This window comes from Haliotis rubra, unplaced genomic scaffold (assembly GCF_003918875.1).
Source record: "Haliotis rubra isolate DU_JTF1 unplaced genomic scaffold, ASM391887v1 Scf743, whole genome shotgun sequence".
NCBI lineage: Eukaryota > Metazoa > Mollusca > Gastropoda > Lepetellida > Haliotidae > Haliotis > Haliotis rubra.
Window position 1 is genome coordinate 172,749 of NW_025767461.1, and position 70,934 is coordinate 243,682.

The 70,934-nt window shown below is 40.6% G+C and overlaps 1 protein-coding gene across 1 annotated transcript; it reads left to right on the plus strand.

Annotated features, from left to right (window-relative positions):
* The first annotated feature begins 7,002 nt into the window (after positions 1 to 7,002).
* Positions 7,003 to 55,684, plus strand: LOC124259946. The gene is made up of 6 exons (XM_046694168.1): positions 7,003 to 7,163; positions 27,850 to 27,897; positions 28,916 to 28,972; positions 29,650 to 29,849; positions 37,531 to 37,757; positions 54,971 to 55,684. Exons 1-6 carry the CDS (start codon positions 7,088 to 7,090, stop codon positions 55,113 to 55,115), a joined length of 753 nt encoding a protein of 250 aa, XP_046550124.1. The 5' UTR covers positions 7,003 to 7,087; the 3' UTR covers positions 55,116 to 55,684.
* The last annotated feature ends 15,250 nt before the right edge of the window (positions 55,685 to 70,934 follow it).

Consider the following 70,934-nt stretch of genomic DNA (forward strand, 5'->3'; position numbering starts at 1 on the left):
TTTCTGTGTTGAATTTGTTCCTTTGTCCTGACTTTGTTTTATGTGTTGACATTGTTCCCTTGTCCTGACTTTGTTTTATGTGTTGAATTTGTTCCCTTGTCCTGACTTTGTTTTATGTGTTGAATTTGTTCCCTTGTCCTGACTTTGTTTTATGTGTTGAATTTGTTCCCTTGTCCTGACTTTGTTTTATGTGTTGAATTTGTTCCCTTGTCCTGACTTTATTTTATGTGTTGACATTGTTCCCTTGTCCTGACTTTGTTTTATGTGTTGAATGTGTTCCCTTGTCCTGACTTTGTTTTATGTGTTGACATTGTTCCCTTGTCCTGACTTTGTTTTATGTGTTGAATGTGTTCCCTTGTCCTGACTTTGTTTTATGTGTTGAATTTGTTCCCTTGTCCTGACTTTAGTTTTATGTGTTGAATGTGTTCCCTTGTCCTGACTTTGTTTTATGTGTTGACATTGTTCCCTTGTCCTGACTTTGTTTTATGTGTTGAATGTGTTCCCTTGTCCTGACTTTGTTTTATGTGTTGAATTTGTTCCCTTGTCCTGACTTTGTTTTATGTGTTGAATTTGTTCCCTTGTCCTGACTTTGTTTTATGTGTTGAATGTGTTCCCTTGTCCTGACTTTGTTTTATGTGTTGAATTTGTTCCCTTGTCCTGACTTTATTTTATGTGTTGAATTTGTTCCCTTGTCCTGACTTTGTTTTATGTGTTGACATTGTTCCCTTGTCCTGACTTTATTTTATGTGTTGAATGTGTTCCCTTGTCCTGACTTTCTTTTATGTGTTGACATTGTTCCCTTGTCCTGACTTTGTTTTATGTTTTGACATTGTTCCCTTGTCCTGACTTTATTTTATGTGTTGAATTTGTTCCCTTGTCCTGACTTGTTTTATGTGTTGAATTTGTTCCCTTGTCCTGACTTTGTTTTATGTTTTGACATTGTTCCCTTGTCCTGACTTTATTTTATGTGTTGAATGTGTTCCCTTGTCCTGACTTTCTTTTATGTGTTGACATTGTTCCCTTGTCCTGACTTTGTTTTATGTGCTGAATTTGTTCCCTTGTCCTGACTTTATTTTATGTGTTGAATTTGTTCCCTTGTCCTGACTTTGTTTTATGTGTTGAATTTGTTCCCTTGTCCTGACTTTGTTTTATGTGTTGAATGTGTTCCCTTGTCCTGACTTTATTTTATGTGTTGACATTGTTCCCTTGTCCTGACTTTGTTTTCTGTGTTGAATTTGTTCCCTTGTCCTGACTTTATTTTATGTGTTGAATTTGTTCCCTTGTCCTGACTTTGTTTTATGTGTTGAATTTGTTCCCTTGTCCTGACTTTGTTTTATGTGTTGAATTTGTTCCCTTGTCCTGACTTTGTTTTATGTGTTGAATTTGTTCCCTTGTCCTGACTTTATTTTATGTGTTGAATGTGTTCCCTTGTCCTGACTTTATTTTATGTGTTGAATGTGTTCCCTTGTCCTGACTTTATTTTATGTGTTGAATGTGTTCCCTTGTCCTGATTTTGTTTTATGTGTTGACATTGTTCCCTTGTCCTGACTTTGTTTTATGTTTTGAATTTGTCCCCTATCTGAGTCTATTCTATAAATGTTGACATTTGTTCTTTGTCATAACTTTATTGTTTATGTGTTGGCATTACCAGGAAACAAACAGGTTCGCGGTAAGCTATGTTTATTAGAAAGCATCAGCATCACATAAGGGCCAGGCTCGTTAAAATAACACATGCTGTTGTGATTGTTGGAGCTTTTGAGATTTAAGACCATTTGCAAAATAGCTACACAATACTACTATGTGTTGAAACTTGCCTCATTTGCACATCACGTGACACAATGCCCTGTAATGGTCGTTGAAGGTCATTTTGAGCTATCGTACTAGAACAACGACGTGTAGTTTAGATATGCTTCTCACACCAAAGGCCGTTAAAAGCATTTTAACTCAGATTCGCTCTCAGCGCATGGAACCTTGAACCTTGCATCTTGAAAACAAATGTAAACGAAAGGAATGTCTAATGGAATATTTCTATGTAGTCTGTGTTTCAAAGACGTATCTCATTGCAAGTACCGTAAGAATGGCTTGACACGTATAATACATATTCCACTGCACACGTAAGAGAAGACTGTTAGCCACCACGCACGCACACGTATGAGAAGACAGTTAGCCACCACGCACGCACACGTATGAGAAGACAGTTAGCCACCACGAACGCACGCGTATGAGAAGACTGTAAGCCACCACGCACGCACACGTATGAGAAGACAGTTAGCCACCACGCACGCACACGTATGAGAAGACAGTTAGCCACCACGCACGCACGCGTATGAGAAGACAGTTAGCCACCACGCACGCACAAGTATGAGAAGACAGTTAGCCACCAGTTAGCCACCACCACGCACGCACGCACACACGTATCAGAGTAGAACAGCCCCGCTTGTATACCCCGTCGCCTCACCACTGTATGTCTGTACACAGAACATATTTTGCTGTTGTTATTGCAATAGCTGTAAATAATTTTCGTTAATCCAAATCAGATGTATTGTGCTGTATCACACGTGCCTGACAATGTTCTAAGCATCTATACCGAAAGGTCACATCACAACAGAAGGAAGGAGTTGTCATCCATAAACATATTTTTTCATTTCCAGCTGATAGCGTTGAAGCCAACACGCCTACACTGTATCCGTACTCCTGTGTTTATAACTGCGTAATGACGCAGCTATTTCGGTAAATTCGAAATGAAAACATCTTATTTTAGAAAACAAATTGTTCATATAGTTACACATCTAGACAGTGTCACGATAGAGTTTTTCAGTGGAAGAAAAGGGACATAACCCATGCTTCGGAAACCTGTTAATCAAGACAATTTTGCTCAAGTGGTGTATGTGGTGTACATACATAAGTGGTGTATATCCTTACATGATCCAAAGGATCAATAGACGCAGTACCCCCAACAGTGAACGGATGTCAGGTTCCTCACTCTCCTACCCAGAGTTCCATGCGGCAAGCCAGCATAGTACCTCTGCCACAGGCCAGAAAGATGTGACAATTCGTCACATCTTGCACCGTCCATTCAATATTATCTACATATTCCTTAACTATTTTATTTTTGACGAGTGTACACATCTAATTTATCATCTTTGTTAGTTAGAATGGTTTAGTTTCACTGAGAAAATATCCTAAAACATGTAACACTATTTCGATTTGCGTAGCGATGCTTTGTTTACATAGGTTGTACGGCTCCACGTGCTGTCATCGAAGCCAACAGAGAGCAAACGATGCATCCAGTTTGATATCTACGTATGTATTGTCATAACCCTGACTGTCACAGTTGTGGAAGAATATACATGTAACAATGTAAAACAGCGCACCGAAAAGCGTGCGTAAGGCTAGTCACTTCTTATTATGAATATGCGCGTTTGTTTACAAACAAGAGAAAAGTCCGGTCACGTGATATACAAATTAGCCTGTGGCAGTGTTGTTACGCTAAGTCATCACTGCGCCGGAGTGTGCAGGTTCCTATTAGGGACCGGAAGTGACGTAGAAGCTTGCCTTCCAGTTGACGAACAATATTGTTCAAATCAATACGAGAATATATGGGTGATAGCGTATCTGTGAGGGATTCCCTGGTGAAGGTGGAACTATTTTACTGAGTTTGAATAATTACCTTCTATTTTATTTAGTTTCATTTTGATTTTAATGATTCTGTTCATCCATCCTAAGAATTCGTTTTACAATTACATTTACATTGGTATAAACTGATTACGAGTCACTGAATAACTATGTTGGTGTGATGACCTTCACCGCAATAGGTTTGGCTGGAGACGTAAAACATTTAAAGAAAGAAATATTTCAGATTACATTCCAAATGAAGATAAAAAAATTCTTCATCTGGGGGCAATTGTTAAGTTTGCTTGTGTTTGTCTTCTTTGATACATTTACATTTATATATATACATATATACATACACATATATGTAGTATGACCAGAAATTATTGAGAATTTTAGGAATATGTTTAATTGGATTTCTAGTATAAACAACCTTGACCAGCTATCAAGTGCTTGGTTTCATTCGAGAGAGACAACTCCTTTAATCCTTTTTCATTAGTTTGTGAAGAGTTATCCCCCTTTGTTTACTTGCTAGCAGACGACATTTTCAGTGATCCTCAGTATGGATGATTTAGAGAAGAGGAAGTTGATTTTAGAGTATGATAATAAGGACATCAGATCAGCTAAAGTGATTTCAAGTAGAACAGGCATCCCTTTGTCCACTGTTTATCGTGTTTTGAAAAATATTGCAAATGGATATGGCATTGAGCACCAGGGAGGCGCAGGTAGGCCCAAACAATTAACCGTCGGTGACAGGAGGCGGCTTGGTATTCTTGTTTCTAAAAACAAACGAAGGAGTTTAGAAAACTTAAGGCTGGATATGATTGATAGAGGAACTGTGACTGTCTGTAAGGAGAAATTTGAACTGAGCTGCATGCAATGGGTTGGCAGAAAAGTCAAGGAATTCCATCACCGATCATGAAACCTGAACAAAAGGTTGAACTGGTGCTTACAGCATAGAAATTTTAACTGAGACAATGTGATTTTCTCAGATGAAAGCTCTGTGTGGCTGTTTCCTAATACATGTACACTGAAATTCTGGACCAAACAAACTGAAAAATCTTTGTGTCAGCGCCCAAAGTACAGTCCGAAATTTAACGTGTGGGGTGGCATATCTGTGTTAGGGGCAACGCCCCTCTGTTTTTTTTGCAGGGAATATGAACAGTGAGCGGTATCCTGATATTCTCGAGGGACATTTACTTCCATCTGCTCACGTGTTCTATAGAAATGTTTGGATTTTCCAGCAGGACAACGCCCCAAACATCGTTCAAAGCATTCACAGGCCTGGTTTCGGACCCAAAATATGACATTATTAGATTTGCCAAGCTATAGCCCTGACCTAAATCCAATAGAAAATGTTTGGGGACGTATGAAGGAAAGTGTCAATAAGAAGAATCTGACAAATATTGCTGAAATGAAAGAAGAGGTGGTCCGATATTTGGACAGCATGGACCACGACTTTCTAACTTCTTTGATCAGTAGTATGCCCCGCCGCATTGAAGCCTGCATTGCTGCCCATGGTGACTTGACAAAATACTAACTGTTCACCTGTCTTTGAATCTGGAGTTATGTTCTGCTAATATTCACATTTAATACGTGAGTAATGAGTAAAAATATAAAAAATTACAATCTTAAATTCTCAATAATTTCTGGTTGTATATACAAATACGCTTTTGGGGGGCCTTTCTATTTCAGGCGGGTAGGTGAATGGAACGGAATTGGTTTTTGACCAGTACTGGAATGTCTCCTTACGTTTTACCAGGATTGTTATCTAATGGTATGGTCACACGAACGAGTGAAACTAGTGAATCTATGTCTAGTATATCTAACCCAGCGTAGATTCCCCAGGTGACCGACATAATCTATAGGAATTAAGTGTGCATGTAGCTCTTGTGTACGGGAAATGTGCCGTATTGGGGCGTCTCGAGACAAACTGACCTGCAGAAGAAAGTGTTTGATGGTGGCTAATAATGAAAACCAATACGAACTGGTTATTCGATCCTGAAGTATTTGATTCGGGTAACATTGTTGTGTTTTGGAGCTTGAGCGTGCATTATTTCGGCCACTGTTTTCATCCAAAAGTGTGTAAAGTGATGACAAAGTGAGTAATGTTTTAGTCCAAGTTGTATAGTTGCTTTTCCCGGCAGTATCATTTATTTAGCCTTACGATGACAGCATGGTGTTTGACATCTCTTGTATGAATGTATGGGCTGGTGAAACACTGTGGGTTTCGATTTCTTCCCCAAGTAGGTTCAATGTGTGCCTCGTGTCCCCGCCGTCATATTGTGCTGCTATGGTACTCAACGGAGAACAATACTCACTAACCGTTCGAGTTCGCCCCCTGCGTCATAGAAGGGAGTGAGTTTAGTTTTACGCCGCGTTTAGCAATACTCCAGAAATATCATGGCGGGGACACCAGAAATGGGATTCACATATTGTACCCATGTGGGGAATCGAACACACACACACACACACACACACACACACACACACACACACACACACACACACACACACACTCTCTCTCTCTCTCTCTCTCTCTCTCTCTCTCTCTCTCTCTCTCTCTAACACACACACACACTCTCTCTAACACACACACACACACTCTAACACACACACTCTAACACACACACGCATGCACGCACGCACGCACGCACGCACACGTCCACATACACACACACGTGCACATACATGATAGCACGAGGGCAAGAAATGTATTATTGAAAAAATTAGTATGAATTCAAATTTATAGAAACTCATACCATCCACATCCATGTCACTATATGTAACCTGCCATTGGATTATGTATACAATAACCTACTTAAACACGTAATGCTGCATATATCCCTGGTAAATACATGACGTATTACACACCACAGGCTTGTAGACTCGGTGCAGCTTCACCACCAGCGGTTCTATTCGCTACATTTCATAGGACTTCATTACACGTTACAGAATGAACCCCACTCCTACATCCAAACAAGGAAATCAATACAAGGGCACTTCCATGAGCGGCTTCTCCTAGCACCTGTTGCACGGCACAAGTGTCCACTAGCAATCCCTTTACGATGCCAGATTAACAGGCAGCAAGAAAGTCGTAGATCTACTTCGAGAATACAATCTGTACTTGTTAAGCATGATATATGTCACCTGTGTCAAAATTTACAACATCAAGCGTTCAATCATGCTGATAAACCAAAGCTGATGAGACTGGAAGGCTAGGTCTCACTTGGTAGAACAGCCCCTCCCACCCGCTCCCTCCCCAAGCACATCCCCCGCCCCTCAAACTCCCTCATCCGAGTAGGACTCGCTCACTCGACCGGAAGTGGGAGAGTCGTATATAAGTTGGCGTAGAGGGAGGGATGTTTGGGGATCACACGGAATGAGCAGCAGAGCTGGACTGGAAGGAGCAGGCTGCACGTGCATGTTGCGCCACCTATGACTTGGGCAGACGACGAGACCTAGTTGAGGGCCGATGTGGACGCTAACCTTTCACCTCAGACTTGTCCACGAGTTTGTGTTACTATACCTGACGGCCATCAGACTTACAGGTGAATAGTCACTGAGAAATCATATTGATTTACTTCACTGGAGGTGTTTTTATCAGTGGATGGTACAGGTATGTTTCAATATTTCCTATTTCACTCATCGAGGATAAATTGTAACAGTGAGATGGAAAACGCCCCACCTGCTGGTAAGAGGATTAGTACATTCCTTCTCATGACTTTGTCAGGCACCATAGAAACTTTTTATCGTCAAGTAACTTATTCAGTTATTAATATCAAACTTTCTCTGGACAATTTTCATTTCTTGATAAATAAACAATTGTTGACTTCAAAATTGCTACCTAACGGAATACAGTTGCTCACATATATGTATATCATACTTTGTATATGATCTGGGTGTTAGGAATAAATGTCGAACAGTTCCTGCCATAGTGCCTATATAGCAATCTGTATACTTATATTCTGGAAGTTCTCTCAAGGGCCCCTGATACAATATTAATCACCGTCAATTATCAATCACCGTCATATTTTACTTTCAAACTGTAGCTTGTAAATACAAACATATTTCTACGATATGAAATTAGTTATTAAATGTTTCTAAAATTAAAATGGTCAAAAGTTTTACTAGAACAATAAAATGCATTGTGAAAATCCATAGGGTACTAAGGAACATAACCATGCCAAGTATCCGAATACTTTACAAGTATTATCTATGTCTGTTAGTACGTCAGTAATGGTCAGATATTAAGTTCCTTACTTCATCCATTCTTTACAGTATTTGTAGTGGGACTTGATTGACCGGCAGCTGTTGTTACTTGCATGTGGTTTAAGGTATACTTGTAAAACCTCCCTGTCCGTGACGACATGACTTTGAGGGAAATCCCTCTTCATGTAATATAGATAATATAACTTTTTTGAAATTGTTTTGAGGGGCAGAATGGTCTACATATGACATGTCACTTGATGAGCAATACAGAGTAGCTTTCCATATTTGTCCAAGGATGTCGACCGGAAATGCTTATAACTTACACTCTGCCATGACGAACGATCCCCGTTGTCATGGGTTTCTGCAAAATGTCAGTTCTCTAACAGTGGTCCGGTTTGCCCGCCCTGCAATACGGCGTTACACCTAACTAACACTTTCAAATATACGTATCTAACAAGATAGAGACCTGTTCATATTGGACGCCGGGGACAGTAACGTGTTACCAATCAATACAGGGAGAATAAGTCAGGGCCTCTGAAGTGTGGTGATAATGAACACCTTATTGATCTTTATATCACGTCAGACATGTGTCTTTGACGTAATAATGGGATCTACGATGATAGTTAAGACAAGGTGTGTCACGTTCCTTCTTATTCTACGGTCATGTCTGATTTTGTGAGTTCCATGTGTCAGTGACGGGCGTTATAGTTTTTACCTGCTAGATCCCTTGGGCAGCTCTTAAAGCATGTACGCCCCACTACTGGCATAAATCATGGAAGCACTCTTGCGTGGCATTTAGCTCTATCTTGCTCGCGTGGTAACTTTAGAGCTGTTAAAACATTTACTAGCTGTGTGCTGATATGTGAAAAATAGTTAAAGATTGCAGATATAACATGATAAGCTTTTTAAAATGTCACTAATTCATTTTTAGTCAACGTAGGAGCCTACGTGTTAGGTTACGTTTGCGTGTGTAACTTACTGAACCATCGAAACATTACCATGGCCCGTCAGAAAATTGGGTACTTGTGATGCAAGCGTCACATTCTGTAACCTAGGTCCAGATATATGCTACGATATTCTTGAAACACATAGGGACAGAAACTTTGATAACAATTGGTACGGTCAGGTTAGTTGCCCTGGATACCTCTGAGGCTGTATACGGGCCTGCTCCAATGAGCTGCGTGGTTTCCTTTTTCTATGACACACTCATTGCACAGAATTAAATACTACAATATCTTATTTTTGATATTGTTATTTTTGATTGAACCCTCATTGACTGCAGCGTCGCTTAATGTATCTGTCTCAAAAATGCGATATCACTTAAATTAACGTTCATGCAAGCAACTGCCCCGGGCTTTAACGCTGTTCTTAAGTATTTCTTGCCGTGTCCTTTCTCCCTTAACGTGGTGTCAGATGTTCTACCTCCAGCTATTTATTCCTATGGAGTGAACACAATCAACGTAGAATGGATTTTGACGTTTACAAGCATATGTTACCGATCCAATGCTTCTAAAATAGGATTGGTTGTCCTTAAAATAGTTCTTTTTTCAACGCCCCCGAAAATGGTACAATTGTTCCGGAAATAAACATGAATGCAGCACACGAAGCATTGTTGTAGAGGAAGGTATTAAAATCTATAACACGCCATGCCACCACGGTGGTTATTCTCGACCATTCCATCTACTCGATCATGGCGGATCTAGTTCCAACAAGGAACTCAGACTTATATCGGTGTCCTTGTGGCTGTTTAGAAACTCTTCACGGTGCTTTGCGTAGCTGAGAGTGGCTTTTGGAGGAACGGTTGACAAGGTTCACACTCCTTGCACTGTAATTTCGCACATGTTGTGTATGGAACTTAGTCGTGTCTGTCACATCCGAAACGACTTACCGTGTGTGTATAAACAGTAAAGTGCGCTGTGTATTACGTCAAACGGAAATGAGTGAATATATTTTAGACTACTGGGATCGTTAATATTGACCTTCATGGACAGTTTTTTTTACATTTTATCCTTCGTCGCTATATGGCTGAAATAATGTTAACTCACTCACTCATATGACGCCATCGAAATCCGTCAGTCCTGTGTCCGTATGGCTAGTGTGTGTAATATACCCAGGTCCGGAATCGAACCTGGGCCTTCGTTGTGACTAGCTTACCTGATCTACCACTTGGCTACCCCATCACCCAGCTACGATAAAAGGATAAAGGTGAAAGTGTAACGAAATTTCCCTCTTTCAACTGAAATCTAACTTAATCCTGCAAAAACGTGATACTAGTAACATTTTGTTTAAGTGGGGTCACTCTATATCAAAACGTGACTATTATGTTTCGGTGCCCATGTTTGATTTTATTTTGGATTAAATAAAGGAGTAAAACATTTTAGATATTTTGCAATACCACTAAAATACGATTTTGTAAAGTTAAAAGTGCACAGTTACATGATTTACAAAATGTCATAAGAGTACTGTTTCGAGTGTCGATCCTATTTTATTCCACAATGTTATTTCCACATGACGTCTCGAGGTTGAGAACGAGACAGATCCGGGGGTTACATCCGTAATCCCCCTGTATAATCCCCTCAGATCCTATGTCTGTATCACGTCTCCGCACATTGGGGGCACCAGATGAGATGACATGCCAGGAGTCTATATTTCAAACAGCACCTGAAAAGAAATCACGTATAAATGTTCAGCCATTAAAAATTTAATGATGCTTGCTTTTAAAGTACATATGTTCTCAGCATGAAGAGAAACCTTCTGAAGATTTAAATGTCAAGTGTGATTGTACTAGGTATTCATTGTTCGAATTATGATATATTTGTAGATGTGTGTGACAGAGACCGATTTGGTTCAACCTTGCTCTGAAGGAACGTTTAATTCCTAAGGTTAATTGCACTACAGCCATGACGTGCCATGGATCTGTCAACTGCCATTACTTGTATATTTAAGTGGGTATTCCCCACTTTATGCTACACTGACATTCAGCCATCCAACATGTCACATCTCGTCGTTACTGTATATGCATGACTTAATCCATGTCCAGTGACCTACATATACCTTGACAGAAGGGCAGGGCTCTGGCTCTCACTGACCATCTCGGAATGTATAGGCCACTGGCCAACTCTCTTCTGAACAGTGAATTGTGTCTGTATATCTAAAAAGGAAATTATATCAATCTGCCGTGTCTTCAGTTTGTTACTGAAACCAGGGAGATAATAACACCCAAGCTCCCAGATTCAGCCTAGCTCAGTGAGTGAGTGAGTTTATATTTACGCCGCTTTTAGTAGTATTCCAGCAATTATCACTGCGGGGGACAGCAGAAATGGGCTTCACGTGCGGGGAATCGAACCCGGGTGTTCGGCGTGACGAGCGAACGCCTTAACCACAATGCTACGCCACCGTCCCTCTAGCTCAATGAGCATAATGAAATTGAATGGCCAAATGAATAAGCTCAATCGGCCACATGCGTCCCAAGGAAGGGCCCCCCACATCATGCGTCCCAAGGAAGGACCCCCGATATCATGCGCCTGAAGGAGGGACACCCTTTTTCATGAGTCCTAAGGAAAGACGACCTTCTCTCATACATCCCCAAGCGGGATAGATCTGCCGAAATGCCAAACGGCGATGGCGACCTTCATAAACACCAAACACCATGGCAGGGCTCACCCTTGATCGAGCTCGGCTTGGACCAGATGCATCGCGGCACGAACACCAATAGTGTTGAACATAAAGAATTTTCTGGATTTCATCTTCTTTTATTCTAAGATACAACGTTCCGGGGCCTGTCCCGGTCCCATCACCAGGCGAAACTAATAAACAGTTAACTGTGCAAACTGTCGTTGTATCAAAAAATAAAACAAGATGAAATGCAGAAAATTCTTTATGTTCATCAAATAGCGTCTTCTGAAATACCAAACCAGCACCACTAGTGTTATCACAATGTAATATGATGACGACCTGTAGATGGTCTACAACATCCAGTCACTGACATCATCAACATCGAACTGGGATGACAAGTCAGCGAGCTTAACCACTCGACTTTACGTCTGTTAAAGTATTGTACTGTTCAACGAAATTCAAGTACTTTTAGATTGTTGCGAATCGTGTGCTAGAGATTGGCTTGCTGATGTATAAGTACGCCATACATCTGAGTTAAACCACATGCAGAAGGTGTGGGTGTAATATATGCAGCATTTCCCAGTATTCATTAATGATGTAGAAGTATAGCCGTAATATATGCACATTTCCCAGTATTGATTAATGATGTAGAAGTATAGCTGTAATATATGTACATTTCCCAGTATTGATTAATGGTGTAGAAGTATAGCAGTAATATATGCACATTTCCCAGTATTGATTAATGGTGTAGAAGTATAGCTGTAGTATATGTACATTTCCAAGTATTGATGATGGTGTAGAAGTACAGCTGTAATATATGAAAATTTCCCGGTATTGATTAATGATGTAGAAGTATAGCAGTAATATATGCAGCATTTCCCAGTATTGATTAATGATGTAGAAGTATAGCTGTAATATATGTACATTTCCCATTATTGATTAATGATGTAGAAGTATAGCTGTATATGTACATTTCCCAGTATTGTATAGCTGTAATATAAATTTCCCAGTATTGATTAATGATGTAGAAGTATAGCAGTATATATGTATTGATTAATGATGTATGTAATATAAATTTCCCAGTATTGATTAATGATGTAGAAGTATAGCTGTAATATATGTACATTTCCCAGTATTGATTAATGATGTATGAAGTATAGCAGTAATATATGCAGCATTTCCCAGTATTGATTAATGATGTAATATATGTACAATTGTATAGCTGTATATATGTACATTTAGCCAAGTATTGATTAATGATGTAGAAGTATATAGCTGTAGTATATAGCTGTAGTATAACATTTCCCAGTATTGATTAATGATGTAGAAGTATAGCAGTAATATATGCAGCATTTCCCAGTATTGATTAATGATGTAGAAGTATAGCTGTAATATATGTACATTTTCCAGTATTGATTAATGGTGTAGAAGTATAGCTGTAGTATATGTACATTTCCAAGTATTGATGATGGTGTAGAAGTACAGCTGTAATATATGCACATTTCCCAGTATTGATTAATGATGTAGAAGTATAGCTGTAATATATGCACATTTCCCAGTATTGATTAATGATGTAGAAGTATAGCTGTAGTATATGCAGCATTTCCCAGTATTGATTAATGATGTAGAAGTATAGCTGTAATATATGTACATTTCCCAGTATTGATTAATGATGTAGAAGTATAGCAGTAATATATGCACATTTCCCAGTATTGATTAATGATGTAGAAGTATAGCTGTAGTATATGCGGCATTTCCCAGTATTGATTTATGATGTAGAAGTATAGCCGTAATATATGCACATTTCCCAGTATTGATTAATGATGTAGAAGTATAGCTGTAATATATGTACATTTCCCAGTATTGATTAAAATCTCTCTCTCACTACTTCATGTATTAAAATGTTCGATGAAACACAGCCAATCAGTTTTTGTTTGAATTTAATTTGCAAGAAGCATGTCATATTCGAGAAACATGGCTAGCAATGTTTACTTTAAAAGGCCAGATCTCCAGACGCTTATCATTTCAAGGCAGTCTTTAAAAGTGCATCAGCAATAAAACACCTTTATTCATCGTTCTGGAATGACTTTGGATATACTTGGAGAAAATGCCTCGAAGAAGGTGACAGACGGAGAGCTATGTGTAATATTTTGTGTATGCTTGCTTGTGTATGCTAGTTTCAAACTGCATTTTTATACACTTTAATATCTACGTTTGATTCTAGAGCACTTCTGTCTATCTCAAACACACAAAATGTTTCTTGCATAGTTTTAGAAAAGGTGGTAAACTTAGGTTAACAGAACATTGGTGCTACAATAATCGTGTAATTGAAGTTGTTGATACTTTTACATATTTGGGAGTTGTGTTTAACTATAATAATAAGTTTACAATTGCTCAGATCCAGCCTGCAGATCAAGGTAGAAAGGCCCTCTTTTCACTCTATAATAATGTAAGGTCACCCTGTCTTGAAAAATTTATCTAAATTCCGACTAAGCTGTCATAAGTTAGCTATAGAAACTGGTAGATACAGTAATGTTGAAATAACAGAAGGAAAATGTGTTTTTTGTGAAGACGACATTGAAGACGAGTTTCATTTTATATTAGTATGTCCATATTATATTAATTATAGAAAATTATATATAAAACCATATTACTACAGATGTCCATCAATGCATAAACTTATTCAACTTTTAAGTGTTAGAAATGTAAAACAGTTATGTAATTTAGGTAAATATTGGTATAAAGTCCGTTGTCTCAGAAATGAAATGATGCTAAATAATAGGTAATTTTCTGTACATTCTCCGTTTTAAGCAATGTCTGGTCATGCACCTGTACCAACTCTCGTGTGTGTAAGTACTACTGATTGTCTGTAAAGACAAAGGTAAATAAAGAATCGGAATTTTGTTTCCTGAAGTTTGTGATGCATTTATTTCAGATTTTGGGTTTTGGGGGTACCAAGATAAAGAGTCAAACAAAATGGGGTTCTTGAGGCTGGAACATGGCAAAAGCAAATTGCTTGAGGTTGGCAGAAAATATGTAGAAAAATAAAACATAAAAACAGCTGCATTTGTATAATTTTCTAGGTGAGGCCGACTACTTTTGGGACGTCCCTCGTAAATACTAGATATACCCACAGTTTAGTGCCAGGTGACCACATGTCAATACCAGATATACCCACAGTTTAGTGTCAGGTGATGACATGTCAAAACCAGATATACCCACAGTTTAGTGCCAGGTGATGACATGTTAAAACCAGATATACCCATAGTTTAGTGCCAGGTGATCTCATGTCAATACCTGATATACCACAACTAAGTGCCAGGTGATGACATGTCAATACCCGATATACCAACAGTTTAGTGCCAGCTGATGTCATGTCAATACCTGATATACCCACAGTTTAGTGCCACGTGATGTCATGTCAATACCAGATATACCAACAGTTTAGTGCCAGGTGATGACATGTCAATACCTGATATACCAACAGTTTAGTGCCTGGTGATCTCATGTCAATACCTTATATACCCATAGTTTAGTGCCAGGTGATGACATGTCAATACCTGACATACCCACAGTTTAGTGCCAGGTGATCTCATGTCAATACCTGATATACCCACCGTTTAGTGTCAGGTGATGACATGTCAATACCTGATATACCCACAGTTTAGTGCCTGGTGATCTCATGTCAATACCTGATATACCCACAGTTTAGTGCCTGGTGATGACATGTCAATACCTGATATACCCACTGTTTAGTGCCACGTGATGTCACGTCAATACCAGATATACCAACAGTTTAGTGCCAGGTGATGACATGTCAATACCTGATATACCCACAGTTTAGTGCCTGGTGATCTCATGTCAATACCTTATATACCCATAGTTTAGTGCCTGGTGATCTCATGTCAATACCTGATATACCCACAGTTAAGTGCCTGGTGATCTCATATCAATACCTGATATACCCACCGTTTAGTGTCAGGTGATGACATGTCAATACCTGATATACCCACAGTTTAGTGCCTGGTGATCTCATGTCAATACCAGATATACCCACAGTTTAGTGCCTGGTGATCTCATGTCAATACCAGATATACCCATAGTTTAGTGCCAGGTGATCTCATGTCAATACTTGATATACCCACAGTTTAGTGCCTGGTGATCTCATGTCAATACCCGATATACCCATAGTTAGGTGCCTAGTGATGTCATGTCAATACCAGATATACCCACAGTTTAGTGCCAGATTATGACATGTCAATACCCGATATACCCATAGTTTAGTGCCTGTTGATGTCATGTCAATACCAGATATACCACTAATTAGTGCCTGGTGATCTCATGTCAATACCTGATATACCCACAGTTTAGTGCCAGGTGATCTCATGTCAATACCAGATATACCAACAGTTTAGTGCCTGGTGATGTCATGTCAATACCAGATATACCAACAGTTTAGTGCCTGGTGATGTCATGTCAATACCAGATATACCAACAGTTTAGGGCCTGGTGATGTCATGTCAATACCTGATATACCAACAGTTTAGTGCCTGGTGATGTCATGTCAATACCAAATATACCAACAGTTTAGTGCCAGGTGATGAAATGTCAATACCAGATATACCAACATTTCAGTTCCAGGTAAACCCACGTGTTAGTGCCTGGTTAACCCACATGTTAGTGCCAGGGGCACTCATATTACAGTGTGAGGTACACCCACAGCTTACTACATTGGGCTACCCATTTTAGAGATTGTTTTTCCAATGTCACCCTCGGAGGTGATAATGGAAAGAAACATTATACCAAATTAAGAATTTGGTAGGGACCTGGTCAGTTGTCTATGGGATGTAATATATATGCCGACATGGTTTAATATATCGGCATATCATACATTATTAACAGTTTTCAAACGTTTATGTGTTATAAACACATGGCATGTTGTTGTGTATGTACGGGCACTGTTTGCGGTGTGGATGTGTGGAGCTTACAAGACGGGTAACACATAGGAATTATACAAGGTGCAAGAACTGCTCAAGCTGGAGGCAAACCTACTTCCCCTCTTCGAAAAACCTTTCCTTAAAATACAGAACGTTCATTTTTATGAAACGGAAAGTTCGTATATCTTTTCATTGCAAAGCTGTGTGTATATTGATGTGGGCGGAGGGTTGTGTGTATTTTTGTAGCGAAACGGTAATTTAGACCGGAGATGAGACACAAAACAATAATTACATGTAGTTCCGCCTGAAATAGCAAGATGTATTTTTCACGAAACAAATTATGTCACTGAAAACCCGGAAATTATGTAGATATTCTTGAACTAAGGAATTGTTTCTTATGTCACTTCACTTATTATTAACTCGATATTACAGGCCGTGAAAATTATCCAAAATAAAAATGATAAGGACACTTCTGTGGCGCTGAACTCAACGCCTCACGGCCATGATCAAAGTGCATAGAACTAAAAAGATGAGCGATTAACAGTGGTTATGAAACAGATGGATCTGTAGATCAGATCTAAAGGTAGTCAAGGAAGGGGCAAATCTGAGGTGAAGGGGGAAGAGAGTTCCACAGCACAGCAGCAGAGTGTTTAAAGGATCTGGCACCATATGTCTTGAACTTGAAAGGGGTGTGTTTGTTTGCTGTTTAACTCCGCACTCAGCAATATTCCAGCTATATGGCGGTGGTCTGTAAATAAACGAGTCTGGACCAGACAATCCCGTGATCAACAGCATGAGCATTAATCTATGCAATTGGGATACGATGACCCCAATTTATCCATGATGGTTCAAAGGTATCCTTCGAAAGTGTTAATGATACCTAAATATGTTTGCACAACTTTCGGGCCTCAAAACTGTCCCCAGTTTTCTTTATAGGTACAAAGAGGTAAGATACATGCCTGGGTGCCGTTGTACTAAACAACCTTAGCGTTAAGACTGTCGTGAGCCTGTGTTAAGGTATTCGAGTCACTTTAGCGCCAAGATCGCATTGTACAACGGCACCCAGATCTTGATTGGCTATTCACGTCCTCCTGTCCCACCTATACATTATACCTTCATTCTCCTCATCTTCCTTCAGGATAGAATCATCTTTCGTATGAAAACTTGGCATATAATGAAGCAATGTAACTTGGATTAAGCAACTGCCTAGTGCTGTCTGACAAAGAATCCATGGAATCAGCCGCCTACAAGAACCCTTCCAAATTGTATAATCTAAATTTTCTTTAGAAGACTACGCCATCGGGTTAGCTAGGTGATCCCTAATTACATTTGGACGTGCCCTAGTAAATTGAAACAAAATAATTGAGCAGAGCTTGTAGGGGAGAACTGTGTTATATTTTATTATATATTATGGAAATTACACAAACAAAATTGCTGTTTCCTGACTGAGGGAGGGGTTTTCATGACACACAAGCCAGGCTGTAGTTATGTTTATGGTTTCATATTAAACAAATGTAAAATTGCTTAGTCACTCGCATTCACTCCCTCACTCACATTCACCTAAGAAGTCACATTCATTCACTCACATTCACCAACGCACTTACAATCACTCGGCCATTCACATTCACACACACAGTCATATTCACACACAGTCACATTCACACTCAGTCACATTCACTCATTCATATTCACTCACACAGTCACATTCACTAAGTCATATTCTAACACACAGTCACATTCACTCAGTCATTCACTCACACAGTCACATTCACTAATTCATATTCTCACACACAATCACATTCACTAAGTCATATTCACACACAGTCACACTCACTGTCATATTCACAGTCATATTCTCACACACAGTCACATTCACACACTCAGTCACATTCACTCAGTCATATTCACGCAGTCACATTCACTAAGTCATATTCTCACACACAGTCACATTCACTCAGTCATTCAATCACACAGTCATATTTACTCACACAGTCACATTCACCGACACAGTTACATTCACTCACACAGTTACATTCACTCACGCAGTCAAATTCACTCAGAAAGTTACATTCACACACGCAGTTACAGTCGCTCACTCATATTCACACAGTTACATTCACTCAATCAGTCACATTCACTCAAGCAGTCACTCATATTCACTCACTCACTCACTCATACACTCACATTACATCAGGCTGACTAAAGTAATGTATATTTTCACATACTGACGTTTAGAAGGACAATTTGTTATGTGGAAGATGACGCTGACCTTCAAGAGACACACTGGTATATAAAGGGGGATAACCGCCGGGGGCTGGGATTGTGGGGGAGGGGTGAAAGTCCTACAATTTCCCAAGCACGTGAGTCAGCATTGTCATTCCAGCAGGTCGGACATGCGCGGCTCTTTGAAGTCTATTTCTTCTATTTGACTGTGTAAACATGGCATTAGATATTTCATTTACATTCATTGGCTCTTTCCCTTGATCTTCGTCGCTACATATCCACGGTGGCCGTTATCACGGTGTAATATGACCTTGTCGTCAATCGGAACTGGGACATTCAATGATCTGGGTACATTGTTTTTCGGGATTCCGATTATTATCAAGTATTTTTAAAACTGAAATTCATTTTGGTGATATGTTAGAACTGCATGATCTGAGATGCAATATCATAGAACGTGACACTCGCCTTTAAACATTCTGATCCTGTCGCGACAAGGAAACGCAAATCTGCACAATCTGCAACAGTCTTACTAATTTTGCTTCGCAAGTAATATTTGGAGTCGCCATTGTACGTCCAGTCAGGGTGACGGTATGTCTTGGAATAAGTTTTCTTCCTCGGTTTTAATTATGGAATCTCCCACTAAGCTCCCTCACAGACGACCCACGTTTGTCAGCTTAGGTTCGCCAAAACAAGGCTTATGTACCGCCACGTGACCTTCCAGAGGGTTGTCCCAAATGGCGGCAAGAGTCGAAATACATTAAACCACCCACCAAGGGCCTCATTCCTCTTTAATTGCTGATTCAATTTTAATGTGAAATTGAAAAATATATATTGAGCTGTCGCTGTTAAAAACGATTTCAAATTTGACAAATACAACTGCCATTGTCAAATGTCGTTAACACAGCATAACATGATTCTGTAAACGCGTTATTAAAATGAACTTTCCATTTGCACTCGCGACAACTGTAGCTAACGGCTTCTGAGGTACGTCATTCCCAGCGTGCGAACGAAGTACGGACAGGTGTTCTTGAAATTTGGTAACCTGAGTGTAATCTTCGGTAAGATAATGGGGGAAGTCTTAGAGCAAGGGCGTCTTGAACCCCTCCTCAAGTTATGTAGGATGTGAATAACGCCTCACACGGCGGTTGTCTTGTCCTGACGCCAGGAACCGCTCTCTAATTCCAGTTGACGGGAAACAGCAAGGTACTACTTTTGTCTCCTGTGATATTAATTCACGACACGTACTGCACATAGTGGCAAGGCTCAGCGTCCGTGGTCGGGGGTGGGCTCAACGTGATTAGATGAGGAGTGTGATTCATGAATCCTGTATACTGGCTATGTAAGAGGAGTATCAGACTACATGCGTTGGTGGTAGGAGGTAATTGTTTCACGGCATGTCATCAAAATGTGCAGCTGGAGTTGGTGTTTTTCTCAATTTGTTATCATTTACTTTAAGTCTATCATGCTATTCAGTAGTTAACACTGACGTGACTGACTCTGACTCAGGCCTCTGGCACGCTAATCTTTGTATCAGACGTAGAGTGGATAAATAGCTATCTCGAATAAATCTGTAAATCGCAAGGTTTATTCTGGTGCTCATGGACCAACGCCTGTCACGTGACTATGCGTGATAGGTTATGCATCGCTATAGGTCGAATACTTTAAATACAGGCGACAGAAAGCGAATCGTTTAACAAAAGAAAATCACTGCTAAAAGTAGAATCCCTGTCATCACTTTTTTCAGTGATCCATTCATATGAGTTCCCCAGCTATTTCGAGATTTTAGCACTGGGGATTCTAGTCCGGTTAATTATTGAAGCTCATTATTGTGTGGTGTTGTCAAGCAAAGCATATGAATATATAATTGCGGAAGTTTATTTTTGAAACTCTTTTCATGAATGGTAGAAATTGGTACTGCAGGTAGAAAGGAGTCATATACTCACGTACAAAAGAAAGTAGGCACTTGTTGCTTTGGCATCATGTTCCAAAAAAAGAACGACTCGTCGTAAATATACTCATGCCAATAATGGTTGTCACCCCCTTCAATTGTTTTAATTGGAGAGGGGTGGGGTGTAAGGTGTGTGAGGGTGTGACAACCATTATTGGCATGAGTATACTTTGAAAAGTGTTTTGTTTGTCTCACAAGTAACAAATATGGTTTGCATATTCCCAAAACGACACAGACATCGTCCCTATCCCTTGTCCCTAGCCCTTGGTCATGACATAACGTACTTCCTTTAATAAACGTCCGGGCGCTTATTTTTTCAACGGACTTCCAGACCCGGTGCTTATTAGAGGCCCGGTGCTTATTTCAACGGAAATAAATAGAGATTCTCCATTGTATTTGAAAACTCCATTGTAAACATGTGACACACCCGGCGCTTATTAGATAAGCGGTGCTTATAGAACAGAACAGAACAGAAATTTATTCTCAAAAATCACAGAAAGTGATATAGAGAACATACAGGTAAATATACATATAAATAAAATATTCACATAATATCATTGGAAGAGGCATAAACAGTGTTTTATATATTTGGATAATTTGAGGATGAGTGGTTGATAGTCACATTTCATGAGAAAAATAAATTTACAGATTGAGGGATTCACACAGAAATATTTTGGTAAAAAGGTTTTTCGTTGTTCAATAAGCGATGGACATATGACTAAAAATGGATTCGTCACATATAGCTTGATTACAAAGATAACAAAGTCGGTTTTCTTTCAAAATATTTAACCAGTGCCCAGTTTCCTTTGGTAACCTATGATTTGTTGTCCTACGTTTGGCTATTCTATTTTGAAATGGTAATTTAAGATATGGTTCAGGAATAAATGTTTTTTTATACATTGAATAATAAAATCCTTTTGATGATTGAGTAATACATGAATTCCAAGATTGTACAAACTGATCCAAAAGGGTCCTCTTTATATTATTCCTAAACAAAGTAACGTTATTAACATATTGGTTAAGAATTACATAACTGAAACTAACCTCTTTACGGAATTCAAGTAACAACCTATAAACATAAAATGCGCTTGGTATATTATTTTATTTTCTTTATTTTGATTTTGTTTTGATTCATTCATTAATGTCCTAATGTCTGCTCCATAGAATTATGTCAAGATATAACGAACTACATGCGGAGAAGCATTGACATTGGCCATATGGCCTGTTTGCTAATCATATTTCCAGTTTGTTATGTCGTGTATTATGAAAAATTGTAAACATTAATGGAAATAAAATATTGTTTAAATCATTAACATATTGAGAGACCCATACATAAGACATTCCGGTGTCATCTAAAATAGCTTTAACATTATTTAATAAAACGAAACTAGAATTGTTGCTATTATGTGACAAATTGTACATAAGGTTATAGATGATATGAGATAACTTATGACTAGGATGTAATAATTTAGCCCAATAGGAAATCACTTTAACTTTGGCATTAATCGAGAGGGGAAAACGCCCCAATTCTCCATAAACCATAAAGTCTGGTGTTGATTGTTTAACATTTAAAATATATTTACAAAAGCGAAGATATGCACGCTCCAAAAGTTTAACGGTTTCATAACCCCAGACCTCAGCACCATATAACAAAACGGGTTGAACAAGTTGGTCAAACAATATTTAAGCTGACAATCAGTCGGGATATCTAACTGGCGAATAAGTCTAAAAGCTGTAAGCATTGCCTTAGAAGCTTGGTCTGACCATCTTTTTATAGCTTTACAAAATCTTCCGTTACCACAAAATAGTACACCAAGATAAACATATTCTTTAACTACTTCCAATGTTTTACCAAATAAAGAAAGATGTAATGTTTTACGTACATATCCCTTAGAGAAAATAACAATCTTTGTTTTACTTAAATTGACATTGAGTCTCCACAATTTACAAAACTTTTCAAAGTGATATAAACATTGTTGTAAACCTTTGGGGGTTTCAGATTAAGGACAGTATCATCTACATACAACAGAACTAACAACGTTATATACACATTCAAATTACTCTCAACCAACATATTTACAGTAGCAAGCCCATCTACCTTATGTTCTTTCAAAAATAGCTCTAAGGCATTTAAATAAATAGCAAAAAGAAATGGTGATAGGTTCCCACCTTGTCGTACTCCTATTTTACATGGGAAAAAGTCTGTTAGTTTATCATTATGTAGAATACATGATTTTATTTGTTGATACATATTAAAGACAAATTTGAAACATTTTCCGCTTATACTACTTTTTATCATTTTAGCCAAAGTCCATGTCTCCATACGGTATTAAAGGCTTTACTAAAATCAACGAAAGCGCAATATAACTTTTTATTGTAATGTTGGTAAATATCAATTAGAGCTTTAAGAGTATAGACGTGGTCAATTGTTGAGTAATTATGACGAAAGCCAGCTTGCGCTTCGCTCATAAGATAAGTCTTTTCAGAGAAATGTTGTACCTTACACTGATAATAGACGTGAAGAGCTTACTGCAACTGACAATGTAATTCTCGGGGTCTTGAGGGCTACCTTTGTTCTTAAAGACAGGATTTATATAACCCACAAGCCATGATTTGGGCGTTACGCCACTGTCTAAAATAGCATTAAACAGCTTTTATTATATATAACTGTGTTAACCACATCTGTGACAATAAAATAAAGTTCCATGGCTACGTTTTGTGAAATATATCCTTGATAATTGCGGTCTATCCTACGTGTTTCTAAATCCGTCTGTATGTTCTACGCCCTGGCTTGTCTCAATGGTCGAAAACACCTATAGAGCCCAGTTTTTCCAAAATTGGAAGTCAAATGTTGATTCAGGTTCCAAGGGGGATTATTATAAATATTTCAAAACCCAACCAATCTTAGAAAAATATGTTCTTCTTCCCAAACATATATACTACCCAATTTTGAAGCTTAGAACATCTAACCATAAATTACCAATTGAGACAGGCCGATGGTTGGGCATTCCACGTGAAGATAGACAATGTCCACTTTGTGAATCAAACGCTGTTGGAGACGAGTTTCACTACTTGTTTAGATGTGAAGCTTTTCTCCAATTTCGACGTCAGTCTCTGAACACTAAATACCTAGAATTTCCAAATTTGTCCATCTTTAAGAAACTCTTGTCTACTACCAGCATAAGCGACCTTAAAGGCCTTTCTAAATTACTGAACCATGTATTTAATGCATTTACAAAATGAAATATTGTAATTATCTTACATCTTTCTATCGTGTAAGCTGCTGTCTTGTATATTATGTAAATTTATATACGCTTATCTCATGTACCGCCGTTGGCGGTTTGTAGAGAATAAAGAGGTTGAGTTTGAGTTTGTACACAGGCATCAGAACACTGATTGATGCTTTGATATAATCATTACAAATACCATCAAGGCCACAAGCCTTGTTATTATGCAAACCTTTAACAGCATTAAGTATTTCTGTTTTTGTAATCTTACAATCTAACATTTCACAATTAGGTACATTTGATAGGGCAAGACCAACATCATCGTCTTCACAAGCATTCAGATCTTTAAAATGGTTAAATAGTGTGTTTAAGCTAATCTTTTCAGCGCTCGATTTATTTGAAAAGGATTTTAGAATTGCCCAAAATGTTTATGACTTGTACGTGACAACCAAAACACCTAACACTTATCAAAATATTTACAATTATTCAATTCAATTCTTTATAACGGAAATAGTGTAGGCCATCGGCCCATGACTACACTACAATAATCAGTTGTCAAGACGTGTTAGCAATGCATATATAAAGATGATTTGATACATTTATGTTTAAGTTGTTTTACCTATCAATACTTAGTAGAGATACTTTTATCAGCAGAATATGTACACCTATCCTAACTGTTACGACGTAAATTGTAATAAAAAACGCAAATACTAATACTTGCAGCAAATTGTAATAAACTTGACGTAAATTGTAATAAAAACGTAAATTGTAATAAAAATTGACGTAGATTGTAATACGCAAATTGTAATAAAAATTGACGTAAATTGTAATAATTTTAGTTGTCGTAAAATGTAATAATTATTTACGTAAATTGTAATAACAGTTTTATTCACTCATAAATACGCGTGTGTTTGTCTTTTGTTGCATTTCATACATCATATAAGCTTGTTCGGGCGATAATTCAAGAAAGAAATGATGGATTTTGTTCAAATTTAGCTTAAACAAACTATTTAACCAGAGTGCTTGCATCGACCACACCCCCGTTTTGTGCGGATATATCGTCAGCCATTTGTGTCAAGATCGTTTAGTTGAGAGTCAAAATCGGGTTTCAATCGACTTGCAGAAATAACAATAAAGAATTGGAAGGTGTCATGAGTGGTGCTCGATAGGCCAATCATCCATGATTATGTTTCCATTAAGTTTTAATTGATTGCATGCGGTGGTACCGTAGCGATCGGCAAAGCATTCGGGTGGGGTGCACCGAAGTGTCCGGCCTTGACATGATGTATTGTACTGTGAAGCATTTCGAGTCTGGGGTTATCTCAAAAGCAATATTTTTTAATTCATTAATCCTCGCAAAGACACTAGGGCCTGTGATGTTACTGAGGTGATTTTCCATGCTTAATGTTGAGTCAAAGATGAAACCTAGATTTCGAGCATGGCTTTCTGGTTGAACAAACGTGTCTCCAATTTGAACTCCAGGAACCTTGAACTTTGATTTTGTTTGTTTGGAGCTGATGATGAGAATCTCAGTTTTGTCATCGTTCAGTTTCAGAAAATTACCGTTCATCCAACATTTGATCTCAGCTATGCAATTTGTTATTGTCTGCAGGGTATTCTGTACAGAAGATGCAGTTAGTGGCTTGAATCCAAGATATAGCTGAGTGTCATCAGCATAGAGATGATAACTAAGATTGTGGGCTGGGGCTGTATCACCAACGGGTATGATATATACAGTGAACAAGATTGGGCCTAGGACTGAGCCTTGTGGCACTCCAAACCTTAATTCTCTGCTCTCAGACCTTACCCCATCGATGATAACTGATTGCTTGCGTCCTGTGAGATACGATTGAAACCGTAATAATGCATCGCCAGTGACTCCAAGACGTGACGGGAGTTTCCAAGAGAGTGGAATGGGTATATCTAACACACTTACATGCATGTAGAGTCGAGGGGTGGGTGGGTGTTCTAACGGGTATATCTACGAGGGACGTTCAAAAAGCAGTCAGCCTCACCTAGAATATGATACAAATGCAGCTGTTTTTATGTTTTATTTTGCTACATATTATCTGTCAGCCTCAAGCAAATTGGTTTTGCTATGTTGCAGCCTCACGATCCCCATTTTGTGTGACTTTGTATCTTGGCTTGGTACTCCCAAAACCGTAAAATCTGCAAAAAATGCATCACAAACTTCAGGAAACAAAATATGCTATGTTTGAGATTGGTAGAAGTCGGCTAGAATCAAACTTAGATATTAAACTGCACAAAAAGCAATTTGAAACTACAATCGCTTGTTCAAATAACTCCCCCTTCTGTTTACTGAAAGAACTCGAGAAAGAAATGATGGATTTTGTTCAAATTTGGTACCAAGGTTTATTGACGGGATTTACCAACACCACTTGAATTTAGTGACCTTGAGGTCATTTTAAAGGTCACAGCGAAGGTGTAACAGTTTTGCAAATGTCAAGCTTGGTAGCCGCGAATTCAGGGAAGAATTAATAGATTTTGATCCAATTTTATATAAAGGTGTATTGGCGGGGAATCCCAAAAATATTTACACCTGTCATAAAACTTCCCAAAATATTTACACCTGTCATAACACTTCCCAAAATATTTACACCTATCATACTACTTAACACTTCATAACACTTCCCAAAATATTTACACCTGTCATAACACTTCCCAAAATATTTACACCTGTCATATCATAAACCTTTACTTCCCAAAATATTTACACCACCTGTCATAACACTTCCCAAAATATTTACACCTGTCAAAATATTTACACCTGTCAAAACACTTCCCAAAATATTAACACCTATCATACTACTTCCCAAAATATTTACACCTATCATAACACTTCCCAAAATATTTACACCTGTCATAACACTTCCCAAAATATTAACACCTATCATACTACTTCCCAAAATATTTACACCTATCATAACACTTCCCAAAATATTTACACCTGTCATAAAACGTCCCAAAATATTTACACCTGTCATAAAACTTTCCAAAATATTTACACCTGTCATAACACTTCCCAAAATATTTACACCTGTCATAACACTTCCCAAAATATTTACACCTATCAAAACACTTCCCAAAATATTTACACCTGTCAAAACACTTCCCAAAAATAACACCTATCATACTACCTATCATACTACTTCCCAAAATATTTACACCTATCATACTACTTCCCAAAATATTTACACCTGTCATAAAACTTCCCAAAATATTTACACCTGTCATAAAACGTCCCAAAATATTTACACCTGTCATAACACTTCCCAAAATATTTACACCTGTCATAACACTTCCCAAAATATTTACACCTGTCATAACACTTCCCAAAATATTTACACCTGTCATAACACTTCCCAAAATATTTACACCTATCATAACACTTCCCAAAATATTTACACCTATCATAACACTTTCCAAAATATTTACACCTGTCATAAAACTTTCCCAAAATATTCACACCTGTCATAAAACTTCCCAAAATATTTACACCTGTCATTGTGTTAGGGAGAGTAATCCCCGAACACCAGGTGTGTCCTTTCTTCTGGACGTCAGTGTATTCATATAAGGGCTAGCCACAGATTGGGTTGTGGAATGTGACAATGCATGTGTTTCCAGTGTGACCACTCTCATGTTTTCCTAACCAACATCTATGGCCCCGGTTATAAACGATTTGGTCCTGAATGCCATGAAACAAAAGAAACAAAAGCCTTCAGAACAACAGGAGATTGTTTATATGTGGTTGTAAAACTTTCATAACGCGAAGACATATTTCCCCGCGAGATGTATCTGATATATTTCAATTTATTTTAAAACGAATCACTTTGCAATAATATATTCAATAGTTACACTTGTGATTCGTTTGATGACATATAATTGATTATGTTGTCTTCATGAAAACAGAAAATGTTTTGTAATGCTATGATGTTCTTACAAAAATATTTTCATCTATGCTTTATTGTCATGTTGTTTTTGTGTATTGGCCTCGTGCAAATACACTTCCTTTTCTCCTTCCACTTCGCCATTAACAGTTTCGCTTTTTTTACAGAATGTAATAGTATAAACTGGGGAATAAATCAAGAGGACATGAGCCGATGTAAGTTAACCGAAGTGAGAACTTCAATTTTGTCACATAAAATATCCATTACCGTACACTGACATTTTGTTTCATTTTATCACTGTTGTGTTTCCTTTAGATGTACCTTATCTCAGAAGAAACTTGTTATAAAATTTGAAATATCCTATAGTTCGAGACGATTATCTTAGATGAAAACTATATATCTTCCCCAAAAGAAACGCATATGTGGTTTTCGAGAGAGTCATTCTGTCAACAAGAAGACACAAAGATACGTGGAACTTATATGTCTGGATAAAGTGAAACAAACTTCATCAAACATTCTTTTGCAAAACTGTGGATGTGGCAGTCACGTCAGGGTCACTACTGTGGTCAAGTGTGTACCACGTGTGTGTCCACCTTTGCCTGAAGTACTTACTGTACCGGATCTCTTGCCCATGGAACCAAAACACCAGGGATGACACACTGCCCATTCTTCCTGAAGGGCTGACACTTCCGACACCTTCCAAATCTGATTAAAAGGAAAACGTCAATAAACAAACGTTGGGGGAGCCAATGATGATGAGACTGAAGCTGTTAAAGTCGAGTACGTGGAGTCACAGTAATGTAGGACGATAGTCCCAGCTGAACGACTTGTGAAAAACATAAACTTTCCAAAGTGACCTGTGACACATTCCTGGACTTGCGCGTGAGAACTGCTTTCAGTTTCCTAAGACAGGGAATACTGCAGAAGCCAAAGGTCATCGAAACAACTCCATCAAGAACAAGATGACCTTATTGAAACCTTTTTCATTGAAAGAACATCTAAGCTAAATGTCCACGTACTTTCAATCTACGATCATATATAAACATTGTTACCATCAAGGCGTTTCTTTTTGCTTTTTCAGACCTTTGCTCATGTTTTCGGTCACTAGTTCGCAGTCCCCCATCTCGATAGTTTACAGCATATTGTAATATTGCTGAAGCTACACTTTCTGCACTCATCATGTCAACAGGTGAAGTGTGAATCTCATGTGCACATGTTCCATTATTCTTTCAGCAGACTTTGCAGAACAATTTCAGTTTGATAACGGCGCCGCTCCATTACTCATAGAAGGTACGTTATAGCAGATCCTTCACTTTACAACATGTGTGATTGTGTTGTAAGGTATTGATTCCCATGCTGGAACCAACAATTTAAAGGAATTAACTGTCAGGAAGTTTACAAATTTATACAAATGACTACAAAGGTATTTATAATTTAGGACAATTTAGTACAAATTCAAAGGCAATATGATACGAAAGTAATGGTTTTAGCAATAAAGACAGAGATGGTAATAGTCACCTCCCTGCAACATCGAGAAGTTTCCAGACTAGGCTGAGTATCCAGGGTAAGAGTGACATCCACACAATTGCCGGTCTTCTTGTAACGTGAGATGTGACATGAGATGAGCGGCTATAGCTAGTCCCCTTTATATACACAAGAACAGGTTCAGGAACTTCCCTTAGGTAGCAGACCTAGACCCCTGGGGTCAGGACCATGCAGTACTTTCCAGATCTTTCTGACTGAATCTAGTACTAGTCTAAATTTAGCAGACCACTGTCCCTTACTCGTCGTGTTAGGCTGCACACAATAATGTGGACAGGCTCGCTGCCCTGGTTCGTGGCGTGTTTCCGTCCCATGGTAGCCTTTTTACAAGCCATTGTGATATAGCTGGAATATTGCTGGATGTGGTGTAAAACAACATTCATTGTAACAGATGTTGCTGATGTTCATGTGTTATGTGCCTGCAGCATTCACGGACGAGTTGTTACGGCAGATGACAACAGAGCCACACATTGATCGGCTAAGCATGGAACAGGCACAGTACCTCAAAGACCGCCTTAAGGGCCTGTATGCCTTCCTTAAAAACCACCCTGCACTTATGGATAGAAGGCTAAAGGTTGGATCCAGGAAACCACAGATACCGCAGAGAAATAAATATATACCGCAGGTTGGTACAATTTCAAAATTTTCACGTTTCAGCTGGTGAATTTATTTAGAGTGAGTATCAGGGAGAATACGTATTTCATACCTGGACACGTCATCGATTCATTGAACGGGGGAATACTGGCATCAAAATCATCGGACGTTTCTCACCCAGTTGATGTTTCTAATATCTACAGCATGTACGCCTCTTTGCTCACTGTATACCAGAATTCCTTGAATAAAGGCCCGGTCTAAGAACCTTCAGAGAGGGAGAGAGGATTTAACAATATTCAAGCCAGTAACACTGCGGGGAACTTCACACATAATACCCATGTGGAAAACCTGGGTCCTCACCCCAACAACCTTACCCTCACCACCCTAATTTTTACCGCTTTGGAAAAGACATAATTAAACTAAACTAAACGCTGAGTCAAACTACGCACCGAACACATAACTTCAGATCAAACTGGAAGATTGCCACGGTTTAAAATCGAAATACAAATGAACGAACGAATGAATGGTCAATTTAAAGATATATCCGGAGATTAATCAATTTCATAACACAGTGTCCCACAAGCTACAACATTGTGACATATTTGTATGATTATTGCCACGAATGGTTCCCAGTACTCTATACAAGTGAGCATCAACTGAGCATCACCTGATACCATGGGCAATTTGTAAACTTTTAGTCTAAACAGGTGGTCATACCCCAGCATACTGAAATGGACAAGGTATCTAAAACACTATGGAGCTCATGTTCACGTGCAGCCATTCGCATTCTAGTGTGAATTTCATAACGGCAGTGTGTACACAACAATGTTCTGAACTAATTTATAAGACAAAAGTACTAAAACTTAACTTTTGTGCCATGGTAAGAGGAAGACTTTCAGCAAATACACCATGGCAAGTTATTAGCATGCGTGACGCACGGATGTCCTGTCTCAGCTTCGGTGTAAACTTGAGTGAGTGAGTGAGTTTAGTTTTACGCCGCACTCACAAATTTCCAGCTATACGGCGGCGGTCTGTAAATAATCGAGTCTGAACCAGACAGTCCAGTGATCAACAGCATGAACATCGATCTGCGCAATTGGGAACCGATGACATATGTCAACCAAGTCAGCGAGCCTGACACCCCGATCCCGTTAGTCGCTTATTACGACAAACATGGGTTACTGAAGATCAATATTCTAACCCAGACCTTCACGGGTAGTGTGAACTTGAACATTAACCACAAAGTTATAAGTTGACATGTGAGGAAGCACTTAACCACAGGTGATGTAAAGGATCACCCAGGGCCTGGAAGAAGGATGAAGACCGATGACCCGTGCCGAAGGATTGCACCGACAATGCAGAGCAGGAGTCGAACCCTCCACCATTACCGTCAGAAGGAGGTTGTGGGCTGATGATCTGTGGGAATCATTTCATGGTGATTCAGGGATGGTGTGTGGTTGCGTTTTGTATGACTGCAAATTGGATCTCATAACAGTAACGGGGCCACACAATGGTCAACTTTATCAACAGAAAGTACTGGATACCGCTGTCGTGCCACATTTTGATGGCCATCCCCTTGCCAGGCGTCCGACGATCATGGATGACCAACACCATCGAAGCATTACCATGGCCCTCACGGAGCCTCGATATGAACCCAGTCAAGTCATGTCAAAGTCAAAGGTCTTTTATTGTATCAAAGGCATCCCATATACAAGTTTACATAAATACACTGGTTGAGAATATACCGATTAGTAGATACAGTGGAAAAGATACAAATTCATTTAACAATTGGTGGTAATCAGGAGGACTTTTTAGAGTAAGGTAAATCTGAAATCCCAGTCAACAAGTTATTTCTTAGGTCCATTCCATGTTTTACAAATAGAGATAATCTAAATATTACATCGGCATCATTCGATGACAAAATAGAAACAAACCCTATTCTACTCATCTTAGATGAGAAACATTCTGGTATATATTTAGTTCGTATTTCTGCATAATGACATTCAAAGGTAAAATGTATTTCGTCTTCTATGGCAGAGTTACATAATGGACAAATTCTTTGTATTCTTTCAAGTGATATATTCCGTCCATAATTAATCATTAGTTTTGACAAGCCAAGTCTGTATTTAATATATATATTTCTTAGGTTACTCTTTGTTAAAACTAATCAATATTTGTCAATAAACGTTTTGTAAAGATCATAACGTGAACTGTTTCCTAAGTTGGATTGCCATCTTTGATAGAACATATTTATTGCTACTTTACGAAAATCATTTAGAAATAGATATAGATCGCCAACAAATTGATTAAATCATACAAACCCATATCCATGTGAGAACCATAGTGTCCTTATATGCGATACCCATGTAACCTTACCGATACTATCAAGATGAAAGAGCATGTTATAAGCTATTTTCGGAAGCCGATGTTCTGGCATATGGATGATATTAAATCAATATTTTAACCACTTTATTTGCGAGCTAATGTAAAATGGGTATCTATCACATTCTCCATATATCATATTATTTGGAGTTGCTAATCCAACACAAAGAAACTTTTTACATGCCAGTAGGTGAATTCTTTCTAAACATTCAAATCTTTGGTAACCCAACACTTCGGATCCATACAATAGAATTGGCTTTTTTTTTTGGTATCAAATAATTTGTAAAATACATTTGGTGTAATAACTCCAAGTTTATGCGAAACCGACATCATATTAAGTAAAGCTCGTTTCTCTCGCAGTGATAAGTCAGAAACACATTTGTCCATATCCATGTTGAATTAAACATTATACCAAGATACTTATAACCATTAACTACATTAATTCGTTGTTCATTTAAGTACCATCTCTCCTTAAAATTTAAAGGGCCTCCCTTTCTGAAAACTATAATTTCTGTCTTATCTAAATTTACAGATAAATTCCATTCCTTAGTGTATTATCTAATACATTCAACTGATTCTGTAGACCAATCACTGTGTCAGATAGTAAAATAACATCATCGGCAAAAAGAAGCATAAGGATTTCTAGGATGTCAGGATACATTTGTAAACCATGCTTACCGTTACTTGAAATTTCATAATACAATTCGGTAATGAAAAACGAAAATACCAGAGGACTCAGTATACATCCCTGACGTAAGCCGGACGGACAATCGAAAAAATCAGTAACACCATAATCACTACGTACACATGATTTGAAATTTGAATACATTGATTTTAGAGTATTAAACATCTTCCCTTGTAGACCAGCTTTTCCCAAACAACAACATAATTTATACCGATCAAGTGTATCAAATGCTTTTTTTAAAATCAATAAAAGCAACGTATAATTTGTGTTTACGACGTGATAAACATTTCTGAACTACACTATTTTTTTCGAACACCAGCTTGAACTTCCGGTATCTTATCTCTCATATTGGCCCAGTTAGTAAGTCTATTATATAAAACAGCATTAAAAACTTTCCCAAGGACACTCATTAATGATAACCCTTATAGTTGGCAGGGTCTCTCGGATCGCCTTTTTTATGTAAAGGGACTGTTTCTGAACAAGACCAACTGCTGGGAAATATTTGATTATCAAAGAGTTTGTTGAAACATTTATGGAGAAATGGCATTATATCAAATTGGGAACAATTTAAGCATCTCTATCAGCACTTGATCGGGTCCGGCAGATTTTCCGTTTTTCAACTTGTTTATTGATGATGTAATTTCACGTTCAGTTATATTAGAATTTAGAATGAATGCATCAATATATGTGAACTGATCTGAAAAGATTTCATTTTCATCATCCAAGTGAGGAGAAAAAACATTGTTATTTGCAAAAACATCTTTAAAATGGTAAAGCCATTATGTTTTCGTTATAAGATTATTCTGTTTGGATTTGTTTTGTAATGATCTTATCTGTTTTCAAAAGCTAGATTGACTACTTATGCTTCTATGCAATCTTTCTACTAATTTCTTACATGAAATGGATTTAAATTTTCTGCAACAAAATTTATAATGATTTCTTTGTCTACAATATGCTATTCTGTTAGCGACAGTACTTTGTGTTCTAAATCTCCTAAGTGCCATACGTGTTTCTCGTTTCGCTTGTCTACATTCTAGATTTAGTGTTTTTTTTATTATTAGCAGTTTGCGAACTATGTCGGACTAGCTTTCTCATGCAGCTAGCAGAGTCTGATACAATCTCGACAAAGTGACTAATTGCCTTTTCAATAGCATTATCAATTTCTTTTAGGAGCATTTCTTTGTTTTCAGCAATCTTATATCTCAGGTTATCAAGAAACATATTAGAATAAGAATCATGCCATACAATTTTCTCTGATGCTGTTGGATCCATGCATGAATCATTGTTACACCTATTACCTATATTTGGAAATTTACACATCAATTCTAGTGGGAAGTGATCAGAATCAGATCGATCACCGATACTGAACTTATTGATGAACTGAAAAAAATCAGGTGAACTTAAAAAAATAGTCATTTTCACTGGAGCCATGTTGGCTACAATAAGTCAATTCACATTAGTATCACCATAGTCTCGTCCATTTACGATGTAAAATTTAAAAGAATAGCATAAATCCAACAACATTTTGCCAGATCTATTTACAACTGTATCATGTGAAGTACGATCTTCAACAAGGTCATCCTCCTCATCAGGGGAAGGGGTAGTATGCCTGAGGGTATCGTCGTGATTGCTAATATCAGGGTTATTTCTCTCACCTGTTCTCGCGTTCATATCTCCACAGATTAAATTATATGAATTTGAAAACATTTCATTATTATCTATTCTTCTACTTTTACAATATTACACTTGATGGTTACATGGTTATAGTATGGTGACCCTAATGGGGGCACACAGGTACATAATAAATTCACATTTTTGTCAATGCTAAATAAGTCTTTAAATAAGGAGATACCAATTATGTTGTCTCTGTCTGATTGTATAACATTATAGAAACTCCTCAGTGTTTGACGTACGCACAGACAAATACCACCTGATAAACGTCCGTAGTTGGATAACTAAACTGCAGGACATTAGAAAGTATCATACACACGAAGCCAGTTGTTTCCTGGAATATTTACAACAAATGTCTCAACAAGTCGAACATCTTCGGGAGTATATTGAACGCCACGTTCGAGTTATATATCCTCTTGGTCACAATCTGGAATTGGCAGTGACGCTCCATGAGGAATGGCAGAGAATTCCGTTGCTGAAAAATGGACGCTGGATTACCAGGAGGAGACTTACAGATGGCATCCGTGCGATCGGTGGATACACTAGACATTGATGTGGTCATACAATCACAGCCATCATTATTTGTGATATGTGGAAGAATCACATTTTGGCGTTGTCAACGTGACCATACCTTTCGGCATTGTTGATATTCACTTTTTGTGCATCCTCTGAGACTGCAAGCAAATTGTTACCAAATTTCTGTTTTGTTTTTGTTTAAAACAGTAAAATAATTTACATTTACCTATTTAACATGTATAGTGTTTTTCAAAAAAAGTGGGTGGTTGATTAATCCTCGCGCTTGTCTATATGTCTACATATGAATAGTAACAGGACACTTTACTTCGCCCAATATATAAATATCTGTTTTCATTAACGGCAGTTATGTAGGTAATGAATATCCAATGCCACATCGTTAAGAAGGCGACTTGTTCAGAAATGAAAGCAGGAGGCTGTGGTTCTCGTTGTAATCTGAACATCATTAGCTGCAAGCAATTCCAAGAGTGTCAAGTGACACGAGCCATTGTTTCTTTTTGTGTGAACGACAAAGTCTAAAAGTGTATCAGATAGTACCATTTGATAAATGTCAGGCAGTTGCTAAGAGGACGTAAATACGCTGAAAACGTAGACGTAAATGTCAGGATTAGATTAACCTAACTGAAACTACACTATTATAAACTAATGACGTCCCCCGCATTATCCAGTGTATCATATCTCCCATATTCGTGATATTTAACCCCTTATCAGTTCGGGACCATTTGTAGAACCACGTTAATATATAGTCATGACACTGCTTCGTATTGGCGGGATACATCCGGGCATATGGACTCTACAGCCTTAGTTATCCCCGCAACGCGGGTGTGTGTGAGAGTGTGTGTGTTGGGGAGGAATTCGTCTTTTCCGGAGCAGACCATAAAAACCGTTCAATATTTCTTCACCAAACTTGGCACATAGATAGGGTCACTCTTGAAGTGTTTCCATGGCAACAAGTTTGACTTCGACTGAAATTAATTATAGTGCTCTTTTCAGGTGCAGAACTTCAATGTTTCTTCACCAGATGTGGCACATAGATAGGTGGTGAACTGTGTTTTTTTTATAGGTTTGGGTTTCTGAATAAACTACTTTATGCCTTTCTTTGGCAACAAGTTCCATTACTGAAATTGGTGGTAGTTCTCCTTTCCGGAGCAGAACTTAAAACCTTTTTCCCTCCTAGAGGGTATCCAAGAAGCTAATGACATAAATCAACAGTACCACTCTATTTCCAGTATCAATATTACTGAGGTGCATCAAACCCTACAACTGACATAGTCATAACTAGTAGACATATTCATGAAGAGCATTTTACCATTGCGGTGGATATTATTGACTGTCTCCTTGTGGACGTCACTGTAATGTATGGCTGGCGTCCTGTCCGCTCTCTGTACAACATTAGGATTACGTATTAATCGATCTACATTTTATCATTATTACCTCCATCAAATTCCAGGTTAATAAAACTCATGTTGTGATGTTGCGACTTAATGGCCAGGGGTTGTCAGGCTCGGTGACCAGGCCAACTCATGTTGTGATGACGCGACTTAATGGCCAGGGGTTGTAAGGGTCGGTGACCTGGCCAACTCATGTTGTGATGACGCGACTTAATGGCCAGCGGTTGTCAGGGTCGGTCACCTGGCCAACTGCATGTTGTGATGACGCGACTTAATGGCCAGCGGTTGTCAGGCTCGGTCACCTGGCCAACTGGATGTTGTGATGACGCGACTTAATGGCCAGGGCTTGTCAGGCTCGGTCACCTGGCCAACTGCATGTTGTGATGACGCGACTTAATGGCCAGGGGTTGTAAGGCTCGGTGACCTGGCCAACTCATGTTGTGATGACGCGACTTAATGGCCAGGGCTTGTCAGGGTCGGTCACCTGGCCAACTGCATGTTGTGATGACGCGACTTAATGGCCAGCGGTTGTCAGGCTCGGTCACCTGGCCAACTGGATGTTGTGATGACGCGACTTAATGGCCAGGGCTTGTCAGGCTCGGTCACCTGGCCAACTGCATGTTGTGATGACGCGACTTAATGGCCAGGGGTTGTCAGGCTCGGTGACCTGGCCAACTGCATGTTGACCTACCCAGGCGCCATGATCGAACTATTGATCACTGGTTAGTCTGGCCCAATACTGATTATTTAGAGGCAGTCGTCCAATCGCTGGCATATTGCCTTGTACCGGATAACACAATAAACCAACTTAGTTTCAGAGGGGTACACAAAGTCCGCAGTCTAGACTGACAGTTGTCCGACTTCCATTTTTGCGTAAGCCGCGGTTGCTGAACGACTTTGTGTGGGTGAAGGTGTGGGTTCGAATCCCGGATGGGACTCAACTCGAAAATGTACAAGAATCTGTACTTTACTAAGAAAGTGTAGTCCCAAATACAACGTAGTATGGTTGGATCTTTTGTTAATCTGATCCTTATTCAATGTTCTTTCAGAAACGTACCTTCCAACATGCCCTCTCAGAACCCGTATGTCCGTCTCGGACTGAATGGAGGCTGCTGAGGTCAGCACGTGATATCAATGACACGGAAGTAGAAATCTTCCAGCCGCCAGAGGGCAACGAAGGTCACCAATGGTTCTACACAGTCACCTGTAACACACAACATGAAATCATGTCCAACCCAGAATGCCCTGCCTGTTGTCGAGGTATCCATCGGACAAGGTAGCGTACCCCTTTTGTTATTGCACTGGGTGAAGTATGTTTAAACTGAAGAACATGTACAGGGATTGTACAGGGTGAAGTATGTTTAAACTGAAGAACATGTACAGGGATTGTACAGGGTGAAGCATGTTTAAACTGGAGAACATGTACAGGGATTGTACAGGGTGAAGTATGTTTAAACTGGAGAAACATGTACAGGGATTGCACTGGGTGAAGTATGTTTAAACTGAAGAACATGTACAGGGATTGTACAGGGTGAAGTATGTTTAAACTGGAGAACATGTACAGGGATTGCACTGGGTGAAGTATGTTTAAACTGAAGAACATGTACAGGGATTGTACAGGGTGAAGCATGTTTAAACTGGAGAACATGTACAGGGATTGTACAGGGTGAAGCATGTTTAAACTGAAGAACATGTACATGGATTGTACAGGGTAAAGCATGTTTAAACTGGAGAACATGTACAGGGATTGTACAGGGTGAAGCATGTTTAAACTGGAGAACATGTACAGGGATTGTACAGGGTGAAGCATGTTTAAACTGGAGAACATGTACAGGGATTGTACAGTGAAACATGTTTAAACTGAAGAACATGTACAGGGATTGTACAGGGTGAAGCATGTTTAAACTGGAGAACATGTACAGGGATTGTATAGGGTGAAGTATGTTTAAACTGGAGAACATGTGCAGGGATTGTACAGGGTGAAGCATGTTTAAACTGGAGAACATGTACAGGGATTGTACAGGGTGAAGCATGTTTAAACTGGAGAACATGTACAGGGATTGTACAGGGTGAAGCATGTTTAAACTGGAGAACATGTACAGGGATTGTACAGGGTGAAGCATGTTTAAACTGAAGAACATGTGCAGGGATTGTACAGGGTGAAGCATGTTTAAACTGAAGAACATGTACAGGGATTGTACAGGGTGAAGCATGTTTAAACTGGAGAACATGTACAGGGATTGTACAGGGTGAAGCATGTTTAAACTGGAGAACATGTACAGGGATTGTACAGGGTGAAGCATGTTTAAACTGGAGAACATGTACATGGATTGTACAGGGGTAAAAGCATGTTTAAACTGGAGAACATGTACAGGGATTGTACAGGGTGAAGCATGTTTAAACTGGAGAACATGTACAGGGATTGTACAGGGTGAAGCATGTTTAAACTGAAGAGCATGTACATGGATTGTACAGGGTGAAGCATGTTTAAACTGGAGAACATGTACAGGGATTGTACAGGGTGAAGCATGTTTAAACTGGAGAACATGTACAGGGATTGTACAGGGTGAAGCATGTTTAAACTGAAGAACGTGTACAGGGATTGTACAGGGTGAAGCATGTTTAAACTGAAGAGCATGTACATGGATTGTACAGGGTGAAGCATGTTTAAACTGGAGAACATGTACAGGGATTGTACAGGGTGAAGCATGTTTAAACTGGAGAACATGTACAGGGATTGTACAGGGTGAAGCATGTTTAAACTGAAGAACATGTACAGGGTGAAGCATGTTTAAACTGGAGAACATGTACAGGGATTGTACAGGGTGAAGCATGTTTAAACTGGAGAACATGTACAGGGATTGTACAGGGTGAAGCATGTTTAAACTGGAGAACATGTACAGGGATTGTACAGGGTGAAGCATGTTTAAACTGGAGAACATGTACAGGGATTGTACAGGGTGAAGCATGTTTAAACTGAAGAGCATGTACATGGATTGTACAGGGTGAAGCATGTTTAAACTGGAGAACATGTACAGGGATTGTACAGGGTGAAGCATGTTTAAACTGAAGAACATGTACAGGGTGAAGCATGTTTAAACTGGAGAACATGTACAGGGATTGTACAGGGTGAAGCATGTTTAAACTGGAGAACATGTACAGGGATTGTACAGGGTGAAGCATGTTTAAACTGGAGAACATGTACAGGGATTGTACAGGGTGAAGCATGTTTAAACTGAAAAACATGTACAGGGTGAAGCATGTTTAAACTGGAGAACATGTACAGGGATTGTACAGGGTGAAGCATGTTTAAACTGAATGATACAGTTAACTATATTACTAGATTAGCATACCGAGCTTTGGAGGGCCATCAAAGACACACCTTGAGGAAGGAAATGATTTATAAACACAGTCTTAGATTACAATGTGGCATCAATTTGTCACATCTCCAGAATATGTTCAGAAGTGGAATGGAACATATCTCCTGAATTATGTTACCATGTGCCAGTACTTGGGCACCAGAAATACACATATACTTTTGAATGGTATTACTGGGGGTGCCTCTGTGATTATCATTGTTTCTGATTTTGTCAGAGAGTTATTTAAGGATGTATCCATGTGTGTAACCGCAGAGAGTCGCTGTGTCTGTTGACAAACATGTTGTTCTAACTTCAGTATCTCACGTGTATCAACGTGTTTCATTCAAGAGGCGGAAAACTGTAGCCTTCGAAACAACTGCTTTGTTTCAAATCAAGCTTTAGGGGTTACCTTGGATAGACGGGGGTACACCTTTGGGAAGTTAGATGAACGGAGAAAGATGGATTGACAATACGTGTTTAACATTGACTGACAGATGTCATTTTCCGTAGACATTCTTATCACTCAATCACATAGCTGAGGGAAGTGACTGTGTTATTCTAACTTGTGTGCATCTAAATCATGTTCCCTCTTAATTGGCGTTGTGGATCTTAGGAAAATGGAAAGCGCCCATCTCAGCTAAACCCTGCAGACAGAGAGTTCTTGATTGTACAGGGCCTACTGGAACGTTCTGAGCCAAACTGCAAGGGGGTATATGTTACATCTGTAACAGTGATAAGTCATTTTATTGTTAGAACATTAGTATATGATATTTATATAGCGCACATATCCAGGCAACTAGTGCTTGCTCAAGGCGCTGGTATTTTTTTCCTCGATCATTGGATGTCATCATTTATTGTTCACAAAATTCAAACTATCAAAATTCAGATGTCAAGGAGAACACGAAGATCGTCAATCATGATTGGGTACCCATGACTGGGTAAACTAATTTGCATAAATTGATAATCAAACTTACTATACAGAGTTTTTTTAAACTACGTGTTACTGTAAATATATTTCACATAAGTTTATTATAGTGTGATAAAAACAAAACTTGGCCATTATACAACTTGAATACAAATCTTGTAATCTACGTTACCGTAACTCTACCATATCTTTTATATAGAAATATAGAAACATTACTGGTGAAATGTTGCTATTCTATTACACAGAATTACATTAAAAGATACAAAAGAGATTAACTGTATCCTCGTTTCATTCATTATTTAAAGTACAGACAATACATAAGCACAGTGAAAATTCATCCAAACTGTAATCACATTCAAACTGTAATCACATCCAAACTGTAAAAGGAAGAGCATCACCTTCACTTAGTTATTACTACTGAATAGGTCCGGTCATTTTAAAACCCTTTTGGTGACACTGGATGTACATGTTTTATCTTATGGTGGTCATGTAGATTACATCCTTAAAAAATCTCTACAACTTTAAACTTGTGAAACATCATGGTGAGAAATCGGCTGAAATTTAGTGGCTATGAGATTGATATTGTATTGTCCCAACGTGAAACTGCAAATAAGGCATACTATCTAATGAATAGATATAATGTTTATAATAATTATATGGTCATTTACATGGGGTAACGTAGATTACACTTTTTTGGAGACATCACATTAAACGTAAATTCTAAAACAAAATCCAATGTTCTGGGTACGGACGAAAGGGACAATACCTCATGTCGAAAATGTAATCTGTTTTATTCACATTATATGACTATTTACTTTGAAATATTCACTCAAAATGTTATACTATCATTGGAGACAAGCACATTTTGGTGATTGTGACTAACCTTTTACTCTGAGTCACACACATGAATACCAGATCATTAACAATTTCGAAGTCTCGGGTACCTTCTAAGCCTGTCGCCTAATATAAATATGAAATGAACAAGTGAAATCAGTAAAAACTTCTTTTTTAATGCGGACACACGTATAATTACAAATGGTGCACATTTCGTAAGAATAGGTGTTGAAATGACCTTCTCTCTGTTTCTTAAACTTGGCAAAACTGACTACCGCGCCGTCATGAAGTACCTGGAATGGGGAAATGAGGACAAGATGTTAAATTTGAGGAGTTCAAGAGGGGGAAAGGGAGGGAGACGCGATAATGATCCAAGATCAGGGAGAGCTGCAATCACTAAGGACAATGGTGATGAAGAACACGATATGAGTATTGGTGATCGACGTCTCATCACCAAATATAGTTGGCATCTCTCGTGATAGAGTGGAGGATAAATTCGGAGGAAACAACTGGGCATGACAAAGTTTTCAGAACTGCGAGTACCAAAGCTCCTGATTCCTGTTCAGACACGCCCCAGATTCATCATCTATCTTTTGCGTCATTTTGAAGGATATCCATCTCACATCTTTTGGAGCAGTGGGTCGTATTCTCCTTCGCCAACGAAGTCTGTTCCATCTGCTCGCGAGGTGATGGCTTCGTTTTCCTGAGATCACTCCCAGAAGGTCACGTCATTTCTGGTCAGTAATATTTTGATTTGCTTAGTGCCGGCGTAAGCATCAATGCAGGCCATCGTAGAGGTGTGTTGATCCACCAGGACAATGTACCTTCACATGAGTCTGTTGTCGCCATTGCTGCAATGCATTACAGTGGCTTGCATCCGTCCATATTCACCAGGTTGCCAGAGTTGAAAAAATGCGTGGTAAGCTGCTGCTGATGGTGATGTCATGATGAAGCCATCTGCATCAGTGAGATCCAGACACCCCGTCATCGTTGTCAGAAAAATGAAAAAATCGAAGGGGATCAGAGTTAGACTTGGAACTTTTCAGTGAACCCTCGTTCTTCGTAACCCCCCATGCTATCATAATGCTCTGTCAGTTAGAGCCAGAGGGTTTCACTACAACAATATACGCCCTCAACCAGCGTCACTTCCGGCGTCACTTCCGGCGGGCGTGTTGTAACTGAGACGATGTGGACAGTGAAACCCAACTTACTGACTCACCACACTTTGACATGGTTTCACTGGTTTACTTCGAACCAATTAGCAAGACTCGACGGAAATAATGTTCAAAATACATTTGTTCAGCTCAATATTTGTTTTTGTCTTATTAAACTTGACATTGCGTGGGTTTGTCTTACAAAATACGTGCCACGCTTTCAAGTGCAAGATGTTAAGTAATTTTACTGAAATGTGAATTCTTTACAAACCTGGAAAGGCTTAGTTCTCTTTGTGAGGAGACTGGCGAGTTATATTCTCTCATTCTGTTTCTTTAGCTCCGGTCGATGGAATTATGAAATCAATACACAATAAGTGTCGCCCACTATCTCCTAACCTAGCAGAGGAACGTCTCCTGCATCTTAGCTAACCTGATGCCCAGGATTCCGATGTACACGCAACACATTGTCCGTCGCTGTCCATCGTTCACTAACAGTCGTAATGAAGTTATGAATGAATGGCCAACCCTTGGAAACAAACATATGTACAAGTACATTACAAATATCAAAACAGATTCTTAGGAGTGCATAGTTCCATGAATTTAATTTCATTTGACAGTAGTGTATGTGGAAATATGTAAATACATACGTCACATAAATACATACGTCACATGTTGTCTTTCACGAGGATTTAAGTGACGTTTGCCATTGCACAGGACACACTAATTAATTGAAAAATGCTAAAGCCGCAGTAGATTCTTGGGATACAAATGGTTACGTAGCTGTGAAAAGTACTTGATTGAATCAATGATAACCAGTGATGGCACGATGTGTTCGCTAAAAGTGGGTCCACACTCTACCTAACGTAAGTTAATTTGCTTTTAACTTTCAAAATATTTACCACATGGCTGCTCCTGTGATTTATTTATATTATATACTAATATATATTTGTTCCCTGTCCATGACGACATACAATGTCTTGGCGACACTGTGTGCTGGGTCTCTCCGTATATCGTCCCACCATAGGAATGAATACAGCTGTGCTTGTGTACTTCATGTTCCCACCTTTGGGATGAACAGTGGACTTTTATACGTGCTTTACCTGTAACCTTGTCCGAACGCTTATTGCCATCACTACTTTATAATGGTTCATAAGCACATGATCATTACTTTATCTAGTTTGTACAATGGAGATTTATTAAGAGTATGGAAAACGTTTTATCGCTCTCAGTTATCCTCCGTCCACGACAGGACCATCTTGATCTATGCAGTCATTCATCAGCATAAATCCAATATCAGTTGTGAAGTACGATCTTAAATATGTGCTAATTGTTTCCTGAAACACAAATCTAAATTATAAACGTTATTGATCTATATTTCTTAATGAAAGACGTTGCTTGTTAAAACTAAGTTTAATACTAGTAGTCGATAGTCAATATTATTTCAATTATACGATGATTGTTTATTCCGACATTTATACATTTTGAATGAGAATGTAAATATTACAATAACAAATGATGTCAGTGTATCATGGCTGACGTGGGAGCTGGGTGTAAAGCGTCATACTTTGCTTAATATGTATTGAAAAACTATCTTCCATTGATATACACTATATCTATGTAGCACCTACATATTTAACCCGAAAGGTGAACATGCATAATTTAATGCCTTCTCTGACGTCAAAAGCTGGAAATTACAGAAACTGTCAGAAATGGATATCTATATATTTCTGGCTATAAACAAAGTCAATATAGTACAGGTTTGGGTTATGGAAATAGAATTGATAACATATTCATGGGAGCCACTTTTCACCAAACAAATGATGGCTTTATGTTAAAAATGTTCACTTACACCAATTGCTGAAATGTCATGTTGTCATTACATCATGATCCGTCATAGGTGTGCAGGAGCTATTCCGGTGACCAGATGGTTGACACACGAACACGTGCAGATACCTAGTTGCGAGTATAGTAACGTGCACTATCATTGGACAAAATGTTGTGACTATGTGTCCCAGTTCATCCAGCTGCAAATGTGAGGATGAGGCTGTGTGATAACTCGCTGCGCTTAACAGGCTGCATGAATTGAATACTCCCCAGGGAGTTGAGTTGGTTAAAACGATGCCAGAAAAAAGACATCCGTTGATCAAGGGAACACTCCTGAGACCCTTGAGCATGTACTACGTTTGTAGTTGCGTGGTTATGTGCGCTATATAAATGTCCTATAATAATAATAATAATAACTTGAGATGTACTCGCAAGTGCAGGTGCAGACTTCGGAATCTATTCCAATCAGAAGGGGACTATTTCAGGGGGACTCCTTTGCTTTTTTGTTTGTCTCTAAATCCTTTGACCTTTCTGCTCAACAGAGAGGAGGGTTACCATCCCGGACCTCCTCAGCGCAGATCCCCAACACCGCTTACTCATCTCCTTTACATGGATGACATCGAGCTCCTTGCCAAAGGAGATGTCAATTTGAAAGAACAGGTTCTCCTTGTCGAGTCCTTTTCTAAAGATATTGGCATGACATTTGGACTCGACAAATGTAATACTCTGCATTTGAAACGTGGCAAGGCAGTTAATGGTGGATCTGTCAAGTTACAGGGGGGAGGAGTTATTGAGCATCTTGTGGAAGATCAGGCCTACACCTACCTTGGAATGCAAGTTCGAGACATCCTCCAGAGTGCCAAAATTCAAGAAAAACTTCAGGCCGAGTTAGAAAATCTTGAGCTCAGAGCTAAATGCTCGAAACAAGGTCAAATCCACCAATACTTTTGCTGGGCCAGTTCTTTCCTATTCCTTTGGAGTAGTTGACTGGACAAAACAAGACATCCAGAGTCTTGACCGCCTGACCAGAAGGACCATGTCTGATAACAGAGCCCACCACCCTCGTTCATCTCTTAACCGTTTATATATGCTAATCAATTCTGGAGGTCGGGGTTTGATTAATGTGGAGGCTCTTTTTTTTTATTGCACATATTTATGTGCCTGATGATCCTCTGGTAATGCATGTCAAGACCCTCATGATGAAAGCAAGGAATTCCACAGCTATTTAAAGCCAAGGTATTTGGACAGAATCTGAAATTTGAGGTTGATTTTGTTGATGGCAATGTACTTCTGGACGGCACAGCGATGGGAGTAAACCAGGTGAAGTCCTTCACAAAGTCTGCCCAGAGTCGCTCTTTTGTGGAGAAGCTTTCTGAGAAACCATTGCATCGTGTGTACATGCAGTGTGTGGAACAGAATAGCAATCCCACCGACTCCTTCGCCTCAGATGTGAAACTGAGGGCTTCCTTTTTTGCTGCTCAGGACCAGTCACTTCCCACTCGTAATCGCCAAAATGTGATTCTTAAACAAAATATCAATATGATATGTCGACTATGTAATGAATTTACAGAGACTGTCAAACACCTTGTCAGTGGATGCCCTTCTTTGGCACAAACAGCATATCTTTAATGACATGATGGCACGGCTCGTTGCTTTTACTACCGTCTCCGCCATGTCTGTGGCTTTGACTCCGAGGTCCATGCATGGTACGACCCTGAACATATCCAGGGCGTCATGGAAAATGATGCTTTCAAACTTCTGTGGAATAGGCCCTTATTCAGCCTCAGAAGAATTCCTGCCAACAAACCTGATCTTGTCCTTTTTCCTTTTTGCCAATGAATTTATTTATATCATTGAATTTTCTGTCCCTTTTGACAGCAATATGATACAAGTGCTTGGATACAAAAATGTTCCGGAGTAAAATGTTAGGCTCTGGAAGAACCATGACCCCCTCTTCTTAATTCTAACCATTTATGTTTGTTTTCTGGACTGGCGACTAACATATTACCCGATCTGGCAATGTTGATACGTACATCCCCTTTTTTGTACCTGGAACAAAACTATTCAGTACAACCCCCTTATTTTTGGCTCGATGACATTACCATCATCATCCATGACAAGATAAGGGGTGGTAAGGATAATATCTATGATCCAGTTCAGTTGAGATTCGATGATGACTTCTCGTCGTTTGTACACGTTGTTTTGTAAGCGCATGGCTCCGTGTCCCCGAGATCGTCTAGCGTGACGGTCGGTCAATGGTTCATCTCATTTATATATAATGTGTTACAAAATGGTTTTCAATTGGTTTTTGTTAATTTCTTAGACGTGCACTTCAAGCCTATGAAATGTATGTTGTCGGGTAGGAATATTTTGGCGAACGATATCGTGTCTTCCGCGGTGAGGGTGACTCCCTGCAGGCTTGTGTACGCATTCTCGTTCACCACAACGTAAATGGTGCAAACGTGGTGTTGTTGTTTCTTGGACCAGCAGAGTTTGATCCCACTCATGATTTCGACTTCGCGCGATGCAGACGGGGTTCGCCTAGGAAGACTTGGATTGTCAGCGTGGAATTCTCCGGCAGATTATCCATGATGTTAACCAATTCTTCGAATTCCGACACCATCTGCAAACTTATGTTTTGCATACCAGGTTTGCCCGATATTGTGTTGGCTAATTTTTGTGAGAGCGGGCTGAGGATGACGCTGCGTCTTTGCGTTGGGACATAAGTCACGACTTTTGTAAGGCTTGTTTCGAGCGACGACCGTTGTTTCAACATCATTCAGGTCGAACAGCTTGCCTCCAAAGGCTCTGGATATCGCCCATTTGTCCTCGTCGTTGCGGACGAGGTCGTACCGCTCGTTGCTGACCGCTCCTTCGGTGTTGACGAAATCGCTCAGGGTGCTGATGTTGTTGTTGTTGCCGCCTTTGGCTTGTAAATGCTGTTTTTCAGTTGCAATACGTACAGTTTGCCCTCGATTCCGGGCTTGTCGAATCCGTAACCATCAACGTCTTCGGACACGAAGGGAACACAACGATCGTGCACAGGATCAGCTCCCTCACAAACGAACGCAGCAAGACGATCAATTTATTCATGATTCCAAAAGAGGGCAAGTATCACTACGTGTGGATAAAAAATTTCAGCAGACTGTTGTACAATCAATCGAAGCATAAGGAAAAGAAACACTTCTGCGAACGGTGTCTGCATGGCTACACCCGAGCCGACCTGCTGGAATCGCACCAGGATTGCAGAGGCGTGGGACAGACAGCAGTACGAGTCAACATGCCAGACGAAAAAGGAAAACACGCTAAACTTCATCAACCACAAACATCAAATGCCTGTGCCTTACGTCATCTACGCCGACTTCGAAGCCCTCTTCAAAACCGTAGACACCGTCGCGCCTTTGTCCACGCACAAAACACAAAAACACGAAACCTGCTTGTTCGGGTGCATGGACGTTCGATGTGATGGGAAAACGAACGCTCCCGTGGTCTAACGAGGTCCCGATGCGGCTGAAAGATTTCTCAAGTTTTTGCAAAATGAAAAGAAAATCATCAGGGAAGCTTTGTCGAACCCTACTCCCATGCGCATGACACAGTGGGACAGGTTCCTTCATGTACGAGCTCTATATTGCCACGTGTGCCGGGGACGTCTTAAAGACGATACCATTCGAGATCACTGCCACAACACTGGTAAGTACAGAGGTGCCGCTCACAACTCGTGCAACCTGAAGCTCAAAATCGATCCCAAGACCATCAAAATCCCTGTCGTGTTTCACAATCTTCGTGGTTACGATTCTCACCTGATCATGCAGGCTATCTCGAAAGTCGACGGCAACCTGACGTGCATTCCCAACAACATGGAAAAATACATCTCGTTCTCGTTAGACGGTCTGAGATTCGACAGCGTTCAGTTCCTGCTTTCGTCTCTAAACAGTCTGGTGAACGCAAACAACCCGATACACCGACCCAGAGACACAACCTCTGCTTCTGAGGAAAGGCGTCTACCCCTACGAGTACATGGACGATTGGTCCAAGTTCGAGAAGACACGATTAACTCCCAACAACCAATTTTACAACAACTTGACCGACTCGGCCATCACCCTGGACGATTATGCACACGCCCTCAAACTGTGGGACAAACTGGGCTGCAAGAATTTGGGCGACTACCACGACCTGTACTTGAAAACGGACGTGCTGCTGCTGGCCGACGTGTTCGAGATATTCAGAAAAACGTGCTCGAAACAGTACGGCCTGGACCCCGCATGGTATTTCTCCTCCCCTGGTCTCTCTTGGGACGCCTTGTTGAAAAAGACCAGAGTTAAATTGGAATTGTTAATGGATTACGACATGCACCTGTTCAGGGAGAAAGCCCTACGAGGCGGGATTTCGATGGCATCCAAGTGATACGCGAAAGCAAACAACCAATACGTGAAATGCTACAACTCGAGGAAACTGACCAAACACATCCTCTATCTCGACGCCAACAACCTTTACGACTGGGCTATGCGTCAGTATCTCCCCACCGGGGATTCGAATGGGTTGTCTGCCCGTCTGATATCAACGTGAATAGCATCGCGCCGGATTCGAACAAATACTCGAAGTGAGAGAATTACACAAATCGCACAACACCTATCCCCTGGCTCCCAAACGATTGACGGTGAACTTGGACTGGATGTCCTAATATCAACAAAACTTGCTGGAGACAACAAGCTGGCTAACGTCGAAAAACCCCTTGCCGAACTTGATGAACAAGTCAACATACGTCGTTCACTATCACAATCTGCAGCTGTACTTGTCGCTGGGAATGAAACTCACGAAAATACACAGGGCGCTGCAGTTCGATCAAAGTCCATGGATGGAACCTTACATTCGGTTGAACACGAAGCTGCGAAAACAAGCCAGGAGCGACTTAGAAAAAAACTTGTACAAGCTCATGAACAACTGGGTGTTCGGCAAGACGATGGAGAATTTGAGAAAGCGCGTTAGCGTGAAATTAGTCAGTTCCAGCGAGAAGAAAAACTCAGGAAGCTTATAGCCATAGCTTATATCACCTGAAGCAAGATATTTGACGACGACTTGGCAGCGCTGCACATGAACAAAAGCCACATCAAATTCAACCGGCCCGTTTACGTGGAGATGAGCATCCTCGACTTATCCAAACACTTGATGTACAATTTCTACTACAACGAGCTAAAAAAGCAGTACCGCGACAGGTGCGAAGTGCTGTACACGGACACGGATTCCCTGCTGATGGAAATTCGCTTGCCACGAGTGGTGGATGTCATCAACAACGAAGTCACCAGACTCGTGGGCAAAAGACCCGTCGAAGCCATCAAAACGAAATCAGTCGAATTGTCACCAGCGGCGGCGGCACGTCGCGATAAAACAGAGAAAATGTTACCGGACTGTGTCAGCGTTAGGAACATATACCAGCCGGGCGAATACGAGGGTGACATCAGAAAACGCGCCACCGATCCGATATGGTCCATGAAAAGTACAACATCGACCTGGTCGACATCAAAGACGGCGAACCGAACTTGTACTACTTGAAACACGGGCCGCCGAGAGCATTCGTCCGAGAGGAGTTGATGATCGTACCTCACGACACAGTCTCTTACACATCACCCACCGTGTGATGATAGTTTCTCGTCATGATTTTTTATCAGTCTTGCATGCCTATTTTTCTGCTTAATGTAGCCAGCCAGCCACCGATACACCAAGGTGAGAGAGACACACGCACACGCACTGCGACTCGTCCGCCCACAGCGCTCGGAGGAGCAACCACCCCCGAGGCGACCCGAGCCTTTTCCCCGACCGACCCCATGCTCACGTAAAAGTCAATATTTCAGAAACTATTCGACCGATTTTCATCAAATTTTGCATGCACCTCAGTAGTAGTATACACCATGGGGCTACGGGATTAGGGACCTGGGCCCGTAGCCCCATGGTGTATACTACTTGGGCTTCACACATTGTACCCATGTGGGGAATCGAACCCAGGCTTTCGGCGTGACGAGCGAACGCTTTAACCACTAGGCTACCTCACCGCCTCATATAGGCACATTTCCTGGTATGGGGCACATTACATACTTGTGAAATATCCATTTAGTCAAGCATAATCTTTATAACTGCTGGAACTAAATACGTCCAATCCATGAGAGCAGTATGTCAGAATCTATTGACTGTATATAGGACAGAGTACACAAACTCATCTGCCAGGACTCATTGTGAAGATTATTGTGTTTATTCTGGTTGGGTTGTAGTCGTGTCGGGAATACACATGGTCTTCTCAGTCACAAGTCAGTCACCCTGGATGTAGATAGGAATAACTCATTTAATACTGTGCGGAAATTGGATACGGAAGCATCCTTCATTCATAGTCCGCTTCTCGGAACACAGACATGTTGACCGGAAATAGGACTCGATCAACTCACAGTGAGATGCAAAAGTATATAGATAGGTGTACGAATATGTAGATATGTCGGTGGATATGTGGATAAGGGGATGAATATGTAGATAGGTGGATGGATATGTAGATAAGTGGATGAATATGTAGATATGTGAATATGCAGATAAGTGGATGAATATGTAGATATGTGGATGGACATGCAGATAAGTGGATGGATAAGTGGATAGATAAGTGGATGAATATATAGATAAGTGGATGAAAATGTAGATAAATGGATGAATATGTGGATAAGTGGATGTGTGAATATGTGGATAAGTGGATGAATATGTTGATAAGTGGATGAATATGAAGATAGGTGGATGGATATGTGGATAAGTGGATGAATATATAGATAAGTGGATGGATATGTGGATAAGTGGATGAATATATAGATAAGTGGATGGATATGTAGATATGTGAATATGCAGATAAGTGGATGAATATGTAGATATGTGGATGGACATGCAGATAAGTGGATGGATAAGGGGATAGATAAGTGGATGAATATGTAGATAAGTGGATGAATATGTAGATAAGTGGATGAAAATGTAGATAAGTGGATGAATATGTAGATATGTGGATGGATATGTAGATAAGTGAATGAATATGTAGATATGTGGATGAATATGTAGATAAGTGAATGAATATGTAGATATGTGGATGAATATGTAGATAAGTGAATGAATATGTAGATATGTGGATTGATATGTAGGTAAGTGGGTGGATATGCAGATAAGTGGATGGATATGTAGATAAGTGGATGGATATGTAGAAAAATATTTAGTGATGTTGAGCTAGGTACGTTTTTTAGGCCCCGCTGGGAACAGTATCTTCACGTAGGAGAAACACCAAGTTATGGTGGTCATTGACTTTAACCCCTATTGGGATGATCTGTTTGACTTGCAGTTTAGAAGTTGGTGAGTAATAAGAAAGTAAGATACTTTATGGATAACAACTTCTTTATTATATATGATGCCACGTTTAAGTATAGATTCTTATACCGTTGTGAGGCAAGAGGGCCAACCGTATAAGAATCTATACCGAAACGTCACATGATACATAATAGAGAAGTTGTTATCCACAAAGTATCTTACTTTCTTACCCTTTTGGGATACCGGTGCTGAAAACATATTGACAAGTGGAATAACCCGATTGTAAATAAGTTCATAAGTTGTAAGGAAAATAGATACACACCACAGTAAGAACATGGCGGTGGTATATTACGTCCTACACTTCAACTTTATCATCATAACGTTTATCTTCTTCAAATTACACTTCTCACGTTCGGTTCACAAGGTATGAAACTGGGTGCTCGATGACATCACTTACTAACCACTAGGTGCCTGCTGTGACAAGAAGTGGTTACCAATTTCCCTTTCAATACGTCTACGGTGAAAACAACAGCCCTTTCTTGGCCATTTTACGAGGAATCGTGACAGTGGCAAGTGGTCTAGCATTACCCAAATGATGGTCTGCTGTCAGTCCCCCGTGCTTAATATGGACCTGAAATATAATTAGGAAGCGATCATTTTCTCGGCCGCCCACGGGACACAGCTTTGACTGGATTCATATACTCTTTACGACCTTGCAATTATCTTGTATAAATCCTACATTGTCTCACGGGGCCCTGGACGATGAATGAGCACTGCGAACTAGTGATATAACCATCAAACTAATGACCCTCCCACGCCACAGCTGTTTCAAAATTTTCGGCACATGAAAGAGATCCATGAAATTTGCATTTTTTAATGTTTTTTGTCGACAGCTGTCACTTCTTGATCAAATTACGTGTCCCTTAGTTCTTTTAGCGATGATTCTGACAAATCATTAACCAGAAGCACATGTTGTATCACGTGATCATCACGCATAGTGTCAAATTTTGTCTCATGGATCAAGGAATGAAGATTTACCTTAATTCCGTCGTGTGGGAAAGAGGTGTTCAAAGTGTAGAAAAAAAACAACTATTGCCAAAATTGACCTTGTTTCCTTTCAAGCAAATAATACCTTTGGATATAAAGAAATCTAAATCCTTCTTTGCATTCATGATTATGGTTTATCTTTGAAACTGGGATTTCACTGTTGTTGGATCCATATCTATAACACTATTTGTACAGATAGTTTATTAAGCTGAGAACAGTAGACATAATCTGTAGGTGTTAGCGATGTCGCGTGTCTTCAGATTTTTGCGTCAAGTCACGTGTCTCTAGTCTAAGGTTGATAGCGCCGATGGTTTGGGTAGATTTAGTCCTCAGTTAACATATCAGGTGTTAGTCCTAGGCCAAATGTTAGAAAAGTCCCTATCTTTTAGGATCTCTCAGCCTTATCCAGTAATTGGTATGACAACTCCCACCCTCCAGAGATTCTTGTCAATGTGGAACTAGACACAGAATGTATCAGGTTGCTGAAAACAAACAAGGATTACCCCGCTGTTGAAACAGTGTCCACATGTTCATAGACCAACTGCATGAGTATTAACCGCATGGTTTAATGGACGGTGACAAGCAGTGGCGTTCAACATGATCAGGATATGCAGGATGGGTGATAAGGCCTGGTGTATCATATTACCTGATGTTATCTCTACATTTGGCCTAGGATTAGTGTTGGATGTCTCAGTTGATAGTTCTTCGTAAGACTACGTTTTGAGTTTCAATTGCTTAATTGGCTTTGTACGTACAGTAAGCATGAAGTGAAGGTATCATAACGAACCCACGAGTCACAGTTTGTTTATTTTCTGTGACATGTGTTTGTGAAACAACTGATTATCTTTTGCCCGATTTCTCAATGCGGTAACTCAGTGTGCATACATAGTCAATTGTGATGTCAGAAACATGTGGCGTCACACTAATTACGACAACATGATTGTAATGACTGATTCACAATCAGTTCTGAAATCTGTTCTGAAAATGTGTTTTTCCTGTCGTGTGATTCTGCATTTAATACAACATCGAAATAGTCATTAGTTTTAGAACTACAGCTCATAGCAACTACAAACTACACCAAGCCTAGTTCCATGTGGCGCTATACCTTGGGTGTTGACTATATTGTGTATACACTGCTAGCTGGTATCGGGGGACTACTCACGGTAATACATCGTGTTTTACAATGACGGGAAGACAGAGTAGATTTTCCTTTCATGAATAAATTGCCTTTCAAGATCACGATAGGCCTAATATCGCTCCCAGTGAATCAAGATCTCTGACCATTTATAACTAAATGACATTATCAATTCCGATTAAGATCAATGAACGTTTGTAAGTATTGTTTGGCATTCGCGTCACGTGGTGCTTCCCCCGGCGGGGTTAGCATCTGTCCACGTGGCTGATGCGGCAGATTAAGGAGGTGTATGAATGCGAGTCCACAACACACCGCAGTAGGCGGCTCATTGCACAGCCGACACTACAAATTAACCGGCTGAGAATTTAGCCTGCCAACATCGCTTGTCGGAATTTTTCAGCTGGTTAGCTTCAAGTGTCCCGTGTAAAGTTCCAGCCAGTGAAACTGAATATAATCAGGGCACTTAAACATCTTGTGAGATAGGCAATTTACGGAGTTTACGGCTCGCGATTGTAATGATTGACATTCTATCATTTAAAATATACTTCCATCCAACTACACGTATATACATCATGAGTGGTTGCATGCGTGTCGAAAAGGCCCGAAAGATCTTGTGTACACGTAAGCACAACGCGCGCGCACACACACACACACTCTCTCTCTCTCTTTTTTTTTCTCTCTCTCTTTTCTCTCTCTCTCTCTCTCTCTCTCTCTCTCTCTCTCTCTCTCTCTCTCTCTCTCTCTCTCTCTCTCTCTCTCTCTCTCTCTCTCTCTCTCTCTCTCTCTCTCTCTCTCTCTCTCTCACACAAACCAGAACTCACTCACTCGGTACACCTGTATGGCCATTGCTCATATTTCTCCTTCTAACCCCACTGACGTTCTCTGCCACAGGTATTGGTCGCGATGCATGCCGAAGAAGTCGTACGTGATGGCGTTGGTGCGACGTCCCGGAGACACCTACTACGACTGGAACTGGATACAGGTGGAGTCCAGCTGTAACTGTGCTATATCTCCGTTCATCCAGGGCCGCATCTAGAGTCGTCATTCACTGTGTACAGTATCACCCGGATTAAAATACCGGGAAAAACACCTTCTTTCTTGTCATTCAAATAGAGTTACATAATATACCACTCAACGTTTCATAGGGATACTGAAATATTTCAAACTGTTCAGAACCTAATAACCTAACATTTACTTTGTGAAATGAAAACATTTTAACATATTTGTTTTGTCAAACGACGTAATATATGAACGAAACTAACCAACGGAATCTCTTCAGTTTTCTGAAAGCGAAGAAACGATTCCTTGCCACAGAATCGTCGACTTATGACTATGAAAATATCATTTCCGAGGAATGGGCTCACACTTAGTACCCGACTTAACACTGAGATGTTGAGTGGTATATCCCTGTATCTGGAGCGGGATGTAACTGCATGGCCGACATTGCTACATATAACATATCTGTATTCATCGAGTAAAGTAACACTGAATGTTTTTCTCCAGACTTCAACTAGTGTACATCTGTAACTGGCATAGGATAGCCACGCGTTTAACTGAAGCTTGTACAACATAAACATTGCTGGGCTCAACTCAGATTTGAAATAATGAGTTTGTTTACATTTTTTATTCTATAACATTTTGAGTCTTGTTGGATCCAGTTTCATCCCATTAATACAAGAGTGAGTGAGTGAATGAGTGAATATTTAAAGTCACTCTGGCAGTATTTCAGCCATATCATGACTAAAAGAATTCATACTTAAATACTCATTAATACAAGAACTAGCTACACTTGAAATATTAAGTAAGGAGGGATTCCTACTTTATGTAATGTCGAGGTGTATGATATGAATATGCCTGAATGCTCCAATAAAGAGAAACAGACTCACTGTATGTCGAGGACCTCGTGGGTAAGGCCGTGACTCAAACAGAAGTGTGCACGTGGCTCGACGATGAGTGAACATGGAGGTTTTCGTGGGGATACCCCCCAAACTTACGTTCTTCCACTGTGCCCCTGGGTTCTCCATCTGGGTCTCTGGCTTGTCGAGCAAATGGTTGTACCCGGCAGCGACAGCAAGGGGTGAGTGAGTGAGTGATTTTTTCAGTGATGTGTCAGTACAGTGTGACAGGTTAAGCAATAGATGTTAACCACTTTGGTGGTATAACGAGGACGGAAATGGTGAGGATAAACGTAGAAACGGTATCGGGGTACATCTGGGATTCGAACCCACGATCATTGGTTCCTGCCTTGGGATGTAGGGGATGTAACTCTAAATCAAGGTCACTGCCATTTCTTAACATTATACGAGCGCCACGATAAACTTACTGTCCCGTGCAACCATCAGATATAAAGTTACAACACACACGAGTTAGTGAGTTTAGTTTTCCACCGCTTTTAGCAATATTCTGGCAATATCACGGCTGCGGACACCAGAAATGGGGTTCACACATTGTACCCATGTGGGGAATCGAACCCAGGTCTTCGGCGTGACGAGCGAACGCTTTAACCACTAGGCTACCCAACCGCCCCGCAACACAGACGAAAGATGGTATGTAATTTATAGCTACAGGAACTAAGGACTAATGGCACACTTCAAGACTCTAGCCGTTCAGACCTGGTACTGCTGGAACTGTGTTTGTACATTTGTGCCTACCATTGTGATTAGTGGCCATCGGTTAATTTCTCAAGCTACATGTCTCTCTTGGAACACCACTCACCGCTATGGAAATAACACGATACCATCAATTATTAGCTTTACGAGCTCTACACGAAGGCCTATCACTCATACAATATTAATAGGCCTACTCACAAGGCTACACTACACGAAACTGACACGTGTCGTTCGTCCAGAGGCTGTGGTAGAGCGATTTGTAGCTAACAGCTGTGATTGGATGACATTGTGGAAGACCAGGGTGGTCCTTGCGTATACATCTACCGTGTATCATTGTAACTGACCGTGGGTATCTCTCACTACTCCTGTAACTGACCGCGGGTATCTCTCACTACTCCTGTAACTGACCGCGGGTATCACTCACTACTCCTGTAACTGACCGCGGGTATCTCTCACTACTCCTGTAACTGACCGCGGGTATCTCTCACTACTCCTGTAACTGACCGCGGGTATCTCACTACTCCTGTAACTGACCGCGGGTATCTCTCACTACTCCTGTAACTGACCGCTGGTATCTCTCACTACTCCTGTAACTGACTGCGGGTATCTCTCACTACTCCTGTAACTGACCGTGGGTATCTCTCACTACTCCTGTAACTGACCGTAACTGACCGCGGGTATCTCTCACTACTCCTGTAACTGACCGCGGGTATCTCTCACTACTCCTGTAACTGACCGTGGGTATCTCTCACTACTCCTGTAACTGACCGTGGGTATCTCTCACTACTGCTGTAACTGACCGCGGGTATCTCTCACTACTCCTGTAACTGACCGCGGGTATCTCTCACTACTCCTGTAACTGACCGTGGTATATCTCACTACTCCTGTAACTGACCGCGGGTATCTCTCACTACTCCTGTAACTGACCGCGGGTATCTCTCACTACTCCTGTAACTGACCTGGGTATCTCTCTACTCCTGTAACTGACCGCGGGTATCTCTCACTACTCCTGTAACTGACCGCGGGTATCTCTCACTACTCCTGTAACTGACCGTGGGTATCTCTCACTACTCCTGTAACTGACCGTGGGTATCTCTCACTACTCCTGTAACTGACCGCGGGTATCTCTCACTACTCCTGTAACTCCTGTAACTGCGGGTATCTCTCACTACTCCTGTAACTGACCGTGGTATCTCTCACTCTCTCACTATCTCTCCTGTAACTGACCGCGGGTATCTCTCACTACTCCTGTAACTGACCGCTGGGTATCTACTCCTGTAACTGACTCACTACTCCTGTAACTGACCCGCGGGTATCTCTCACTACTCCTGTAACTGACCGCTGGGTATCTCTCACTACTCCTGTAACTGACCGTGGGTATCTCTCACTACTCCTGTAACTGACCGCGGGTATCTCTCACTCTCCTGTAACTGACCGCGGGTATCTCTCACTACTCCTGTAACTGACCGCGGTATCTCACTCACTACTCCTGTAACTGACCGCGGGTATCTCTCACTACTCCTGTAACTGACTGACCGGGGGTATCTCTCTACTACTCACTCCTGTAACCGCCTGTCTCACTACTCCTGTAACTGACCGCGGGTATCTCTCACTACTCCTGTAACTGACCGTGGGTATCTCTCACTACTCCTGTAACTGACCCGCGGGTATCTCTCACTACTCCTGTAACTGACCGCGGGTATCTCTCACTACTCCTGTAATTGACCGTGGGTATCTCTCACTACTGCTGTAACTGACTCCTGTAACTGTCACTACTCCTGTAATTGACCGCGGTAACTCTGGTATCTCACTACTCCTCTCGGGTATCTCTCACTACTCCTGTAACTGACCCGGGATATCTCTCACTACTCCTGTAACTGACCGTGGGTATCTCTCACTACTCCTGTAACTGACCGCGGGTATCTCTCACTACTCCTGTAACTGACCGTGGGTATCTCTCACTACTCCTGTAACTGACCGCGGGTATCTCTCACTACTCCTGTAACTGACCGCGGGTATCTCTCACTACTCCTGTAACTGACCGCGGGTATCTCTCACTACTCCTGTAACTGACCGTGGGTATCTCTCACTGCTCCTGTAACTGACCGCGGGTATCTCTCACTACTCCTGTATCTCTCACTACTCCTGTAACTGACCGCGGGTATCTCTCACTACTCCTGTAACTGACCGCGGGTATCTCTCACTACTCCTGTAACTGACCGCGGGTATCTCTCACTACTCCTGTAACTGACCGCGGGTATCTCTCACTACTCCTGTAACTGACCGCGGGTATCTCTCACTACTCCTGTAACTGACCGTGGGTATCTCTCACTACTCCTGTAATTGACCACGGGTATCTCCTACTAATTCTGGACCTAATACTCAGAGAATCATGATTTTTTCTAACAACATGAAGAGAGAACAAATATACTCCCCACATTAATACGAGGACTGACAAACCCTATAGGCCCTAAATATCCGTAAACATACACCTGGACGTGTATACCACGATCTGGCGTCCACCATGGCCGGGGATACAAGCACCACACCTTGGCGGCATACAGCTGTTTAACTGTTGCCCTTGATGCCGCTCGATACTAAGAGCTGCGCCCAGCAGGTGCTTGGTCTCTGGCATACTCTGCACAGGGAACATCCCACAGGTGATACATGATGAACATAGGGCACACATGGGGAATCCTTAGTCCATACCATCTCCGACGGTAATCCATGACGACATGAACACGGTGTGGTCTGGCATTATCTTGCAAGACATCCTGGTGGGTGGAACAACGACAGGATTCGTCGGCATATCGCCGGCCCGTACAGTGTCAGTTACAAGTCAGTCCGCCTGTCCTATACTGCCGTATGTCGTCACGCTGCCATCATCATACTGATCATGGTCGAGAACTATCTTGTCCTGACATATCGCGACATCGCCAACACCGTCTTCTGGTCTGTAAACTCCTGACTGGTCTCTTAACTCTAGACTGGCCTGTAAACTCTATGGTCTGTAAACTCCTGACTGGTCTCTAATCTCTAGACTGGCCTGTAAACTCTATGGTCTGTAAACTCCTGACTGGTCTCTAAACTCTAGCCTGGCCTGTAAACTCTATGGTCTGTAAACTCCTGACTGGTTTCTAAACTCTAGACTGGCCTGTAAACTCTATAGTCTGTAAACTCCTGAATGGTCTCCAAACTCTAGACTGATCTGTAAACTCTAGACTGGTCTGTAAACACTAGACTGGTCTCTACACGTGGTCTTGCTTACACATGTGGTGCATAGACGTGGTGCACAGATGTTTCAACGGAAGATTTTGGATTCCTTGTTCCAATCATTTTATTTATTATTTATCTCTATTTATGACAGGATCAGACCTGAATCCATTGATGGTGTAATTAATAAAGTGAGACAATCGTTGTATACCGTCCGAACCCGGATCTTATTGCAACCCCGGCCGTATTGACGGTTTCCCACCATCTGCTGTGTCCGGTAGTCATTTGGATGTTTTTGCTCTGCTCAATTGTGAGCTCCCTGGTGGGTGCAGGTTTCCGGGGAAAATAGTAGTAGGTTATTCCATAATCACTTTCTTTGAATTTGTCACCAAATTTACCAATAATTTAACAAATACCAGTTATAGTGAAACCATGGTGTTTTCTTTGTTCCAATTTAAAAATTTCTTATTTATAATGCGCTGTATCATTCAAAGGAATGCAACTTTTCATTTAGGCTTTTGTTAAAGCATCATAAATAACTGAACGTTGACATATATAGAATGTTGGGGTCTTTTATCCTAAGCTTGATTTAACAGTATTTAGAACATGAATAAGCATGAAGGTCTTTGTTAAGAAGGTCATACGGTATCGATAGTTTCAGGCAGAATAGGAACATTTATTCAATGGTATCTGTGAACATTATCTGTGAGAATCATCGAACAAGTGTTACCAAAGTTAGATACGTTATAGCAGGTTCTTCAAGAGAGGTATATTTACTTTCCTATCATCATAGATATATCACACAAACCCACGGGACAAAGGAAAAACGTATATTGGAGTGTGTTATCGTCGCCATTTATACCTTATCTGATATCATGTGAAGCGCAAAGGGAATTCATTAATTATTCAGATAGCTAGGTATTGCTGTGGGTCATCGAACAAAACGGACATAGATAACACGAAATCAAAATATGAGTGGGCATAAATGTCATTTTCTACGTCATTGTCTAAAATTATTTAAATATAGAAACTTAATCATTTATATGGCGATTAATTTATGGCCAGGCTTCGCTGTATCAGTCGAGATGCCTAAGATTTTCTTGTTTCGTCTACGTCACGACCTCACGACCTCACGACCTCACGACCACGACTAAACAGAACTCGGCAGGTCACTCTGCCGGCAATGTGGCCTAATTCTTCTGACAATTCTTCTTTTTTCAGATCTTTTCGATAATAAATGAAACTGACAAGATTCGTATCCGTAATAATAAACCAGTCATCTTCGGTACAATTTTCACTTTAGTATCAATATTGGAATTGGTAACTAGCACAGGAGTATTGCTTCAAACTCCTTCACCTACCATCCCTTTAAGACGAACATTTGACTCGCCTTTCCGTGTGTTTGTGGCGACTGTCTCTTGTGGGTCCGGATCCGCTCCACTTTTCGCGAACGCCAGGTATCATCATTAGGTGATAGGGATTCGCGTTCTTGTGATTAAAAAGGAATCATGTACAGTCTGTTTGGGTCAAAATGATACCGATGAATCACAATCTAACTCCAAATCGGTTCAGGATCAAACAATCATTTCAACGCAGAACGTAAAAAAGACATCAGACCAACTCTGGAAAAAAGTTCCATAACGTTTGTCTCCAAAATATAAATGTTACTTAACAAGCTATCATCATTGTGTTTTGATTTTCCGCGTGAAGCTTTACGAGGGTAAAGTTACAGTAGGACTGGTGTAGGAACAGCCTCAGTTGTAATGCATCGATATCATTTTGACCCAAACAGACTGTAGCTACTTGTATTTAAACTGGGTGACTCAATATACGCTTCCCCTCCCACCATCGGGCTGATAATATGGTAAAGGCGGTATATACATTCACTCCGTGAACCCTGTGTTAGACAAGGCAGAACAGTTGCCATTTCACATTGTCAGTTTAACACATCATCCGGTCTCTGTTCTTTCACCTGGTCTGCTCAACACATTATCGTCAATTCTCTTTTCTTTCACATGGTCTGCTCAATATCCTATCGTCGATTCTCTGTTCTTTCACATTGTCTGCTCAATACATTATCGTCGATTCTCTTTTCTTTCACAAGGTCAGCTCAATATCCTATCGTCGATTCTCTGTTCTTTCACAAGGTCAGCTCAATACCCTATCGTCGATTCTCTGTTCTTTTACAAGGTCAACTCATCACATTATCGTTGATTCTCTTTTCTTTCACAAGGTCAGCTCTAATGGAGTCATCACATTGTCGCTCAACACATTATCGTCGAGTCTCTTTTCTTTCACAAGGCTCAATATCTATCGTCGATTCTCTGTTCTTTCACATGGTCAGCTCAATATCCTATCGTCGATTCTCTGTTCTTTCACAAGGTCAGCTCAATATCCTATCGTCGAGTCTCTGTTCTTTCACAAGGTCAGCTCAATATCCTATCGTCGATTCTCTGTTCTTTCACAAGGTCAGCTCAACACATTATCGTCGATTCTCTGTTCTTTCACAAGGTCAGCTCAATATCCTATCGTCGATTCTCTGTTCTTTCACAAGGTCAGCTCAATATCCCATCGTCGATTCTCTGTTCTTTCACAAGGTCAGCTCAATATCCTATCGTCGATTCTCTGTTCTTTCACAAGGTCAGCTCAATACCCTATCGTCGATTCTCTGTTCTTTCACAAGGTCAGCTCAACACATTATCGTCGATTCTCTTTCTTTCACAAGGTCAGCTCAATATCCTATCGTCGATTCTCTGTTCTTCAAAGGTCAGCTCATCCCTATCGTCGATTCTCTGTTCTCAACAAGGTCAGCTCATCCTATCGTCGATTCTCTGTTCTTTCACAAGGTCAGCTCAATATCCTATCGTCGATTCTCTGTTCTTTCACAAGGTCAGCTCAATACCCTATCGTCGATTCTCTGTTCTTTCACAAGGTCAGCTCAATACGATTCTCTTATCGTCGAGTCTCTTTTCTTTCACAAGGTCAGCTCAATACCCTATCGTCGAGTCTCTGTTCTTTCACAAGGTCAGCTCAATACCCTATCGTCGAGTCTCTGTTCTTTTACAAGGTCAACTCATCACATTATCGTTGATTCTCTTTTCTTTCACAAGGTCAGCTCAATACCCTATCGTGGAGTCTCTGTTCTTTCACATTGTCTGCTCAACACATTATCGTCGATTCCCTTTTCTTTCACAAGGTCAGCTCAATATCCTATCGTCGATTCTCTGTTCTTTCACATGGTCAGCTCAATATCCTATCGTCGATTCTCTGTTCTTTCACAAGGTCAGCTCAACACATTATCGTCGATTCTCTGTTCTTTCACAAGGTCAGCTCAATATCCTATCGTCGATTCACTGTTCTTTCACAAGGTCAGCTCAATATCCTATCGTCGAGTCTCTGTTCTTTCACAAGGTCAACTCAATATCCCATCGTCGAGTCTCTGTTCTTTCACAAGGTCAGCTCAACACATTATCGTCGATTCTCTTTTCTTTCACAAGGTCACCTCAATACCCTATCGTCGAGTCTCTGTTCTTTCACATTGTCTGCTCAACACATTATCGTTGATTCTCTTTTATTTCACAAGGTCAGCTCAATACCCTATCGTGGAGTCTCTGTTCTTTCACATTGTCTGCTCAACACATTATCGTCGAGTCTCTTTTCTTTCACAAGGTCAGCTCAATATCCTATCGTCGAGTCTCTGTTCTTTCACATGGTCAGCTCAATATCCTATCGTCGATTCTCTGTTCTTTCACAAGGTCAGCTCAATATCCTATCGTCGATTCTCTGTTCTTTCACAAGGTCAGCTCAATATCCTATCGTCGATTCTCTGTTCTTTCACAAGGTCAGCTCAATATCCTATCGTCGATTCTCTGTTCTTTCACAAGGTCAGCTCAACACATTATCGTCGATTCTCTGTTCTTTCACAAGGTCAGCTCAATATCCTATCGTCGATTCTCTGTTCTTTCACAAGGTCAGCTCAATATCCTATCGTCGATTCTCTGTTCTTTCACAAGGTCAGCTCAATATCCTATCGTCGATTCTCTGTTCTTTCACAAGGTCAGCTCAATATCCTATCGTCGATTCTCTGTTCTTTCACAAGGTCAGCTCAACACATTATCGTCGATTCTCTTTTCTTTCACAAGGTCACCTCAATACCCTATCGTCGATTCTCTGTTCTTTCACCTGGTCTGCTCAACACATTATCGTTGATTCTCTTTTCTTTCACAAGGTCAGCTCAATACCCTATCGTGGAGTCTCTGTTCTTTCACATTGTCTGCTCAACACATTATCGTTGATTCTCTTTTCTTTCACAAGGTCAGCTCAATACCCTAGCGTCGAGTCTCTGTTCTTTCACATTGTCTGCTCAACACATTATCGTCGATTCTCTTTTCTTTCACAAGGTCAGCTCAATACCCTATCGTCGATTCTCTGTTCTTTCACAAGGTCAGCTCAATACACTATCGTCGATTCTCTGTTCTTTCACAAGGTCAGCTCAATACCCTATCGTCGAGTCTCTGTTCTTTCACAAGGTCAGCTCAATACCCTATCGTCGAGTCTCTGTTCTTTCACAAGGTCAGCTCAATATCCTATCGTCGAGTCTCTGTTCTTTCACAAGGTCAGCTCAACACATTATCGTCGATTCTCTGTTCTTCCACATTTTCACAAGGTCAGCTCAATACCCTATCGTCGAGTCTCTGTTCTTTCACAAGGTCAGCTCAACACATTATCGTTGATTCTCTGTTCTTTCACAAGGTCAGCTCAACACATTATCGTTGATTCTCTGTTCTATCACAAGGTCAGCTCAATACCCTATCGTCGATTCTCTGTTCTTTCACAAGGTCAGCTCAATACCCTATCGTCGATTCTCTGTTCTTTCACAAGGTCAGCTCAATACCCTATCGTCGATTCTCTGTTCTTTCACAAGGTCAGCTCAATACCCTATCGTCGAGTCTCTGTTCTTTCACATTGTCTGCTCAACACATTATCGTTGATTCTCTTTTCTTTCACAAGGTCAGCTCAATACCCTATCGTCGAGTCTCTGTTCTTTCACATTGTCTGCTCAACACATTATCGTCGATTCTCTTTTCTTTCACAAGGTCAGCTCAATACCCTATCGTCGATTCTCTGTTCTTTCACAAGGTCAGCTCAATACACTATCGTCGATTCTCTGTTCTTTCACAAGGTCAGCTCAATACCCTATCGTCGAGTCTCTGTTCTTTCACAAGGTCAGCTCAATACCCTATCGTCGAGTCTCTGTTCTTTCACAAGGTCAGCTCAATATCCTATCGTCGAGTCTCTGTTCTTTCACAAGGTCAGCTCAACACATTATCGTCGATTCTCTGTTCTTTCACAAGGTCAGCTCAATACCCTATCGTCGAGTCTCTGTTCTTTCACAAGGTCAGCTCAACACATTATCGTTGATTCTCTGTTCTTTCACAAGGTCAGCTCAACACATTATCGTTGATTCTCTGTTCTATCACAAGGTCAGCTCAATACCCTATCGTCGATTCTCTGTTCTTTCACAAGGTCAGCTCAATACCCTATCGTCGATTCTCTGTTCTTTCACAAGGTCAGCTCAATACCCTATCGTCGAGTCTCTGTTCTTTCACAAGGTCAGCTCAATATCCTATCGTCGAGTCTCTGTTCTTTCACAAGGTCAGCTCAACACATTATCGTTGATTCTCTGTTCTTTCACAAGGTCAGCTCAACACATTATCGTTGATTCTCTGTTCTTTCACAAGGTCAGCTCAACACATTATCGTTGATTCTCTGTTCTTTCACAAGGTCAGCTCAACACATTATCGTTGATTCTCTGTTCTTTCACAAGGTCAGCTCAACACATTATCGTTGATTCTCTGTTCTATCACAAGGTCAGCTGTACAGCCAGCCTATCGCTGATACCATGTTCATTCTGAACCTGTGGGGCAGGGTGGTTGATGATACAGGGTCACCAGAAGGCATACCCTGGATACCCTCTTCCCACAGTGTTGCCTTATATCACAGACAGCGACATACCTGATACAGGGTCACCAGATGGCATACCCTGGATACCTTCTTCCCACAGTGTTGCCTTATATCACAGTCAGCGACATACCTGATACAGGGTCACCAGATGGCATACCCTGGATACCTTCTTCCCACAGTGTTGCCTTATATCACAGTCAGCGACATACCTGATACAGGGTCACCAGATGGCATACCCTGGATACCCTCTTCCCACAGTGTTGCCTTATATCACAGTCAGCGACATACCTGATACAGGGTCACCAGATGGCATACCCTGGATACCTTCTTCCCACAGTGTTGCCTTATATCACAGTCAGCGACATACCTGATACAGGGTCACCAGATGGGATACCCTGGATACCTTCTTCCCACAGTCTTGCCTTATATCACAGTCAGCGACATACCTGTCCCACCAAAACAGCCTGTGATAAGCAAGTGTGGCGCAAAAAGCAGTGATGGGAAGTTTTAGAAACGATGCATGAAAGTATGAAACTGGATTTCTGTGTTCGATTCGAAAATGCATCTGATCACTTGTGCTATGTTATTTGACATTCGAACCAGCAATCAAGTGATCCGCATACTGCTTGGAGGATGCATGGCCAGTATACACACCTGAGATCCATGTGTCACCCGTGTCCAACACGTATAGTGAGAGATTATCCCGGAGATAATCTGAAAACTACTGATAGCAAAACAATCTCCCTTATCTCTGAAAACATTTTAACTTAATCTGTGAAAACATTTCAACTACACAGATTGTAAGCTGGGTTTAAGATACCCCTGTGGGCACCACAAACAATTTCATTTTAGATTGATACGATATCTAGCAATTTGTATTGTATATAACCATTTTGTAAAGCTAAGTTCTTCTGATATGCTGACTTTAAGATCCACGCGTGTAATGAGGGACAAGGTGGTCACGACAAAGAGGGCGTTTCAGTTCAGGTTTTAATAACGTTACCTGAGCAGTATAACTATTTCCCTTTGTGATGAAAGGCCATCTATTTCAGGTGCAAATCTCACGCAGTGTGTAACAGTTTGAAATCCGCTACATGAATATGATCCGTTGCGATTTAAGCAAGAGTAATATCAACGCAGAGAAACGATCAATCATATCTTAAACGGAATGATCCATTAGACTAGCTTAAATGTGATATGTGAGAGGTATTTTAAAGGTAGAACGAAGGTTGTACTATGGATGTGATTACAATAATGCATCTTGACATCTTGACAGCAGTCAACGTTATCAAGAGGATGTGGCGGCCTGGGCTGGGTGGAGTGCGGCGTGTACTCGGATACACCTGACAAACACGGACTGTCAGCCTGATGTGATCAGTTGTGTTCTGGAAATGAATTGGTTTTAATAACAGCATCAATAAAACAGACATTGGTTCCACAAGTGTCTCATGACCCTCGTTGGGGGTTGTATAAGCGAGATTGACGTTAAGACAATGACACTATAATGCCACTGGAACGTTGTAGTATTTCCAGTAACAATATTTCGCATCTGTAGCTGGTCAGAGATGAGGACAGCTGTATGCTTTATCTCCAGTACTTATACAGTATTACTCCACTCTTATACTGACACACCAGGGGCGGTGGGGTAGCCTAGTGGTTAAAGCGCTTGCTCGTCACAATGAAGCCCCTGGTTCGTTTCCCCACATGGGTACAATGTGTGCAGCCCATCCCTGGTGTCCCCTGCCGTGATAGTGCTGGTATATTGCTAAAAGCAGCGTAAAACCATACTCACTCACTCACCCTCTTCTTGTGCAAAGTCTATAAATATCTCTGTCCGGTTTCCAGCTGTATTCTGTGAACATTACTGAACTGTATTCTTTATAAAAGGTTTGTTTATTCTAACTCCGCACTCAGCATTCTTCCAGACACAAGCATATGACGGCGTTCTCTATGCTGGACCAGACAATTCAGTGGCTGACATCACGAGCATATGACGGCGTTCTGTATGCAGGACCATACAATTCAGTGGCTGACATCACGAGCATATGACGGCGTTCTGTATGCTGGACCAGACAATTCAGTGGCTGACATCACGAGCATATGACGGCGTTCTGTATGCAGGACCAGACAATTCAGTGACTGACATCACGAGCATATGACGGCGTTCTGTATGCAGGACCAGACAATTCAGTGACTGACATCACGAGCATATGACGGCGTTCTGTATGCTGGACCAGACAATTCAGTGACTGACATCACGAGCATATGACGGTGTTCTGTATGCTGGACCAGACAATTCAGTGACTGACATCACGAGCATATGACGGTGTTCTGTATGTTGGACCAGACAATTCAGTGACTGACATCGAGAGCATATATATGACGGTGTTCTGTATGCTGGACCAGACAATTCAGTGACAGACATCACGAGCATATGACGGTGTTCTGTATGCTGGACCAGACAATTCAGTGACAGACGTCACGAGCATATGACGGCGTTCTGTATGCTGGACCAGACAATACAGTGACTGACATCACGAGCATATGACGGTGTTCTGTATGCTGGACCAGACAATTCAGTGACAGACATCGAGAGCATATATATGACGGCGTTCTGTATGCTGGACCAGACAATTCAGTGACTGACATCGAGAGCATATATATGACGGCGTTCTGTATGCTGGACCAGACAATTCAGTGACTGACATCCACACAGCTGGACGACGACATGGAGTCATCCAAGTCATCCATCCACCCAGTGATTTAGAACGTCAGTACTGGGTGGCTGATATTGTTGTAATGGGCTAACTAGTCATGACAAAGACCCGGTTCGAATCTACATGGGTTTAATGTTTGAAAGCCATCCCTGCTGCCATATCGCTCAAATGTTTCTGTTACAGGCACGTACAAACCACCCCATCCACTCTGGTTTGTGAATTTACGACATGAATGTCAATCAGACGCCATTTCTATTACGATTTGTTTTAAAACGTAGCTAAAAGCCATACAGTTTTTATACGCGTTTGAAGACAAATGGAATATGTAAGGCAGGGCTGGAGTGATCTGTTTCTTACACGCTTTAAAGTTGCACCATTTTAGCTTGATAATGCAAACTAAATAAGATCCGAGAACATTTCCCCATGAAGGTCCGGGTTAGAATTGATCTTCAGTAACCCATGCTTGTCGTAAGAGGCGACTAACAGGATCGGGTGGTCCGGCTCGCTGACTTGATTTACACATGGCATCGTATCCCAGTTGCGCAGATCGGTGTTCATGCTGTTGCTCCCTAGATTGTCTGGCCCAGATCCGATTATTTACAGACCGCTCCCATGATATAGCTGGAATATTGCTGAGTGCGGCGTAAACTAAACTCACTCATTCACTCAGAGAACATTTAATTAAACTTAACTATTTAATAAGTCTAAACAAATCTTTAACACTAAAATTACGCCGCTTTAGCAATATTCCAGCAATATAACGGCGGGGGACACCAGAAATGGGCTTCACACTTTGTACCCAATTGGGGAATCGAACCCGGGTATTCAGCGTGACGAGCGATCGCTTTAACCACAAGGCCACCCACCGCCACCCCCACCTGGAATTCCATCACACCCGTTAGTTTGATACCAGTTATCTCATATAACAGACCGATAACAGTAGCCATCTAAGACTTCAATACATTCCTATCCGAAGTTAGCAGAATAAAATATAACATGACCCCAGCTAATCGATGTAGGAAATATCAATGTTTTCAAACAAGGTCGTTCTCCTGATAAAGGTACGCCAATTGTCGGTTTCTATCTGTACATAGAACCTAAGTTTTTTATGTACTGAGTGGGATAAAGAGTATAGTGCTATCATAGATATACAAGACCTCAGCTTACACAGGGATCAGTTCTGAATATTCATACACCAAGTATATACATATACATCTATGTTTAGATTTCATATCCGGGTGTGGGAATCAAAGCTTCATCCTGAGTATATCCGAGTGCGTCTGTTTCTGAAAACTGCGTCAGTGTGGGCTTTCTCGCACACCGTCCTTTCACGTTGTGTTAAACATAACTCACTCACTAACTCTAAAACGACCGTCATACCTTACATGTCCTTCTCGGATTACCCAGATTGCATGAAACACATTTCCAAATAAAGATATATTCTTTTCCCGGAAAACGATTATAGCTAGGAACATAATATTTGAAACCTAAAAAGACCATCTTTAGATAGAGGAGATGAAGCCATATTTGTGTCCACTTAAAGTCCGATTTCATTTTCAAATACTTGTGTAGGTTGTCTTCGTGGTACTTGTTCCTATAACAAGTCCTTTCTTACTGGAACAGCTGCCACCCACGTTTCTACACACGCCGTTATTGTCTGTTACCGTAGTTCCTACTGTAAGGGCAGTTTGGTGTTTATTATGACGGGAATTAACGCCACGACTGTCAACGGAGCCGGATCGCCTCCAACAAACTGTCTATAGATTTGAAAATTCGTGAAATGATAAGCTGTGCCTCTTGTAAACGGCGTGCCTACAGTTTACCGTCGTGCCTATTGTAAGCGCCGATATGAGAAATGGGTGAAACACATTATTATTGGAGGAGAAACGGTGTTTTGTAAAGCCTACTAAATTTCAGTACATTTCCGTCACATACGCCCTTAATAAGGAGCTGGAATTATATTTGTGTCTCTTTGGCCATGTACATGGTATTGACATCTAAGAAGCCATTACCTAAAGAAAAGTTAGCGCTCAGTTTATCTATATCCACCTTTCCGTAGATACCACGACAGCATCTGCAGCTGCCCTTAATCAGTGGAATATCTGCACCTGCTCGCTATAGGGAGGAAGTCCTTTCCTGTTGTTTACTCAGTAGAGTGTCTCCTCCTGATTTCTATACAGAGGAGAACCTGCACAGGTTCTATATTCAGTAGAGTATCTCCTCCTGATTTCTATACAGAGGAGCACCTGCACAGGCTCTATATTCAGTAGAGTATCTCCTGCTGATTTCTATACAGAGGAGCACCTGCACAGGCTCTATATTCAGTAGAGTATCTCCTCCTGATTTCTATAC

Bases quoted from the DNA above. Each gene is read 5' to 3' on its own strand.
- LOC124259946 (XM_046694168.1), top strand. From the start codon at position 7,088: ATGTGGACGCTAACCTTTCACCTCAGACTTGTCCACGAGTTTGTGTTA. The intron at 29,850-37,530 runs GTTGGTACAATT...ATGTTCTTTCAG, and splicing joins GAAATAAATATATACCGCAG to AAACGTACCTTCCAACATGC. The intron at 37,758-54,970 runs GTAGCGTACCCC...TCTCTGCCACAG, and splicing joins CGAGGTATCCATCGGACAAG to GTATTGGTCGCGATGCATGC.